At 45.2% G+C, this 72,089-nt stretch overlaps 1 protein-coding gene across 1 annotated transcript; it reads right to left on the reverse strand.

Annotated features, from left to right (window-relative positions):
* Positions 1–6,905: 6,905 nt before the first annotated feature.
* LOC311220858 (very low-density lipoprotein receptor-like) lies at positions 6,906–26,545 on the reverse strand (the record flags this gene model as incomplete). The annotated part of the gene is given in 6 exon segments (XM_084304499.1): positions 6,906–6,981; positions 7,449–7,556; positions 23,132–23,415; positions 23,417–24,376; positions 25,661–25,880; positions 26,523–26,545. Coding segments are annotated over 6 exon segments (1,671 nt in total).
* Positions 26,546–72,089: the final 45,544 nt, after the last annotated feature.

Here is a 72,089-nt window from a genome sequence, read left to right on the forward strand (position 1 = left end):
GGCCCAAGGGCTACTGCATGGACTATTTCCTGCTTGATTTGTTCAAACGCTTGTCGTTGCTCAGGGCCCCATTCAAACTCATTCTTCTTACGGGTTACTTGGTAGAGTGGGTTTACAGTCAGACTGTAATTTGGGATGTGCATTCTCCAAAACCCCACAACACCTAGGAAAGTCTGTGTTTCTTTTTTGTTAGTTGGTGGAGACATAGCTGTTATTTTGTTGATCACATCCATTGGGATTTGACGACGTCCATCTTGCCATTTTATTCCTAAAAATTGGATCTCTCGGGCAGGTCCTTTGACTTTATTTTGTTTTATGGCAAAACCGGCTTTCAGAAGGATTTGGACTATTTTCTTCCCTTTCTCGAAAACTTCCTCTGCTGTATCACCCCACACAATAATGTCATCGATGTACTGCAGGTGTTCAGGAGCTTCCCCCTGCTCCAGCGCAGACTGGATCAGCCCATGGCAAATGGTAGGGCTGTGTTTCCACCCCTGGGGCAGTCGATTCCAAGTATATTGGACTCCCCTCCAAGTGAAAGCAAATTGTGGCCTGCACTCTGCTGCAAGAGGGATGGAGAAAAATGCATTAGCGATATCAATTGTGGCGTACCACTTGGCTGCCTTCGATTCAAGTTCGTACTGAAGTTCCAGCATGTCCGGCACTGCAGCACTCAGTGGTGGCGTCACTTCGTTCAGGCCACGATAGTCCACTGTTAGTCTCCACTCGCCATTAGACTTTCGCACTGGCCATATGGGACTATTGAAAGGTGAATGAGTCTTGCTGATCACTCCTTGGCTCTCCTATTGACGAATTAGCTTATGGATGGGAATCAGGGAGTCCCGGTTAGTGTGATATTGCCGCCAGTGCACAGTTGTGGTAGCGATTGGCACTTGCTGTTCTTCGACCCTCAGCAACCCCACAACAGAAGGGTCCTCTGAGAGACCAGGCAAGGTAGATAATTGTTTAATGCCCTCTGTCTCTAAGGCAGCTATACCAAAAGCCCACCGGAACCCTTTTGGGTCCTTGCAATATCCTCTTCTAAGATAGTCTATTCCAAGGATACATGGAGCATCCGGGCCAGTCACAATGCGGTGCTTTTCCCACTCATTCCCAGTCAGACTCACTTCAGCCTCCAATACAGTCAACTGCTGAGATCCCCCTGTCACTCCACAAATATAGATGGGCTCTGGTCCTTTATAGCTCGATGGCATTATAGTGCATTGTGCACCGGTGTCTACTAAAGCCTTATACTTCTGTGCGTCTGACGTGCCAGGCCATCGAATCCACACAGTCCAATAAACTCGATTATCCCTTTCCTCCCCCTGGCTGGAGGCAGGGCCTCCCTAATCCTGGTCAGAATCTTCTTCGTTTCTGTGTTTGAAGGACTGTCTGCTGGAAGTTGGAGCAGCAAACTTTTCAGAGAACCCCTTTTTCCTGATTGTTTTCTTTTGCAACTCACGTACCCGTGCCTCTAAGGTCGCGGTAGATTTTCCATCCCATTTTCTCATGTTCTCTCCATGGTCTCATAGGTAAAACCACAGGGTGGCACGGGGTGAGTACCCACCATATAGTCTTCCTTGTGCGAATGAACGCTTACCCCTGATAGCTCAGACACTGCTTTGTACAGATGCGGAGGAGAATAATCTTTCTTCAAGTTGGTGGAACTTTTCAGACCGTTTCTCCAAAGTATTCTCTTTTAGTTGGTGGACACTGGTTTTGGACACTAGGTGGGGAGCAAGATAAATTCTCTTTAAATTGGTGGAACTCTTCAGAAAGTTTCTCCACAGCTGAGACGCAGGCCTGTAAGGAAGAAGAGAGACTTTCTTCGTACTGCCGGAGTTGTTTAGCCACTTCATCCACTGTGGGTTCCTCATCCTCTTTCCAGGCCATTATTGCCAATGAGCTGGCATATGATGATGGTGCACTCCGTACAAACTTCCGCCACATGGGTTGTGTACACCTGACTTCATCTGGATCTTTGGATGTTTGTCTGAGGTCTGGATCCTCATAAATCACTTCCCGTACGGCTAATTCCCTCAGGTACTGGATTCCCTTCTCCATACTGGTCCACTTGCCTGGTAGACATACAAGTTCTTCCTTGAAGGGATACCTTTCCCTCACAGCTGAGAGGAGACGCCTCCAGAGGCTGTGAGATTGTGCTCCATCTGCAATTGCTTTGTCAATGCCTGCGTCTCTAGCAAGGGATCCCAGTCGCTTGGCTTCCCTGCCGTCTAATTCCACACAATTGGCTCCAGTGTCCCAGCATCGGAGCAGCCAGGTGACAAGCTGCTCACCTATACAGCGACCAAAATCTTTTCGCACATCTCGTAACTCACGCTCGTTTAGGCTTCGGGTAGTTACTGTTGATTTTTCAGCATCCTCATCTTCCTCCTCCTGAACCCTTGATGGCCCAGCGTCGTCATCGTCTCCGTCGTCTCTATACCTAGATTTGGCAGAAGACTCTCTGCGTTCTAAACGACCTGAATCTCTATACCATTTTTTCACCTTCTCTACAGGGGCAGCTTGCACTGCTACTGCTCGTTTCTCTGACCTTGTTACAGGGTCTGCCACAGAGGTTGGAATACCCTCCGCAGGGTCGACTTGCACTGCTACAGCTCGTTTCTCTGACCTTGTTACAGGGTCTGCCACAGAGGTTGGAATACCCTCTGCCGGGTCAACTTGCACTGCTACAGCTCGTTTCTCTGACCCAGCCACAGGAGCTGGAGCGGCTGCAGGAGCTGGAACTGGAGCGGCTGCAGGAACTGGAGCTGGAGCGGCTGCAGGAGCTGGGACTGGAGCGGCTGCAGGAACCGGAGCTGGGGCAGCTGCAGGAACCGGAGCTGGAGCGGCTGCAGGAGCTGGATCTGGAGCGGCTGCAGGAACTGGAGCTGGAGCGGCTGCAGGAGCTGGGACTGGAGCGGCTGCAGGAACCGGAGCTGGGGCAGCTGCAGGAACCGGAGCTGGAGCGGCTGCTGGAACCAGAGCTGGAGCGGCTGCAGGAGCTGGGACCGGAGCAGCTGCAGGAGCTGGGACTGGAGCGGCTGCAGGAGTTGGGACTGGAGCGGCTGCAGGAACTGGGACTGGAGCGGCTTCAGGAGCTGGGACTGGAGCGGCTGCAGGAACTGGGACTGGAGCAGCTGCAGGAGCTGGGACTGGAGCAGCTGCAGGAACTGGGACTGGAGCAGCTGCAGGAACTGGAACTGGAGTGGCTGCAGGAGCTGGGATTGGAGCATCTGCAGAAGCTGGGACTGGAGCGGCTGCAGAGTCCACCGTAGGGGTCACAGTGGCCGTTGGATCTGTCACGGGACTTGGAGTGGCCTCAGGGTCTGTCACTAAGTTGATAACAGTATCCATGGCAGCTCGATAGGCATGAGCCAGGCCCCAGCATGTTACAATGATTTGTGTTACTTTGGAACTGCCAGAATCATGACACCTTTTTCTCAAGCATTCTGCCAATTTTTGAGGATTTTGCAGTTGTTCAGGGGTGAATTTCCAAAACACTGGGGGTGCCAACTGCTCTAGATGCCTGCCCATATCCTCCCATACTCCCTGCCACCCACAACTATACTGCCTCCGGGCAGATCTCCGGATGAGCTTCCTAAGTAGTTGTTTAACTTTAAGCAGAACCTGAAGCGCATTCAGGAGGCAGAACAACAAGACTGTGCTGGTCTGAGTATCCCAAGGATATTCAATATCTTGGAGAGCTATTGTAATAAACTCGGAGGATACAGGGGTGGTGAAGGAGAAAGGGAGAGTGATCAAGTAAGAAAAATTATCTTCCCCTTTCCCCTCCACAGATTGACTCCCTAATGAAAAAAGGCAACAGATATAATTGCTAATAGTTTCCAAAATACAGTTTCCAAAGTATAGAATCGAAGATGTTACTGAGTACAAATACCAAGTTAGAGTCATGACCAGATATCTCATCGTCTCATAAGCCATTGCTACAACACTCAGTACCATAATGATCTGAAACCAGGGCCCGGAGAGGATAAACAACATGACAGAGAGCACATACGGAAAATAACGTGCTATAATACTCAATTTGGAAAACAGGCGCAGCAGAGTTGAGATTAAAGCAATCAGCATTATGACAAATGACTATTAAGCAGGTCTAATACTTACACCAATTTTAGTTTAACACACTCTGGTCAGATCTGCCGTTATCTCAACCTTTCGAGCCCCACGTTGGGCGCCAAAAAGACTGTCGTGATTTAACCCGGCTGGCAGCTAAACACCACGCAGCCGTTCGCTCACCCTCCCCCCTCCCTCTCTGGGACGGGGGAGAGAAATGGAAAGTGAAGCCCGTGAGTTGAGATAAAGACAGGAAAATAATAACAATAATAATAATAATAATACAATGGTGATAATAGTACTACTACTAATAATATGTACAAACAAGTGATGCACAATGCAATTGCTCACCACCTGCTGACCGATGCCCAGCTTAACCCCGAGCAGTCCGGCCCCCTCCCCCCGGCTAGCCACCCCTATATATTGTTTAGCATGACGTCAGATGGTATGGAATACCCCTTTGGCTAGTTTGGGTCACCTGTCCTGGGTCTGTCCCCTCCCAGCTCTTACTGCACCCCCAGCCTGCCTGTTGGCAGGACAGAGCGAAAGGCTGAGGTGTCCTTGGCTTGGTATAAGCACTGCTCTGCAACAATTAAAACATCGGGGTGTTATCAGCACTCTTCTCATCCTAAGCCAAAACACAGCATTCCACCAGCTACTAGGAAGAAAATTAATTCTGTTCTAACTGAAACCAGGACACACAGTAAGGTGCAGTTCTCTCCTGAATGCCATCTCACAGCTGCAGAAATAATCTGTCCCTCTTAGTGTGCCATATCAAGGCATCCTCTATCTGTTTTACAACATTGACAACATACAGAGAGCCTGAGACGATATTTATCGGCTTATGCATCCAGCACTGACAAGCCCAAACAACTGCAGACAATGCCAATGTTTGTAATGAATCCTCTGTCTCATCTGGAATTCCGTTCTCGTACCACTCATACACAGCCTTTCTACTTGCCGCACCTGCATCAGTGTATACAGTGCGACCCACCACTGGTCGGGACGAAAGCCGTGGTACTACCTGCCATTTATATGATCTTATAACTTGCCAGAGAGGCCCCTTTGGAGTTTGGGAATGTACCAATCCCAGGTACCAATCTAACACAGCTTCTTGTAGTGGTATGGATTGCTGTAAACACCATTCCAAATGATCCTGAATAGATCCTGGCAGATCTCCTGGTTCCTGCCCACTGATCTCAATACTCCGAGTCAACCCTCACGTACTAACTCTGCGATAGCTTCTGCCTGTGTTTGAACACTTATTTTTGGCTGAATCTGTAGGAAAATCCATTCCAGAACTCAAAAATGCTGCCCTATCATTCCACCCTTGCCATCACCTGTGTCACTTAGACTACTCCTATTACCCGTGCTATTAGTGTCTGTGGCATCCTCCTGATACCGTTTCTGTCTTTGTCGCCCCTTACTCTCCCCCTTTTCTTTTTGCCACTGACCAATCACCGCAAATGGATGAGACACATGATTGCTAATTAGGAAGGAGAGTGCAATGTCTGCTATATGTCTGCAAGCAGTGCCGGCTGCAACCTTAGAAGCTATTTGTGAAAGAGCCTGCCGGTGGTCATTTGTTAGTGTAATCTGTGGCTCTGCACTCATGCCTCGCAATAAAGGTAGTAATATAACTAAGTTGTTATTAGTAATCCGTACAACGTGGCAACCCCACTGAATATTATCCAGGAACATTTGTACATCTGTCAAAGTATGTAACACCATAGTTATATCACCTTTCTGTGGATGAATAGTAGAGTCTGATATTTTCCATCCCAAGTATAGCCATGGCTGTTTCTGTTGAACCTTCTCTGGGGCTATCTTCACCCCTTTTGCTTCCAAAGTATCCCAAATAAACTTTAAATCTGAATCCTGGAAGCATTCTGGCCTACCAAACCGAATGTTATCCATATAATGGTAAATAATTACATCACACCACGCTGTCCAAATTGGTTGTAATGCCCAGGCCACATATAATTGACATAATGTAGGGGAATTCCTCATCCCCTGCAGAAGCACTAGCCATTCATAGCACTTTGCCGGGGCTTGTTTGTTAATGGAGGGTAACGTAAAAGCAAATCTCTGACAGTCTTATGCCACCATATCTGGTTACCTGGACTGATCAGCTCTCTGTACCCTTTCCACCTTGTCCTCTACCAGTGCGGTTCTCAGCAGTGTAACTAAGATGTTTTGAGTTTTGGGGTTTGCATCATCAAATGCAAGCATTTTAAACACACTGCTTTTAGACTCCGCTGTTAGATCAGGATGATCAGGAATTGCTGCCCGCAACCGATCGATAAATTTAGCATACGGTTCCCCAGAGGCCTGTTCTACAGATGCGAATGGAGGTGCTTTCTTTTCCCCTGGGAGACTAAGAAGAGCCCTCAGTGCGAGCTGTGCAGCTGTTTGGTGAATAATTGCAGGGAACTGCAACTGAATCTGGGTATTGAGATAAGGACCCATCCCCGTTAACATCTCTGCAGTAATCCCATACAGAGGGTACCCCGGTTGACATAGTCGACCCACTTCCCCCCGTGCTAACTGCAACCATTCCCTTTCAAACAATAACAATTGGGAAGGAGTTAACAATAAGCGCGCCAAGTTTCGACAGTCAAGTGGACACATTGGTTTTGCCTGAAAAATCCATTGAATCCATTATCTGTCGAGCCACCTGGGATTGTAAACCATAGTCCATAACCATTTTTCAAGCTTGTTGTAGAAGCTTGCAGTCATGTGGCTGCCACAATCTGGTGCCTTGCACAGGGTCGATAATAATAGGGCAGGCCAAGGATGTAGCATGCCTATGCCCTTCTATGAAAGCATCACGTATGATGTTGGAGCACTTGTCCCTCCTTGGTGCCGATGGTGTTGTAGCGACGGATAATAAGGGAGTCGGCTCTGGGGGGGCAGACGAGAGTGGAAGCTCCTCCGAATCTGTAATTTTTAAGTTCTCCAATTTCTCTAGCAGTTCTTGGAACAGCTCCTCCATTGAAGGTCGATTTTCGCAACCTGCTGCTGCACCTCTCATTGGCGAAGCATCCCGAGTGGATTTATTGCTGCCTGGCAGTGGCGCAGATGCCGGCAGCGCAGCTGCATCAAGATTTTCCTGCGCGGGGGGTGGGGAGGGCAGCCCCCACTCCCCATCAGCACTCTGCTCCGATAGTCCCTCAGTTATTTCTGCCGCTGATTGCTTTATTGGAGAGGTCATACCCTGAACCGGGGTGGGTGCAGGAACCGATGAAAAAGATCGTGCCAGCCACTTTCCTGAGGTCTCAGGTTTTGTACTCGGCGTTCTGTCAGTCCCAGATGGTACTGAGAAATCTTGCGTCACCATAGCGAGCTGCTGTTCAGTTTTCATACCGCACAGCGCATCAATCACTGTCTGCCACGTCCCACTTACATCTTTATCTAGCTGTCCACTTGAGATGGCTTTATCCCATAAGCGATCTGCTACGTGCTGCCACTCATCTGGGCTAAACATTAGAGGGATTTCCTTCAGAAAACCCTACTTCTGAGCCCAGTGCACCAAAGATTTGATCTTTTTTTTTACCTTGCAAGATACAACTGTCTTAGAGAGAATACTAGAGAGAAGCTGGATAGCTGCTTCCTCCTCCGTGGTTACGTCAGAGGAGCCACAGGGTCGTGATCTCCATCCCTCTGCTATGTGCGAACTCGCCACACGGTGGCGGTTGTCTGCCGTTTCCACGGACGTCTCCGATCTCCCGTAGCAACTCGGCTCCGGATGTCCCGCGTCTCACCGCGATTCTGCTCCACGTCTCACCGCGATACTTCACTTTTCCGCGTCTCACCGTGATTCTGCTCCGCGTCTCACCGCGATTCCTCTGTCTCTGCGTCTCATCACGTCTGTACGGGTCTGTGTTCCGATTCTCTCAGCGTCCCGCGTATAACCATGTCTCTGTTCCTAGGCTCTCTGCGTCTCTCAGCGTCTGTCAGGTCTCTCAGTGTCTCTCAGCGTCTGTCAGGTCTCTCAGCATCTGCGGGTCTCAGCCTGTTAAGGCGCCATATGTTGCAGGAAGAACGGCCGAAAACACGACAGACACTAGTATGGTCAGATCATGCTCTCTTTTATTACCCGAATAGCCTAACTTTTATAGCAAACTTAAGAGGGGCGGATAGTGTCTCACACAAGATTATTGGTCAAAAGCACTCAGACAAACAACTGCAAGAAAACAACCCCACCTGCAAGAAAACAACCCCCTTGTGATTAGCAGTCACATAGACCTTGTCCTTGAAGCCAGCTGCTGGCAACAATATTTTTCTAAATTCCTCAATTGGGCGATGTGGGAACACTGTCATGGGAACTTCTCATAGTCGTCCTGGTAGCTTGGTTTGCTCAGCTGCAGCAAGTCATGGGATCTTTGCTGTTTCAAAAATCCTTCAACAGTACTAGAACTTACCTGACCAGTCCTGAAATATTCTTAGGGATTAATATCACAAGCAGCAGTTTCGTGCTGATTTGAACATTTGTTACCAATACGGACCTAGGCTCCCACTTGTAAGTTCTCTGCCTTAGACATACAGCTAAGGCAGATTTTTCTTCCTCTTCCTCCTTTCTCTAGTCAGTGGGATCAGTATGTTTGTCTCTGGTAGGCTTCAGACAACAAGATGGTTTTAATATACTTGTGAGTTTTAAGTCTCTTTCTTTTAACTTATTTATTTTTAAAATTTTTGTAACCTTCCAGCATTAACAGACAAGAACTACCATGTATAGTATTTTGAAAGTTAAGGGCATGGCGAAAGGAGAAAAGAAAAATACATTAAAAAAATAATAAATTAGGAATTTATATAAATTATAAAATAAAAAATAAATATAATATAATATATTATATAAATATAATATAATATATAAAATAATAAATAATATAATAAATAATAAATAATATAAATAATAATAAATAATAAATAAATAATAATAAATAATATAAAAATAATAAATAATAATATAATATAATATATAAAATAATAAAAATAATAAATTAGGAATTTAAAAAATAATAAATTAGGAATTGCCAAGGTTCTAGGATGCCTTGGGGAAACAGGAAGATCCAATTACAATGCTCTCTGGAGTTTTCATTTTCAGTTGTAAGTTAAAGATTTTGATTCAGTACATACATCTGCAAGCAGTTAAGCCACTGAAAGAAAACAGAGGTTTTCAAAAGAGCCTTTTTATTGTTCCTTCAATAAGCTCCTGAAAACATCTGCTACTGCCAGGTGCTGTAAGGTTAAGGAGAGGTGGTTACTGTGGCTTAAATTCTTGATTAGGTAGCCTTCCAGAAATTGTATCTTGGGATTGTGTCTTGGGAATGTTCAGGAGTTTAACAGATTCTCTTTTCAAAGTCATGCAGCTTTGCATATTAACATATTCTCTTAAAATTCTGACTGTAGTAAAACTTGGATGCAGAATTGCTGTAAATTTATTCCTTCTTAAGCAGAAAGGTTTCCAAGCCACAGATTAATAGAGGACAACTCTTGTTCAGTGCCTGAAACACAGATAATCTAAGTTAACAAAACTTGCTAGCAGGTTTCAAGATTCAGTGACATTTTCTTTTTTCTGAGAGCTCTGTGAAAATCAACAGTGGCATTGAAGATTATAACAGTGTGTAAAATGAAAGGGAGCAATATTAAAAACATTAATGGTTTTGTAAAGGATTTCAGAAGGCTTTCATTAAGAACAAACTGAAAGATAGTGAGGGGGATCAAGTTCTTGCACAGTAAACTGCAACAATATATGATACATGAAGGATTTATTAGTCAACTCTTGAAATAAATTGAACATCTCAGTTTCATTTAAGTTTCAGGAGTTATCTCCTGACAGAAGGTGTCTGAAGAGTTACTGTTTCCAAAACAAGAAGTCTGAGGGCATAAGTGTTCTTACATTTTGCTACTGAATTAGATGAGAGGAATTAAAGAGGCAGCTTTCTAGATCCCTCAGCTCCACTGGCTTAAAAACAACTTATACCAGAGCAGTAATACACCATAAAAATTTGTATATGTCTGTAATACCTTTTTTGAGCTAAACAAGCACAAAGAACCAACGAACTGATTCACATTATCAAATAGGTTAAAAGTTCTATAGACCTCTCTACTTTTTCTCACTATCAGATAGTACCTCACTACCACAATAAGATCAAGCATTTGTTGTTGTTTTTCAAGATCTTTTATATTTCCACATAAAACAATGCAAATGAGCTCCATAAAGCATTTTTATAGATTAACAGTTATACAGAGGTTAAATATTTTTTTTTCTTATATTCTTAACTATACAATGCTCTTTGGATCTCAAAATCTTTCCAAAGATACAGATTGACACTTAATTAAACTCTAAACCAAACAATTTGTTTGGAATAATGTTATCATATTGACATATGCTTTCACTGCATTTTGTTACTAATTCAGGTAATAACTAAACAATGCATCCTACTGCTCACAGTCTACTTCCCAACTGTTGTTGCTGTCACTCTGCTTAGGTATATATTGCTTTAGGAATAGTCTGACATAAAGATTATTGACATATTTTACAGTAAGACAGAATATTTTTTATTAAACCATGTCTTCTATTTATTTATATGATATGATGATTTATCCACAAACAGACACTTTCTCTGACCATTTTAATGGAAAATATGAAATAGGAAAAAGGAGGATGAACAATAATTTTGGTGTACTTATTTGTGTAAGTTTCTTTATCTTCTCAAAGAATAAAGTGCATAAAGCCAGGCTATCACTGATGGAAACAGCTACTGGTGATAACTACACTGGTTCAACATGGTAAATGGTAAAAATAACATGCTACTTCAGGAATGATAATAATTTAACAGTGTTTGATTTCAGGCTCATTTATGTCTTTCACAACTGAAGTACCAAAGTCCACTGGAAAAAGTCCACTTGGTGAAGTTCATAGGAAATTTATCAAGCCAGTTTTATTTGCAAAACATTTGACAAAGAAAATAATCCTGCAATAACTAACTCTTGCATAGCTCATCCAGATAAATACACACACAAATACACATACATGTATGAGGTACTAAAAAGCCAACCAACTCTTGTTCTTACCTCTACAATCAGACTGTTTCCAAAGAGTGATTATCAACATGGTGATAGGTATTTTATATATATATATATACACATAATTAAATTATTTAAATTATAGATGTCCTGGTTTTAGTTAGAACAGAATTAATTTTCTTCCTAGTAGCTGGTGGAATGCTGTGTTTTGGCTTAGGATGAGAAGAGTGCTGATAACACCCCGATGTTTTAATTGTTGCAGAGCAGTGCTTATACCAAGCCAAGGACATCTCAGCCTTTTGCTCTGTCCTGCCAACAGGCAGGCTGGGGGTGCAGTAAGAGCTGGGAGGGGACAGACCCAGGACAGGTGACCCAAACTAGCCAAAGGGGTATTCCATACCATCTGACGTCATGCTAAACAATATATAGGGGTGGCTAGCCGGGGGGAGGGGGCCGGACTGCTCGGGGTTAGGCTGGGCATCGGTCAGCGGGTGGTGAGCAATTGCATTGTGCATCACTTGTTTGTACATATTATTATTACTTTCCTATTATCATAATTGTAACATTATTGTTATTATTGTTATTATTATTTTGTTATTATTATTTTCCTGTCTTATTAAACTGTCTTTATCTCAACTCACGGGCTTCACTTTCCATTTCTCTCCCCCGTCCCAGAGAGGGAGGGGGGAGGGTGAGCGAACGGCTGCGTGGTATTTAGCTGCCAGCCGGGTTAAACCACGACAGCCTTTTTGGCGCCCAACGTGGGGCTCGAAAGGTTGAGATAATGGCAGATCTGACCACAGTGTGTTAAACTAAAATTGGTGTATTAGACCTGCTTAATAGTCATTTGTCATAATGCTGATTGCTTTAATCTCAACTCTGCTGCGCCTGTTTTCCAAATTGAGTATTATAGTACATTATTTTCCGTATTTGCTCTCTGTCATGTTGTTTATCCTCTCCGGGCCCTGGTTTCAGATCATTATGGTACTGAGTGTTGTAGCAATGGCTTATGAGACGATGAGATATCTGGTCATGACTCTAACTTGGTATTTGTACTCAGTAACATCGTCGACTCTGTATTTTGGAAACTGTATCTTGGAAACTATTAGCAATTATACCTATTGTTTTTTTCCATTAGGGAGTCAATCTGTGGAGGGGAAAGGGGAAGATATTTTTTCTTACTTGATTACTCTCCCTTTCTCCTTCACCACCCCTGTATCCTCCTGGATCACTATGCCTTCCTCCTTCACCACCCTCTTACCCTCCGAGCTTGCTACAATAGCTCTCCAAGATATTGAATATCCTTGGGATACTCAGACCAGCATAGTCTTGTTGTTCTGCCTCCTGAATGCACTTCAGGTTCTGCTCAAAGTTAAACAACTACTTAGGAAGCTCATCCGGAGATCTGCCCGGAGGCAGTATAGTTGTGGGTGGCAGGGAGTATGGGAGGATATGGGCAGGCATCTAGAGCAGTTGGCACCCCCAGTGTTTTGGAAATTCACCCCTGAACAACTGCAAAATCCTCAAAAACTGGCAGAATGCTTGAGAAAAAGGTGTCATGATTCTGGCAGTTCCAAAGTAACACAAATCATTGTAACATGCTGGGGCCTGGCTCATGCCTATCGAGCTGCCATTGATACTGCTATCAACTTAGTGACAGACCCTGCGGCCACTCCAAGCCCTGTGACAGATCCAACGGCCACTGTGACCCCTACGGTGGACTCTGCAGCCGCTCCAGTCCCAGCTTCTGCAGATGCTCCAATCCCAGCTCCTGCAGCCGCTCCAGTCCCAGCTCCTGCAGCCGCTCCAGTCCCAGCTCCTGCAGCCGCTCCAGTCCCAGCTCCTGCAGCCGCTCCAGTTCCAGCTCCTGCAACTGCTCCAACTCCAGTTCCTGCAGCCACTCCAGCTCCGGTTCCTGCAGCTGCTCCAGCTCCCGCAGCCGCTCCAGCTCCTGTGGCTGGGTCAGAGAAAAGAGCTGTAGCAGTGCAAGTTGACCCTGCAGAGGGTATTCCAACCCCTGTGGCAGACCCTGTAACGGGGTCAGAGAAACGAGCTGTAGCAGTGCAAGTTGACCCTGCAGAGGGTATTCCAACCTCTGTGGCAGACCCTGTAACAAGGTCAGAGAAACGAGCTCTTGCAGTGCAAGTCGACCCTGCAGAGGGTATTCCAACCTCTGTGGCAGACCCTGTAACAAGGTCAGAGAAACGAGCAGTAGCAGTGCAAGCTGCCCCTGTAGAGAAGGTGAAAAAATGGTATAGAGATTCTGGTCGTTTAGAACGCAGAGAGTCTTCTGCCAAATCTAGGTATAGAGACGACGGAGACGACGACGACGCTGGGCCATCAAGGGTTCAGGAGGAGGAAGATGAGGATGCTGAAAAATCAACAGTAACTACCCGAAGCCTAAACGAGCGTGAGTTACGAGATGTGCGAAAAGATTTTGGTCGCTGTATAGGTGAGCAGCTTGTCACCTGGCTGCTCCGATGCTGGGACTCTGGAGCCAATTGTGTGGAATTAAACGGCAGGGAAGCCAAGCGACTGGGATCCCTTGCTAGAGACGCAGGCATTGACAAAGCAATTGCAGATGGAGCACAATCTCACAGCCTCTGGAGGCGTCTCCTCTCAGCTGTGAGGGAAAGGTATCCCTTCAAGGAAGAACTTTTATGTCTACCAGGCAAGTGGACCACTATGGAGAAGGGAATCCAGTACCTGAGGGAATTAGCCGTACGGGAAGTGATTTATGAGGATCCAGACCTCAGACAAACATCCAAAGATCCAGATGAAGTCAGGTGTACACGACCCATGTGGCGGAAGTTTGTACGGAGTGCACCATCATCATATGCCAGCTCATTGGCAATAATGGCCTGGAAAGAGGATGAGGAACCCACAGTGGATGAAGTGGCTAAACAACTCCGGCAGTACGAAGAAAGTCTCTCTTCTTCCTTACAGGCCTGCGTCTCAGCTGTGGAGAAACTTTCTGAAAAGGTTCACCAACTTGAAGAGAATCTATCATCCTCCCCACCTGAACCAACCAGTGTCCACCGACCAAAAGAGAACACTGTGGAGAAACTTTCTGAAAAGGTTCACCAACTTGAAGAGAGATTATTCTCCTCCATACCTGTACAGAGCAGTGTCTCAGCTATCAGGGGTAGGCGTTCATCCACACAAGGAAGACGATATGGTGGGTACTCACCCCGTGCCACCCTGTGGTTTTACTTACGAGACCATGGAGAGGACATGAGAAAATGGGATGGAAAATCTACCGCGACCCTAGAGGCACGGGTACGTGAGTTGCAAAAGAAAACAATCAGGAAAAAGGGGTTCTCTGAAAAGTTTGCTGCTCCAACTTCCAGCAGACAGTCCTTCAAACACAGAAATGAAGAAGATTCTGACCAGGATTAGGGGAGCCCTGCCTCCAGCCAGGGGGAGGAAAGGGACAATCGAGTTTATTGGACTGTGTGGATTCGATGGCCTGGCACGTCAGACGCACAGAAGTATAAGGCTTTAGTAGACACCGGTGCACAATGTACTATAATGCCATCGAGCTATAAAGGACCAGAGCCCATCTATATTTGTGGAGTGACAGGAGGATCTCAGCAGTTGACTGTATTGGAGGCTGAAGTGAGTCTGACTGGGAATGAGTGGGAAAAGCACCGCATTGTGACTGGCCCAGATGCTCCATGTATCCTTGGCATAGACTATCTTAGAAGAGGATATTGCAAGGACCCAAAAGGGTTCCGGTGGGCTTTTGGTATAGCTGCCTTAGAGACAGAAGGCATCAAACAATTATCTACCTTGCCTGGTCTCTCAGAGGACCCCTCTGTTGTGGGGTTGCTGAGGGTCGAAGAACAACAAGTGCCAATCGCTACCACAGCTGTGCACCGGCGGCAATATCGCACTAACCGAGACTCCCTGATTCCCATCCATAAGCTAATTCGTCAATTGGAGAGCCAAGGAGTGATCAGCAAGACTCATTCACCTTTCAATAGTCCCATATGGCCAGTGCGAAAGTCTAATGGCGAGTGGAGACTAACAGTGGACTACCGTGGCCTGAACGAAGTGACGCCACCACTGAGTGCTGCAGTGCCAGACATGCTGGAACTTCAGTACGAACTTGAATCGAAGGCAGCCAAGTGGTACGCCACAATTGATATCGCTAATGCATTTTTCTCCATCCCTCTAGCAGCAGAGTGCAGGCCACAGTTTGCTTTCACTTGGAGGGGAGTCCAATATACTTGGAATCGACTGCCCCAGGGGTGGAAACACAGCCCTACCATTTGCCATGGGCTGATCCAGTCTGCACTAGAGCAGGGGGAAGCTCCTGAACACCTGCAGTACATCGATGACATTATTGTGTGGGGTGACACAGCAGAGGAAGTTTTTGAGAAAGGGAAGAAAATAGTCCAAATCCTTCTGAAAGCCGGTTTTGCCATAAAACAAAATAAAGTCAAAGGACCTGCACGAGAGATCCAGTTTTTAGGAATAAAATGGCAAGATGGACGTCGTCAAATCCCAATGGATGTGATCAACAAAATAACAGCTATGTCTCCACCAACTAACAAAAAAGAAACACAGACTTTCCTAGGTGTTGTGGGGTTTTGGAGAATGCACATCCCAAATTACAGTCTGACTGTAAACCCGCTCTACCAAGTAACCCGTAAGAAGAATGAGTTTGAATGGGGCCCTGAGCAACGACAAGCCTTTGAACAAATCAAGCAGGAAATAGTCCATGCAGTAGCCCTTGGGCCAGTTCGAACAGGACCAGATGTAAAGAATGTGCTCTACACTGCAGCCGGGGAGAACGGCCACACCTGGAGCCTCTGGCAGAAAGAACCTGGGGAAACTCGAGGTCGACCCCTGGGGTTTTGGAGTCGGGGATACAGAGGATCTGAGGCCCGCTATACTCCAACTGAAAAGGAGATATTGGCAGCATATGAAGGAGTTCGATCTGCTTCGGAGGTGGTCGGTACTGAAGCGCAGCTCCTCCTAGCACCCCGATTGCCAGTACTAGGCTGGATGTTCAAGGGAAGGGTTTCTTCTACGCATCATGCAACTGATGCTACGTGGAGCAAGTGGGTTGCACTGATTACTCAGCGGGCTCGAATAGGAAACCCCAGTCGCCCAGGAATATTGGAAGTGATTATGGACTGGCCAGAAGGCAAATACTTTGGGATATCACCCGAGGAGGAGGTGGGTCGTGCTGAAGAAGCCCCACTGTACAACCAGTTACCAGAGAATGAAAAGAAATATGCCCTGTTCACTGATGGGTCCTGTCGTATTGTGGGAAAGCATCGGAGATGGAAGGCTGCTGTATGGAGCCCTACACGACGAGTTGCAGAAGCTGCTGAGGGAGAAGGTGAATCGAGTCAGTTTGCAGAAGTGAAGGCCATTCAGCTGGCTTTAGACATTGCTGAACGAGAAAAATGGCCAGTTCTCTATCTCTACACCGATTCATGGATGGTAGCAAATGCCCTGTGGGGATGGTTACAGCAATGGAAGCAAAACAACTGGCAGCGTAGAGGCAAACCTATCTGGGCTGCTGCTTTGTGGCAAGACATTGCTGCTCGGGTAGAGAACCTGGCTGTGAAAGTACGTCACGTAGATGCTCATGTGCCCAAGAATCGGGCTACTGAAGAACATCAGAACAACCAGCAGGTGGATCAGGCTGCTAAGATTGAAGTAGCTCAGGTGGACCTGGATTGGCAGCATAAAGGTGAATTATTTATAGCCCGATGGGCCCATGACACCTCAGGCCATCAAGGTAGAGATGCAACATATAGATGGGCTCGTGATCGAGGGGTGGACCTGACCATGGACGCTATAGCACAGGTTATTCATGACTATGAAACATGTGCTGCAATCAAGCAAGCCAAACGGTCAAAGCCTCTTTGGTATGGAGGACGATGGCTGAAATATAAATATGGAGAGGCCTGGCAGATTGATTACATCACACTCCCTCAAACTCGCAATGGCAAGCGCCACGTACTTACAATGGTAGAAGCAACCACCGGATGGCTGGAAACATATCCTGTGCCTCATGCCACCGCCCGGAACACTATCCTGGGCCTTGAAAAGCAAGTCCTATGGCGACATGGTACCCCAGAAAGAATAGAGTCAGACAATGGAACTCATTTCCGAAACAACCTTATAGACACTTGGGCCAAAGAACATGGTATTGAGTGGGTGTATCACATCCCCTATCATGCACCAGCCTCCGGGAAAGTTGAACGATACAATGGACTGTTAAAGACTACATTGAAAGCAATGGGCGCTGGGACATTCAAAAATTGGGATACGCATTTGGCGAAGGCCACCTGGTTAGTCAATACTAGGGGATCTGCCAACCGAGCTGGACCTGCCCAATCAAACCTGTTACGTACTGTAGATGGGGATAAAGTTCCTGTAGTGCATGTAAGAAATATGCTGGGTAAAACAGTCTGGGCTACTCCTGCCTCAGGAAAAGGCAAACCTATTCGTGGAATTGTTTTCGCTCAGGGACCTGGATACACTTGGTGGGTGATGCAAAAGAACGGAGAGGTCCGGTGTGTACCTCAAGGAGATTTAATACTGGGTGAGAATAGCCCATGAACTGAATTGTACCATGTTAATTACCATATAATACTGTATGTTATCACTACTATGACTACTGTAGGTGACTAATTAGAATGTATGGAAAAACCTGAGCATGACATAAATGGTATGGAATAAGGGGTGGATAGATGTCCTGGTTTTAGTTAGAACAGAATTAATTTTCTTCCTAGTAGCTGGTGGAATGCTGTGTTTTGGCTTAGGATGAGAAGAGTGCTGATAACACCCCGATGTTTTAATTGTTGCAGAGCAGTGCTTATACCAAGCCAAGGACATCTCAGCCTTTTGCTCTGTCCTGCCAACAGGCAGGCTGGGGGTGCAGTAAGAGCTGGGAGGGGACAGACCCAGGACAGGTGACCCAAACTAGCCAAAGGGGTATTCCATACCATCTGACGTCATGCTAAACAATATATAGGGGTGGCTAGCCGGGGGGAGGGGGCCGGACTGCTCGGGGTTAGGCTGGGCATCGGTCAGCGGGTGGTGAGCAATTGCATTGTGCATCACTTGTTTGTACATATTATTATTACTTTCCTATTATCATAATTGTAACATTATTGTTATTATTGTTATTATTATTTTGTTATTATTATTTTCCTGTCTTATTAAACTGTCTTTATCTCAACTCACGGGCTTCACTTTCCATTTCTCTCCCCCGTCCCAGAGAGGGAGGGGGGAGGGTGAGCGAACGGCTGCGTGGTATTTAGCTGCCAGCCGGGTTAAACCACGACAATAAATTATATATATAAACTGATATATATGTAAGCTGTTTGATATACATTTTTAAGAAATCAGCTCTTAACTCTGAGGCATCTTTACTCTGAGGCAACTTGGTAATGGATGGAGGTCATAAGAAGTCAATCACACAACAAACCTCTGAGCTTGAAACAGCTGTAAGAGATGCAAGATTTCAACTCTCAAAGGAATCCTTTCCACAGTGTTCTTCAAAGTGAACACTGTAGGGTGGGGTCTGCATTGGTGCCCTCTAGCCTCAGGTGTCTGACAACATTTCTTTGGATAATAGCTATAAGAACAGCTGTCCTCTCTCTTTTCTGGAATTATAACTCAGGGCACTCTCCAACCTTTCTGATGCTTTTTGTTGACAGATTATTTCTGTGTTTCAGGTGATTGCAAATTTGAAAAACTGCCAAGTGAAGAGGATGAGTTCAAAGATTTTTCCAGCTTAAAGTGCAGATGGTATGACACCTGTCATCTTCAAACAAAACTGTGATAAAACCATTGTTTGGAAAAGTTGGCTACCTTTTAATTTTCTTTCACTTTGAGGGAGGAAGAGGACACAGAATATTTTGACCCAGGCAGGGAGACATAAGCCCAGAGACAATGGCAAAAGATTATTACAAGACCCCTGTACTAGTCTTTACTTCTTCCTCTTCACCTTGTGTCTTTGCCTTTGCATATGTGCTGGACTGCCTAGGCAGCAGAATGCCTGCTTGGAGACTTTCCAAGTAATTTGGTTACAGAAGGAGATATTTCATTTTGTAATACCTTATCATGCTTAAGATATTTCCTCTTTTCCCATGGGTATGGCATGAAATGGAAAAAGCAACAAATGGGAGATAATTCCACTTCTAGCTTTGGTGGTAACAGAAATAGACATCTATGGAAATTGTTTGGAGCACATCATTATAGTAGGGTCACAGAGCGTGGGCGTATTGATTGTAGACTATAAATTATAATTTCTCATTTAGGCATAGGAGATTACATTTTCTTTTTTGTTCACCTAACTTGAAGCAATTACAAGTGTTTTATCTATCCACTTGTCCTGGTTTCAGTTAGGACAGAGTTAATTTTCTTCCTAGTAGCTGGTAGAATGCTATGTTTTGGCTTAGGATGAGAAGAGTGCTGATAACACCCCGATGTTTTAATTATCATAGAATCATAGAATATCCTGAGTTGGAAGGGACCCTTAAGGATCATCAAGTCCAACTCTTGACACCGCACAGGTCTACCCAAAAGTTCAGACCATGTGACTAAGTGCACAGTCCAATCTCTTCTTAAATTCAGACAGGCTCGGTGCAGTGACTACTTCCCTGGGGAGCCTGTTCCAGTGTGCAACCACCCTCTCTGTGAAGAACCCCCTCCTGATGTCAAGCCTAAATTTCCCCTGCCTCAGCTTAACCCCATTCCCGTGGGTCCTGTCACTGGTGTTAATGGAGAAAAGGTCTCCTGCCTCTCGACACCCCCTTACGAGGAAGTTGTAGACTGTGATGAGGTCTCCCCTCAGCCTCCTCTTCTCCAGGCTGAACAGGCCCAGTGACCTCAGCCGTTCTTCGTACGTCTTCCCCTCCAGGCCTTTCACCATCTTCGTAGCCCTCCTCTGGACACTCTCCAACAGTTTCATGTCCTTTTTATACTGTGGTGCCCAGAACTGCACACAGTACTTGAGGTGAGGCCGCACCAGCGCAGAGTAGAGCGGGACAATCACCTCCCTTGACCTACTAGCGATGCCGTGCTTGATGCACCCCAGGACACGGTTGGCCCTCCTGGCTGCCAGGGCACACTGCTGGCTCATATTCAACTTGCTGTCTACCACGACCCCCAGATCCCTCTCTTCTAGGCTGCTCTCCAGCGTCTCATCGCCCAGTCTGTACGTGAAGCCAGGGTTTCCCCGTCCCAGGTGCAGGACCCGGCACTTGCTCTTATTGAACTTCATGCGGTTGGTGATCGCCCAGCTCTCCAACCTATCCAGATCCCTCTGCAAGGCCTTTCCACCCTCATTCGAGTCCACAACTCCTCCAAGTTTGGTGTCATCAGCAAACTTGCTCAAAATACCCTCTATTCCTACATCCAGATCGTTTATAAAAATATTGAAAAGTACCAGCCCTAAAATGGAGCCTTGAGGGACCCCACTGGTGACCGCCCGCCAGCCTGACGCAGCCCCATTTACCATAACCCTTTGGGCCCTGCCCGTTAGCCAATTGCTCACCCATCGTATGATGTTTTTATTTAGCTGTATGGTGGACATTTTGTCCAGTAGGATCCTACGGGAAACCGTGTCAAAAGCCTTGCTGAAGTCCAAAAAAATCACATCAGCTGGTTTCCCTTGGTCCACCATACAGGTGATCTTATCATAAAAGGAAATCAGGTTAGTTAGGCAGGACCTACCCTTCACAAACCCATGCTGGCTGGGACCAATGACTGCTTTGTCCCCCAGGTGCGCCTCAATAAGTTCGAGAACCATCTTCTCCATGATTTTACCAGGCACTGACGTGAGACTGACAGGCCTGTAATTGCTAGGGTCTTCTTTCTGACCCTTCTTGAAAATCGGCACAACATTTGCCAGCTTCCAGTCTACCGGGACCTCTCCAAATTCCCAGGATCGTTGAAAAATAATTGAGAGAGGTTCCGCGATGACGTCCGCCAGCTCTTTCAGCACCCGGGGATGAATCCCATCCGGACCCATGGACTTGTAGGGATCCAGGTGGAGTAGCAAATCCCGCACACGTTCAGGGTCGGTTGGGAGTTTGTCATCCCCACCGTCCCGGTCCTCCAGCTCAGGGCACCCTGGGTCCCGAAGCCCATCATCGGCATTGAAGACAGAGGCAAAGAAGGCGTTAAGCGTCTCTGCTTTGCCTATGTCATTGTCTGTGAGGAGACCTTCCCTATCAAGGAGCGGCCCTATGTATTCTTTAGTTCTCCTTTTTCCATTCACATATCTAAAAAAAACCTTTTTATTTTCTCTCACAGACGCAGCCAGCTTCAACTCTAGGTGTGCTTTGGCCGCAGGAACTTTCTCCCTACAAACACGAACAGCATCCCTGTATTCTTTCCATGACACCTGGCCCTCCTTCCAGTAGCGAAACACTCTCTGTTTCCGCCTAATCTTCATTAGAATGTTCCTGGTCAGCCACACCGGCCTCCTGCCCCGCCTGCCTGACTTGCGGTATTTAGGAATTGCCTGATCTTGTGCTTCTAGGAGGCATCGCTTAAAGAATGACCAGCGCTGGTGGACATCGAGGCCTTCAAGAGCAGTTTCCCAGGGGACCTTGCTGACTAGTTCCCTGAGCAGCCTGAAGTCCGCTTTCCCCATATCTAGGGATGAGGTTTTGGTGGCACTTTTCCTTCTGTCAGCGTAAATTTTGAACTCAACCACTTCATGGTCGCTATGACCAAGGCGGCCACCAATCACCACATCTCCCACCAGACCCTCTCTGTTTTCTAGCAACAGGTCTAGGAGGGCACCTTTCCTAGTTGGCTCCGTTAGCACCTGTGTTGCAGGAAGCACGGCCGAAAGCACGACAGACACCAGTAGAGTCAGATCATGCTCCATTTTATTGCCCGAATAGCCTAACTTTTATAGAGAACTTAACAGGGGTGGACAGTGTTTCACACAAGATTATTGGTCAAAAGCACTCAGACAAACAGCTACAAGAAAACAACCCCACCTGCAAGAAAACAACCCCCTTGTGATTAGCAGTCACATAGACCTTGTCCTTGAGGCCAGCTACTGGTAACAATATTTTCCTGAATTCCTCAATTGGGCGATGTGGGAACACTGTCATGGGAACTTCTCATAGTTGCCCTGGTAGCTTGGTTTGCTCAGCTACAGCAAGCCATGGGATTTTTGCTGTTTCAAGAAATCCCTCAACAATTCCCCCTTCTTCTTTTGAGCAAACCAAGCCTGACACAGCAGTTTTACAAGTAACTTTTTAGCTATACTTACAACACACAACGATGATTACCACCACCATAAACCAAATCCTTAATCCCCTTGTGATTAAACCCAGCAACCATCTACACTTTGTTTCAAACAAGTCAGTGAACCATTGATTGAAAGGATTGATACCATATTGAATCTTTCTCATGTGCTCTTTCAGGAAAGTAATGGATTTGTGAATTGACTCATTATGATCAGAAAGGTTTAAACAGTACATTCCCTTAAAGTCCTCACACCCATTCCTTTGAGCCAAAAGCAAGATGTCAATAGCAGCTTGATCCTGTAAAAGCAGATGTCGCAGACTATTTTGATCTGGTAACATCTCCTCAAGTATCTCTGTCGTGGCATAGGCTTGCCTCTCGGCCCAGCATACCAATTTTTCTAAGTTGTTACGTGTGGCCGCAGATGCCACTCCAGGCACTGAAATTGCTAATGCCGCTCTAGCTGCAACCCCACACAATTCAACATTATCATTGCAATCCAATGCAAGCAATGTCCATTTATGTCTGGTGATCTCACGCAACTGTAACAAGCTAGGAGCAAATACAATGAGTTTATCTATGTAACATGGACATCTGATAGCATTTGCAGGGATACCCTGCCAGGCCATCCCCACAATTCAGAAGCACATCAGGAGGTAAGGCCAAAGCTGTACAATTGTTCCAAACACTGTAGTTGTTACCCCTTGTCTCCATGCTATAAACCCCTAAACCCTGCTTAGCAGTGTCATTGTAATCACAGGTGTTATTTGTGTCTTTGTACCAGTATGGCCTTTTCCAGGTTCCTGTAGCAGGAATCATCTGATATCCACGGCTACATTCACTTTTGTAGCCACCTTTCAGGTTGATACACATTTGACTACAGATACCAAGGTTTTGACATTCATCAATGTCTCCACAGTTTCTCTTGTCTATAAACTCAAACCCAGCTGGACAGTCACACTCATTTATGATGCATTCCTCCAGGGGCTCATCACCCCAGTCCTTGCAGTCTCTCTGCTGGTTACACACTTTATTGATATCTATGCATTCTCCACTTCTGCACTTTGAATTTGCCAGATCCAGAGCACTGAATAACATTGTTACAGTTTGCTTCATCAGTGCCATACAGACAGTCTCTCACACCACTGCACTGCCTACTCCCATGGACACAGTTCCCATCTTCACATCTGAACTGGTCTGGCCTGCAGGTCCGAGAAGGGCAGTTAATTTCATCACTTCCATCCTTGCAATCAGGATCTCCATCACATCGCCACTTCTTGTGGATACATTCACCTGAGCTGCACTGCACCTCACTCGTAGCACACTTCACTGGAGGTGCAGGCTGGCGGCCACACTGCTCCAAAGATTCATCCGAGTGGTTGGAGCAGTCAGCATCATCATCACACACCCAGCTGATAGGGATGCAGGTAGAACTCTTGCACTGAAACTCATGAACACCACAGGTAGGAGGTGCACACTCCAACTCATCGCTACCATCACTGCAGTCATCTTGAACATTGCAGACAAAGCTTTTGGAGATACATTGCCCACTACTGCATGTGAATTCTGCTGCACTACAAGTCACAATGCCACAATTCTCTTCATCTTCTCCACTGTCACAATCCTTTTCACCATCACATTTCCAGGACACTGGGATACACTGGGTTGACTGAGGACCACAGCTGATTTCATTTACCCGGCATGCTCTCATATGACACAGCTCAGCACTCTCATCAGACCCATTTTCACAGTCCGGATCCCCATCACACTGCCATCTATTTGGCACACACTGACCACTGTTGCACACAAAGTCAGATTCAGCACACATCTTCACACAAGCACTCTCATCACTGCCATCTGAGCAATCTTCACATTTTGCTCTAGCACCGTCGGCAGCAGTGCACAGGCAGGCGAGGGCGAGCAGCAGGCAGAGTGCCCCGCAGCGCGGCAGCACCCACCGCCGCCCTGCACCTGTGTCACTTATACTACTCCTATTACCCGTGCTGTTAGTGTCAGTGGCATCCTCCTGGCACCGTTTCCGTCTTTGTCGCCCCTTACTCTCCCCCTTTTCTTTTTGCCACTGACCATTCACCACAAATGGATGAGACACATGATTACTAGTTAGGAAAGAGAGTGTAACGTCTGCTATACGGCTGCAGGCCGTGCCAGCTGCAACCCTAGAAGCTGTTTGTGAACGAGCCTGCCGGTGGTCATTTGGCAGTGTAATCTGCGTCTCTGCACTCCTGCCCCGCAATAGAGCTAAATTGTCACTAGTAATCTGTAGAATGTGGCAACCCCACGGAATCTTATCCAGAAACATAGTTATAACACCGATCTGGGGATGAATAGTCTTTTTTTGCATTGCAAGATAACTTCTTATAAAAAGAATGCCAGAGAGAAGCAGCACAGCCGCTGCTGCCGCTGTCTCCATGGTTACGTCAGACAGGCTGCAGGGTCCTGATCTCCGCCCCTCTGCTCTGTGCCGACTCGCCACACGGTGAGGGTCGGCTGCCGTTGTCCACTGACGCCTCTGGTCTCCCGTAGCAACTCGACTCCGGACGGCCTGCGCCGCAGTGTGATCACGTCAATTTCCCGCGGCCCTCCGCAAATTCCACGTCCCGCCGCAACTCCGTTTCCCGCGGCCCTCCGCAAATTCCACGTCCCGCCGCAACTCCGTTTCCCGCGGCCCTCCGCAAATTCCACGTCCCGCCGCAACTCTAATTCCCGCGGCCCTCCGCAAATTCCACGTCCCGCCGCAACTCTAATTCCCGCGGCCCTCCGCAAATTCCACGTCCCGCCGCAACTCCGTTTCCCGCGGCCCTCCGCAAATTCCACGTCCCGCCGCAACTCCGTTTCCCGCGGCCCTCCGCAAATTCCACGTCCCGCCGCAACTGTAATTCCCGCGGCCCTCCGCAAATTCCACGTCCCGCCGCAACTCTAATTCCCGCGGCCCTCCGCAAATTCCACGTCCCGCCGCAACTCCGTTTCCCGCGGCCCTCCGCAAATTCCACGTCCCGCCGCAACTCCGTTTCCCGCGGCCCTCCGCAAATTCCACGTCCCGCCGCAACTCTAATTCCCGCGGCCCTCCGCAAATTCCACGTCCCGCCGCAACTCTAATTCCCGCGGCCCTCCGCAAATTCCACGTCCCGCCGCAACTCCGTTTCCCGCGGCCCTCCGCAAATTCCACGTCCCGCCGCAAGTCCGTTTCCCGCGGCCCTCCGCAAATTCCACGTCCCGCCGCAACTCCGTTTCCCGCGGTTTTCCGCGTGTCTCAGCGGGAATACCACGCCTCACCGTGAGTCCTGTGTACCGTGTTTCTGGGCCGGTGTCCGGTCCGCTCAAGCGCCGGTCGGATGGGCGCTCCGAAGTCCCGACGGCGCGGCGAGGTCGCGGCGCCGCTGGTCCCGGCGCCGCTGGTCTCCTGGTCTACCTGCGTTCGGATGTGCCGGCGCCGCTGGTGTCCCGCTGCGCTGCGATGTTTGTCCCGGCGAAGCTGCGATGTTCCGTTCGGGTCCTGTTCAGGTCTCAGCCTGTTCGGGCGCCATATGTTGCAGGAAGCACGGCCGAAAGCACGACAGACACCAGTAGAGTCAGATCATGCTCCATTTTATTGCCCGAATAGCCTAACTTTTATAGAGAACTTAACAGGGGTGGACAGTGTTTCACACAAGATTATTGGTCAAAAGCACTCAGACAAACAGCTACAAGAAAACAACCCCACCTGCAAGAAAACAACCCCCTTGTGATTAGCAGTCACATAGACCTTGTCCTTGAGGCCAGCTACTGGTAACAATATTTTCCTGAATTCCTCAATTGGGCGATGTGGGAACACTGTCATGGGAACTTCTCATAGTTGCCCTGGTAGCTTGGTTTGCTCAGCTACAGCAAGCCATGGGATTTTTGCTGTTTCAAGAAATCCCTCAACACACCTGCACCAAGAAGTTATCATCTAGGTGCTTCATGAACGTTCTGGACTTGCTCGTGTCAGCCGTGTGGCACTCCCAGTTAACGTCTGGCAAGTTGAAGTCCCCCATAAGGACAAGGGGAGTTAATCTCGAGGCCTCTCTTAGTTCTGTAAAGAATAATTTATCGGCGCTATCATCCTGGCCAGGCGGTCTATAATAGACTCCCACAACGACATCCTCTTTATTCGTTCGTCCCTTGATCTTTACCCAGAGGCTTTCAACTTTGCCATTGCCGACCTGAAGTTCCACACAGTCCAGCCCCTGCTTCACATACATCGCCACCCCACCACCTCGCCTACCCTGCCTGTCCCTCCTGAAGAGCCTGTAACCATCTATCGCAACACCCCAGTCACAGGACTCATCCCACCAGGTTTCACTTATGCCGATGATGTCATAGTTGCAGGACTGGGCCAGGACTTCTAGCTCATCCATTTTATTCCTCATACTGCGTGCGTTCGTGTAGAAGCACTTCAGGTGCGTCTCCTTACACTCAGCACCTTGTGGATCTGACCGAAGGACCTCACTGGCACACAGCCCCTCTGATTCTAGCGTACCATCCCTTAGGTCTTCACCGGCGTGCCTGGTTTTAGCCCCTTCCCCCTTCGACTCTAGTTTAAAGCCCTATCTATCAGCCCTGCCAACTCCTGACCAAAGATCCTTACCCCTCTCCGAGAGAGGCGCATCCCATCCGGTGCCATCAGGCCCGGTGTAGCATAGACCTTCCCGTGATCAAAGAACCCAAAGTTCTGCCGGTCACACCAGTCTCGAAGCCACGAGTTTATGTGAGCAGCACGCCTTTCAGCTTCGATCCCCCCTATCGGAAGGACAGAGGCAAACACAACCTGCGCCTCTGATCCTCTAAGTAGTCGCCCCAAATCCCTAAAGTCTCTTTTGATCGCCTTCAGACTTCTCGTTGCTACTTCATCGCTACCAGCCTGAAAGACCAGTAGCGGGTAGTAGTCAGTGGGCCGTACTAGGCGCTTGACTTTCTTGGCAAAGTCTCTCACCCGAGCCCCAGGGAGGCAACAGACTTCTCTGCGGGTTGGGTCCGGTCGGCATATCGGTCCCTCTGTCCCTTTCAGAAGGGAGCCCCCCATAACAATAGCCCTTCTTTCTTTTTTGAAGGATGATGTGGCAATGCGATGTGTAGGTCGCCTTGTCTTAGGCGCCCCCTCCAACTGGGACGGGTTTTTATCTACTTTGTCATTCAGATTGTCTTGTTCTAGTCCTTCATATCGATTATTTAAGGGTAGATGAGAAGGTGAGGTGGGCAGAGAGAGGGCTCGCCTACCACCCCGAATAGGCACCTGCCTCCATTCCCCCCTTGATCTAGGTCTCCGCTGCCTGGCAGGAGGAGGGAACCTCCGTCTTCTGCATAACAGGAGACGCCTGTGCTGTGGCAGGCTCGTGAGCCTGCCTCAGAGAGGGTAGAGTGCACCTCCACCAGTCAATTTCCATCTCTGATTCCCTGATGCTCCTGAGCCTGTTCACCTCTTCCCGGAGCTCCGCTACCTGGCTGAGCAGTTCTTCAACCTGGGCACACCTCCCACAGGCATACCCACCACTGCTGTCAGAGACCGACAGAAGGCTGGGGCACACTCTGCAGCCCAGGACCTGGACGGCTGCGTGTTTCCCCGAGCCCTCCGTCTGAGTAGCCACACTGGTGACCGTGGCTGGAGATGCCGCACGAGATGTGGAGGCCACGGTTTTCTGCCTGGTTGATACCATGGTCAGGTTCTACGCAAGCAGGTTACAAGCACCGAAGGGAGAGGCAGCTGCAACAGAGCGACGATGGCCCCCCGCTCGCCCTGCCCGCGCGAACTGCCATGCAAACTGCCGCGCCACGCCCTTCAACGCACCACGCCGTTTGCCCGTCCTGTTCGCCGCGCTCCTGGTTGCTCGCACTCCCTAGGGACAACTTTTAAATTGTTGCAGAGCAGTGCTTACACCAAGCCAAGGACATCTCTGCTTCTTGCTCTGTCCTGCCAACAGGCAGGCTGGGGGTGCAGCAAGAGCTGGGAGGGGACACGCCTGGGACAGGTGACCCAAACTAGCCAAAGGGGTATTCCATACCATCTGACGTCATGCTAAACAATATATAGGGGTGGCTAGCCAGGGGAGGGGGGAGGGTGAGCGAACGGCTGTGTGGTGTTTAGCTGCTGGCCAGGTTAAACCACTACACCACTTTTCAAATCAGTCTTGAGCCACAAGAAATGATTATCACCACTGACTACTTAGAATTATAAAGAAAATTATGTTTACATGTGGACACCTGATGACTAATGTTGGAATTTTCCACTTCTGAGCCTACCTTTTGATACACCTTTTATGCAGTCTTCTTGTTAGAAATAAGATCTAGTACTTTACTAGTCAGATCTAAGAAAATCTTTTCTTGATTGCAGAAAAATATAAAGACTACTTGTGTATATTGACTTGTCATGGCCTTGCTGAGACTAAATTTTTGAAAGTAAGCCATAGTTCAGACCAACAACAACAGTGTGATAGAGAAAAACAAAAACTCTAGCTCTAAGACCCCGTATCTCCAAGGACTTTGGGGTCAAACAGATCAGGACTAGTAATAAGCATGTTATATTATTTATGTTATGATGGAGTATGGCTATGATAATGGCAACTTCAATATTCTGAAATTAATAATAAAGTGAAGAATGAAATTACTGGAAGTGAAGCTGTTCCACTTTTTTTCACTTCTGGCATTAAAGTCTAATAACATTATTTCAAGTTAGTCTGAATGCTTCAGTTTCAGACAGAGCTGTTACAATTACAGTTCATGAACTCCTCCCATAACTAATCCATAAAATAAATAAGTTCAGCTACAACTACATCCCTTTATTTCAGTTTTGAAAAAAACAGTGAAATGAATACACTTTGGGTTTGTTTGCTTCCACCCCACCCACCCCATCCACACCCATTCCAGACTTTCAGTAGCTGACAATTTAACAACAACAACAAAAATAAAGGAAATTTCCACGTGGATAGTTGCTGATATGGTTGGCTGTAGATTACATCAGCATCAGAATGGTATGGTGTTGTGTAATCTTAAAAAATGTTAGAATCATAGAATATCATAAACTGGAAGTGACCCACAAGGATCATCAAGTTCAACTCCTGGCTCCACAAAAGACTATCCAAAACTCAAACCGTGTGTGTGAGAGCATTGTCTAAATGCTTCTTGAACAGTTTTGGTGCCATGACCACTTCCCTGAGGAACCTGTTCCAGTGCCCGACCACCCTGTCGGTGAAGATTTTCCTAATATCCAAACTGAACCTCCCTTGATGCAGCTATATCATTCCCTCATGTCCTGTTGCTGGTCAGCAGAGAGAAAAGATCAGTGCTTCTCCCTCCACTCCCCTTTGTGAGGAAGCTATTGACCACAGTGAGGTTACCCCTCCGTGCTCTCTTCTCTGAGCTGATGTGGCGGTTTTACCGTGCTGGGCAGCTAAACCCCACAACCGCTCTCTCACTCCCCCTCCTTTAGATGAGGAGGGGGAGAAGTAAAGCAAAGAACAACTCACGGGTTGAGATAAGGATAATTTAATTAAAGGGAAATAATTATAATAATTAAATAAAGACTACCATGAACTAAACAATTTAACTAAGGGGAAGTAAAAGGGAAAAGGGGAAAAAGGGAGGAAAACAAACAAACAAAATAAATGAAAGCTATATGGAAGTGCAGAGGAAAGAAATTACTCTCTACTTCCCACAAATGAGCGATGATTGACCACGTCCTTGAAGCAAGGCCTCAACGCACGCAGCCGGTGTTCGAGAGGTGGACCGATGTCTTCTCAACGAGAGCCCACCCCTCCCCTCTTCTTCCTGTTTCCACCTTTTATTGCTGAGTGTGACACCACATGGTATGGAATATCCCTTTGATTGGTTTAGGTCAGCTGCCCTAGCGATGTTTCTCTCCTCACTTTTTGCCCACCCCCTAGGAGGGTTAGAGAAAGGCCCAATGCTGTGCCACTGCTGCTCAGCAGTAGACACAACACTGGTGTGATAACACTGCTGTTCCAGCTACAAGTACAGAGTACGGCACTGAATGGGCTGCTGCAGGGAAAGTTAACATTCCAGCCAGACCCAGTACAACCTCCACCCCTTATTCCATAACATTTGTGTCACACTCAGATCCCCATACTTTAGCATACAAGCATTCTCATCATTATCCCTTGTCCTTTAACAGGACAAGGATTTAACAGGACAGGATTAATAGGCAGGTGTATCTTTTCATTCCATAGGTCTTTCTTGGAAAATGTTCATAAGAACTGTTGATGATTAGGTCTTCATCTGCCAAAGTGGCCGCTCAAGGCAGGCGGAGTTGGATGTCTGGACACCAGCACCAGCTTAGCTCAAGTCCTTGTTGCACTGCCCGGCTCCTTGCAAAGTTGACCTGTCGTTGATCCTACAGCATCTTCCTACAACATACAACTTAGATTACAGATTAGTTTTCTCTCAATGTCAAATCTCCTTGAGGCACACACTTGATATCCCCATTCTTTTGCATGACCCACCAGGTATACCCTGGTCCTTGGGCGAAGACAATCCCACGAGTGGGTTTGCCTTTTCCCGAGGCAGGAGCAACCCACACTGCCTTCCCCATCCACCTTCCTATATGCACTACGGGAACTTTAGCTCCTTTCACAGTGTGTAGGGGTTTTGTTTCGGCAGGACCAGCACGGCTGTCAGACCCCCTATTGTTAACTAGCCAAGTGGCTTCTGGTAGATTTGTGTCCCATTGTTTCCACGTCCCAGCACCTAATGCTCGTAACATAGTCTTTAACAGTCCATTGTACCTCTCAACCTTCCCAGAGGCTTGTGGGTGGTAAGGGATGTGGTACACCCACTCAATACCATGCCTCTTTGCCCAGGAGGTAACAAGATTGTTTCGGAAATGACTCCCATTATCAGACTCAATTCTCTCTGGTGTACCATGACGCCACAATACTTGTCTTTCCAGGCCCAAGATAGTGTTTCGGGCTGTGGCATGGTTTACAGGGTATGTTTCCAGCCACCCAGTAGTTGCTTCTACCATGGTGAGTATGTACCGTTTGCCTTGGCGAGTTTTTGGGAGTGGTCCGATATAGTCAATTTGCCAGGCCTCACCATATTGAAACCCTAGCCATCTCCCCCTGTTCCAGGGAGATTTTACCTTCATGGCTTTCTTGATTGCAGCACAGGTCTCACACTCATGGGTAACCTGCGTGATGGCCTCAATGGTCAAGTCCACCCCTCGATCACGAGCCCATCTGTAAGTGGCATCCCTCCCTAGATGTCCTGATGTTTCATGGGCCCATCGAGCTACAAACAGCTCACCCTTACGTTCCCAGTCTAGGTCCACCTGAGCCACTTCAATTTTCGAAGCTCGATCCACTTCTTCGTTGTTCTGATGTTCTTCAGTAGTGCGACTCTTGGGCATGTGGGCATCTACATGACGTACTTTAACATCCAGGTTTTCTACCTGGGCAGCAATATCTTGCCACAGGGTAGCAGCCCAGATAAGTTTACCTCTGCGCTGCCAGTTGCTCTCTTTCCATTGCTGCAGCCACCCCACAGAGCATTTGTCACCATCCATGAGTCAGTATAAAGATACAATACTGGCCAATTTTCTCTTTCGGCGATATCTAGGGCTAGTTGTATGGCTTTTACTTCTGCATACTGACTCGACTCACCTTCCCCTTCCATGGCTTCCACAACTCGTCGTATGGGATTCCACACAGCAGCTTTCCATTTCCGATGGCTCCCTATCACACGGCAGGATCCGTCAGTAAACAACGCATACTGCTTTCTGTCTTCTGGCAACTCATTGTATGGTGGTGCCTCTTCAGCACGGGTTACCTCTTCTGTTGGCACTCCGAAATCTCTGCCTTCTGGCCAGTCCATAATCTCTTCCAGGATTCCTGGGCGATTGGGTTTTCCCAGTCGAGCCCGCTGTGTAATTAACGCTATCCACTTACTCCATGTAGCATCAGTTGCATGGTGTGTAGTGGGAATTTTCTCTTTGAACATCCAATGTAACACAGGTAGCCGCGGTGCCAAGAGGAGCTGTGCCTCTGTACCCACAACTTCTGAAGCAGCTCGAACACCCTCATATGCTGTGAGTATTTCTTTTTCAGTTGGGGTGTAATTGGCTTCTGATCCTCGATAGCCCCGACTCCAGAAGCCCAGAGGTCGACCTCGAGTTTCTTCTGGGGTTTTCTGCCAAAGGCTCCAGGTGAGCCCATGCTCCCCAGCTGCAGTGTACAGTATATTCTGCACAGCTGGTCCAGTACGGACAGGCCCAAGAGCTACTGCACAAGGTATTTCTTGTTTGATTTGTTCAAATGCCTGTTGTTGCTCAGGGCCCCACTCAAAATAGTTTCTCTTTCGAGTCACTCGATATAGAGGACTCACAAGCTGACTATAGCCTGGCACATGCATTCTCCAGAATCCCACGAGGCCTAGGAAAGCTTGCATTTCCTTTTTGCTAGTTGGCGGAGACATTGCTGTTATTTTATTGATCACATCCATTGGAATATGGCGACGTCCATCCTGCCATTTTACCCCCAAGAACTGGATTTCCTGTGTAGGCCCCTTGACCTTGCTCTTTTTAATGGCAAAACCAGCTTTCAGGAGAATTTGGATTATTTTCTTCCCTTTCTCAAAAACTTCTTCTGCTGTGTTGCCCCACACGAGGATGTCGTCAATGTACTGAAGGTGCTCAGGAGCTCCCCCTTGCTCCAGTGCAGACTGGATCAGTCCATGGCAAATGGTAGGGCTGTGTTTCCACCCCTGGTGCAGCCGATTCCAGGTGTATTGGATGCCCCTCCACGTGAAAGCAAACTGCGGCCTGCATGCTGCTGCTAAAGGGATGGAGAAAAATGCATTAGCAATATCAATTGTGGCATACCACTTGGCTGCCTTTGACTCTAGTTCGTACTGAAGTTCTAGCATGTCCGGCACTGCAGCACTCAGTGGTGGCGTGACTTCATTCAGGCCTCGATAGTCCACTGTTAGCCTCCACTCGCCATTAGACTTTCGTACTGGCCATATAGGACTATTAAAGGGTGAGCGAGTCTTGCTGATTACTCCATGACTCTCCAGTCGGTGAACCAACTCATGGATGGGAATCAGGGAGTCTCGGTTGGTGCGATATTGCCGTCGGTGCACCGTTGTGGTAGCAATTGGTACCTGTTGTTCTTCAACCTTCAGCAATCCTACAACAGAAGGGTCTTCTGAAAGGCCAGGCAGGGTAGACAGCTACCTAATCTTCTCTGTGCTCAAAGCAGCTATGCCAAAAGCCCACCGGTATCCTTTTGGATCCTTGAAGTACCCTCTCTTGAGATAGTCTATGCCAAGGATGCACGGAGCCTCTGGGCCAGTCACAGTGGGATGCTTTTGCCACTCATTCCCAGTTAGACTCACTTCAGCTTCCAGTACAGATAGTTGTTGGGATCCCCCTGTCACTCCAGAGATACAGGTGAGTTCTGTCCCTTGGTAGCCTGATGGCATTAAGGTACATTGTGCGCCAGTGTCCACTAAAGCTTTGTATTCTTGTGGTTCCGACGTGCCAGGCCATCGGATCCACACAGTCCAATAAATCCGGTTATCCCTCTCTTCTGGCTGGCCAGAGGCAGGGCCCCTCTAGTCCTGGCTGGAGCGTCTGCCACTTAATTCTTGCAAATGAGAGGTAGAGGTCCCTTCATTAGGGTCAAGAATAACATCAGCTCTTCTACTGCCTCTGGGGTACTGCCCAATAGAAACTGGAGCAGCATTTCTCTTAGGAGCCCCTCTTCTTGCTGCTGTATTTCCTTTCAGTTCACGTACCCGAGCAGCTAGGGTTGAAGTAGGTACACCATCCCATTTCCTCATATCTTCCCCATGGTCATGCAGATAAAACCACAAGGTGCCACGTGGTGTACGTCTTGGGTACTCTCTCTCTTGAGCAGGCGAATGCTGATTCTTAGTGGCTGAAGTATCACTCTGTCTAAATGAGGGGGAATATAATTGTTCCACGAGCTTGACAAGTCCTTTAGACAGTTTCTCCACAGCTGAGACACAGGACTGTAGCGGAGCAGAGAGACTGTCTTCATATTTTTGAAGCTGGCAGGAGACATCATACATTGTTGGTCCCATCCCCTCCTCCCAGCGAATTGCTGTCAGGGTACTGGCATGTGCTGATGGTGCACTCCGCACAAATTTACTCCACATGGATGTTGTGCACTGGACTTCATCGGGGTCTTGAGGTGTCTGGGCATTGTCCAAATCACTATAAATCATCTCCCGCACAGCTAGTTCCCGCAGATGTTGGAGACCTTTATCCACAGTGGTCCACTTGCCTATGTGATATACAATATCTTCCTTATGGGGATATCTTTCTTTGATAGCTGCCAGGAGTCGTCTCCAGAGGCTGAGGGCCTGTGCTCCTCTCCCGATTACTTTGTCGATTACCCTTTCTCTAGAGAGGGATCCCAGCTGCTTGGCTTCATTGCCTTCTAACTGTAGGCTACTGGCCCCAGCATCCCAGCATCGGAGCAGCCAAGTGAGGATGTGTTCACCTGGGCGTCGACCATAATCCTTTCGTATTTCTCGCATCTCACTCAGGGATAAGGATCGAGTGATTTCTGATTCCTTTATGATTTCCATCTCGTCTTCCTGCTGTTTTTGTGACGGCTCTGCTTTAGAGGTGCCTGCCAATTCCCCTTCTCCCTCCTTCTTAGGAGAGCCTTCTTCCCTTACTAAACGAGCTGACCTCCGTTTCCATTGTTTTGACTTGACTATGGGGGCGACTGATACCATAGTTGGTTGGTCCTCTGGGTCAGCCACAGCATGTGTTACTTGGTCATCAGATTCAGAGACTTCCTCCCGCTCTTCAAATTGCTGGATGATGTTAAACAGTGTTTGATAGGAATAAACCAGGACCCAGCACAATGCTGCAAGCTGTTGTTCTCCAGCATTATCAGGGTCAGGACATACAACTCTCAAACATTCTACCAAGTTTTTAGGATTTAGCACTTGCTCAGGGGTGAAGTTCAAAACTATTGGAGGAGACACTCGTGACAGGTATCTGCTAACATCATCCCACACACCGTGCCACTCACCACAAGACTGTTTCGGGACAGATTCCCAAGTAAGTTTTCTAAACAATCGACTAATCTTAGAGAGAAAATGAAACCTGTTATTCAGAATTAGAAATAGCAATACATGGGTTACAGATGGATCTTCAAAATACTCCCAAACTGTTGTAATTAGCCCACTGTGAAAGAAGGGAAAGGTACCATTCCTGATATTATTAATAAACTGGTGTCCAGATGAGAAAAGGAAGGCAGTGTAGTTCTGAATATTCTCTGGAAGATAGTTTCCATGGGACCCAAATGATAACAGCGCAGAGCCTGAATTCCAGATTAAACCCAAGGTCAGTGCTTGGCAGCACAGCGAATTAAAAAAAGTGAACACAGATTGTAGCACTTTGTCGGATCAGATATATAGGAGAAAGGAGAATATGACACAGATTGCATGACATATGAACAAAGCTATTGTTAACAGGACAATGTACATGGTTACTAGCAAGCAAGTGTGTTAGTTGTATGCGTTTAATCAATTCTATTGTTATCTCAACCCTTTGAGCCCCACGTTGGGCGCCAAAAAGGACTGTGGTGGTTTTACCGTGCTGGGCAGCTAAACCCCACAACCGCTCTCTCACTCCCCCTCCTTTAGATGAGGAGGGGGAGAAGTAAAGCAAAGAACAACTCACGGGTTGAGATAAGGATAATTTAATTAAAGGGAAATAATTATAATAATTAAAGAAAGACTACCATGAACTAAACAATTTAACTAAGGGGAAGTAAAAGGGAAAAGGGGAAAAAGGGAGGAAAACAAACAAACAAAATAAATGAAAGCTATATGGAAGTGCAGAGGAAAGAAATTACTCTCTACTTCCCACAAATGAGCGATGATTGACCACGTCCTTGAAGCAAGGCCTCAACGCACACAGCCGGTGTTCGAGAGGAGGACCGACGTCTTCTCAACGAGAGCCCACCCCTCCCCTCTTCTTCCCGTTTCCACCTTTTATTGCTGAGTGTGACACCACATGGTATGGAATATCCCTTTGATTGGTTTAGGTCAGCTGCCCTGGTGATGTTTCTCTCCTCACTTTTTATCCACCCCCTAGGAGGGTTAGAGAAAGGCCCAATGCTGTGCCACTGCTGCTCAGCAGTAGACACAACACTGGTGTGATAACACTGCTGTTCCAGCTACAAGTACAGAGTACGGCACTGAATGGGCTGCTGCAGGGAAAGTTAACATTCCAGCCAGACCCAGTACAACCTGTAGGCCCTTCTTCAACTTTGTTGCACTCCTTTGTACACGTTCTACTATTTTTATAACCTTCTTATACTGTGGTTCCCAAAACCACATACAGTACTTGTGGTACTGTGAAGTACCCTTCAGAGTACAGTGGGAAAATTACGTCCCTTTACAAGCTAGCAATGCTGTGCTTGATGCATTTTTGGCCCTGCAGGATGCCAGGGCACACTGCTGACTCATGTTCAACTTGCTGTTGACCAGAACTTCCAGATTCTTTGCTTTGGGGCTGGTCTTCAGCCTCTTTTCCCCCAGTCTGTACATATAGCCAGGGTTAACCTATCCCAGGTGCAGAATCCAGCACTTGCACTAGTTAAATTTAATATGATTGGTGATTGCCCAGCCCTCTAATCTGTCAAGATCTCTCTGGTATGTTTCTCTGCCCTCAAGGGAGTCAACAACTCTTCCTAATTTAGAACCATTTGCATTCTTACTTAGTATTCATTCAAATCCTGCATTCAGATAATTTATAAAAACATTGAAGAGAACTAAAATGGAGATTCAGGGAAGGCCTGTAGTAACAGGCCACTAGCCTGTTGTAACCACATTTACTATAACTCTGTGAGCTCTACCCATTAAATAATTGTTCACCCACTATACTATGCATTTGTCTTTCTGTATAGTGGAATATTGTCCGGGGGATACTGTGAGAAACAATATCAGAAGCCTTGATGAAATCCAAAAAGATCACATCTACTGGCTTCCTTTTGTCAACTATATGGTCAATCTTGCCACAACAGGAAAGTTAGTTAAACAGGACTTCCCCCTTGTGAACCTGTGTTGACTATGACCAATGACCAATGTTTTTTTTGCAGTTACTGAAATTATGAGTATCTACAGTTATTTATGCGGGAACTTCATGTCTTTTAGTAATTTCAAGGCAAGAAAATGCCCCGTGATACATAATTTCACTGTCCAATTGTATTTAATGAGACTTTCCAAGTGGAAGTCAACATTTGATTCAATATATTTAAGAAAACGCAAGGGTCAGGTAACTAAATTTGAGTTTATCCTTAGCTAATCCTAATGTCTTTTCAAGATTTTCTGGTATTTTCTAGACATGACAAGGTAGGATGAAATTGGTAAAGGTGCCTGTAAGAAATTCTTAGACATGAGACGTGAGTGACTGCTCTGAATTTAGACACTGGGTTAATAGCGTAGAAATATATAAGTACATAACCGAAGATACCAAATGTCAGCTGACACTTCAAGAAGCCAAAATAATTCTCTAAATAACTTTACATGATTAACAAATAATGTGTTTTGTTTAGCTTTTCTGCTCTTCAGCAGCTTTTGTGACAAGAAAAGAGCATGGGATGACTATTTTTGAACATATTCTTGCATAGTGATAATGTTTTCAAACACTGATAATTAGAACTATTTGAGAGTTAGATTATAAGAAGAAGGATTTGTTACTGCACATTTGAAAATGGCCACAAGGTTCTTACACAACGTTTGTGCTAATGGATAGCTGATATTGTATGTATTCTTTCTTGAATTATCTTCAAGTTTTAAAAAATGCTTAGCAGTGAATGATGAGATTCAAAATTGAACGGACTTCATCCACCTAGTATATGTGTAGGTAGGATACAGATATATCTGAGTGATGAGTTTAATCAAGAACTGTTTCTAATTTTTTAATGGGAAAATCTTGAAGAATCAAAAATAAAGTCTTCTTGTATTTGGCTACATCTTTGGTAATATAAAGTATTGAACAGCATTAATGTACTACCTAAAACACACATATATGTGTATATAATTATAGTGCCAAATCTAAGCTGTATACAGCTGATACAGCTTATACAGCCATCCATAACTCTGGAGCTTGGTATAGCAACCTTTTTGATATAGCTGTTTATGAAAGGTGTTATTTGATCCTAATGAAATAAATAAATAGAGGAAAGGAAAGGGAAGAAGGGAGGAAATCTTTTAATTCAATTTGAGAGACTTTCTCATTTTTTTTGTTCGTTTGTTTGTTTCTCTGTAGAAAAAATGTTTGAAATTAATTCCAAAATATTTTTAATTGCAGGTTGTTTCATTATTTTTAAGACTCAACAAACTTTTCAATATATTTTTATTCAAAGATAAAGATCAAATGTCTCTATTGTTAAATTTAATGATGAAAATAAATATTTGATTTTTCTCCTGCTCTTCTTGAATTAAAACAGTAGGGTACTGTGAAAAAATATTTGATCAAAAGCAATCTTTAATAGTTACAGAAATCAACAAAACTAGTTATTCTTGGGTTTAGATGAGGTTTATATAGTACAGACTCCAGTCTAGTTATTTTTATTATTCTTATGGACTAGGCTACCTGCAGCATTTACTGTCAGTACTTTTTGATGTCTCTTGTGCTGAAACATAAGAATATTTTCACTAGTATTACTCAATAAAACATTGCCAAGTTAAAGGTGAGAATACACTGAAATTAATCATTTTGATAACACTTGGATTTCAGATTGGAAAATTTGGAAAAGCATGTATCTTTTTCAGTAGAAAAGGATCTGCACTCTATCCAGATCTTTTTTTTTTTTTTTTTTTTTCCCCAGATCAAGCCTGAAGGAAAGAATTTACAAGACTCTGTACTCTGCCATGCAAATATCTCATGGCTTACATACATGAATATTCAATAAAAAAGTGGCTGAGGAAGACCTAAGCCACCAACCCTGAGAGTGAGATTTACAAAGGCCTTTCGTAGTTAATGCTCTCTTACTTGCTTCCATCAAATACAAGGTGAATGCAGTAATTTCTGTTTTCTTGTAATGTCTGATTCCTGGTTGTCAATCTCCTATGTGTAATTAACAAACTCAAAGGAATCTTTCTGCTTAGATTTTTTTTCTGACCTCTAAGTACAGAAGTTGTACAATTACAACAATTCTTATAGATCTGTTGAACCATGGCATCCACAATTAACAATCTAATCTCTTTGGCAAATGTTCATACAATTTTTACCAGTTTAATTTAGTTACTGATACCACTGTTACAAATTGGAGGGAAAAGATGCCTTTTGCCAAGAAATGGTTTTAAAATATTTTGTGGCAAGATCCCATAGCCTTGAGGTGGAGATAATCCAAGCTTTTCTTTGAAGCAAGAACACCAACAAAGAAAAAATGTCTTCAGTCTCTAAATCATATTGCGTTAAAACAACAAAGTAATATAGCTAGATAAGGGAAATCTTAGCACAGAATATAAGTGTGAGTGAGTCAAAGCAAATAAAAGGAGAAGAAAAACAGCTTTTGCCTTTGGTCTCATTGCACAGAGGAAAAATTGAGAGAAAGAGAATTGTCCTTTCTCCATTCTGCCTTATCAGCAGAGTAATTTTCTATAGCTTTTGCTATACAAATCACCCTCCACGCAGACAGCAAGAAAGTTTCCTTTTCACACCCATCTCTGGGACTGCAATTTGAATTTGTTCTCTACTGCAGACAGATTTTTCTCCTCCTCCTCACTACTGTATGCTGTGTGCCTGCCGGCTCTCCTGCCTTACAAATCCACTTCATAGTCCAGGATGTTCTCCTAGCTCAGAAATTTTGGTTGATCCAGAAGAAGAGTAAATTAAAGTTAATTAATTCTTCCTTCCAGATGGCTCAGTCTGACTCTGTGTAAGACACAAGGTTAGTAATGTAGATATTTCCCTTTTTTACCTATGTGTCATGATGCACTCCCATCTGAACAGAATGTGAAGTGCTCAGAAACCTTGGGATGAGGAAACCAAAGAGCTACTATTTGATGGACTCTGCTACTTCATGGTGCAGTTACACATGACACAAGTATTTTGCAACAGATTGTTATTGCCAACTCCCATTGTAGCAGAAAGGCTTAAAAATTTTTCAGTAAAAAGTAGTGTACATGTAAGAATGGAAATTAATTTTTTTTTAACACTTGAAACCTGAAGCATACTGTTTTCTAAATTAAATAATAATAACAATAATAATATCATTCCTTTCACTGTGTAACAGGGGAAAAATGTTTTGTTTTGTTTTGTTTTGAATCCTATAGTGTGCAGGTCAACTTGATTGATTTTTGATTGCTTCATGAGTCACTGGGCTTGAGCTGAAATGAGGTACCAGTTCATATGTATACCCTCAGCTAGGTCCGAGTAGCAGAGTTCTGGCCTTGCCCACTTGCCAAAATCGCCAAAGTCACCCTATTTTGTTCTTTCAGTGAAAGTACAAAATAAAAACAGAAGAAAAAAAAAAAAAAAGTGATGTTGGGTTAGAAACACTTGTTGAAGTTTTGGAACATGAAATTTTTTCTCCTAACTGCTCATGTACCTGGAAGTGTAAGAAATTGCATGTATATCAGCATTTCTACCTTGCATCCTGTTGTATCTGTGCTCCCTGCTGTCTCTACAATTCTGTTCACAAAGAGAGCTAATCAGTAGCCAGACTGATAAAAGGTATTATGTAACTGTGGCATAATGACCACACGGTGTGGTGGTTTTACCGTGCTGGGCAGCTAAACCCCACAACCGCTCTCTCACTCCCCCTCCTTTAGATGAGGAGGGGGAGAAGTAAAGCAAAGAACAACTCACGGGTTGAGATAAGGATAATTTAATTAAAGGGAAATAATTATAATAATTAAATAAAGACTACCATGAACTAAACAATTTAACTAAGGGGAAATAAAAAGGGAAAGGGGAAAAGGGAGGGGAAAAGGAAAAATAAAAAGAAGGGAGGAAAACAAACAAGCAAAATAAATGAAGGCTATATGGAAGTGCAGAGGAAAGAAATTACTCTCTACTTCCCAAAAATGAGCGATGATTGACCACGTCCTTGAAGCAAGGCCTCAACGCACACAGCCGGTGTTCGAGAGGAGGACCGACGTTTTCCCAAAGAGAGCCCACCCCTCCCCTCTTCTTCCTGTTTCCACCTTTTATTGCTGAGTGTGACATCACATGGTATGGAATATCCCTTTGATTGTTTTAGGTCAGCTGCCCTAGTGATGTTTCTCTCCTCACTTTTTGCCCACCCCCTAGGAGGGTTAGAGAAAGGCCCAATGCTGTGCCACTGCTGCTCAGCAGTAGACACAACACTGGTGTGATAACACTGCTGTTCCAGCTACAAGTACAGAGTACGGCACTGTATGGGCTGCTGCAGGGAAAGTTAACAATCCATCCAGATCCAGTACACACGGACACCAGGGTTCTTTTAGGATCAGTAACTGCTACTTCTTTATTGATGACATAACTTCATTATTCTCTCTTACTGAGGGACTAACTTCATCTCTCATATCACAGAATCACAGAATTTCTAGGTTGAAAGAGACCTCAAGATCATCGAGTCCAACCTCTGACCTAACACTAACAGTCCCCACTAAACCATATCCCTAAGCTCTTCATCTAAACGTCTTTTGAAGACTTCCAGGGATGGTGACTCCACCACTTCCCTGGGCAGCCTGTTCCAGTGCCTCACAACCCTTTCAGTGAAGAAGTTCTTCCTAACATCTAACCTAAAACTCCCCTGGCTCAACTTAAGCCCATTCCCCCTTGTCCTGTCACCAGGCACGTGGGAGAACAGACCAACCCCCACCTCGCTACAGCCTCCCTTGAGGTACCTATAGAGAGTGATAAGGTCGCCCCTGAGCCTCCTCTTCTCCAGGCTGAACAAGCCCAGCTCCCTCAGCCGCTCCTCGTAGGACTTGTTCTCCAGGCCCCTCACCAGCTTCATCGCCCTTCTCTGCACCCGCTCGAGCACCTCGATGTCCTTCTTGTAGCGAGGGGCCCAAAACTGAACACAGTACTCGAGGTGCGGCCTCACCAGAGCCGAGTACAGGGGGACGATCACCTCCCTAGCCCTGCTGGTCACACTGTTCCTGATACAAGCCAGGATGCTGTTGGCCTTCTTGGCCACCTGAGCACACTGCTGGCTCATATTCAGCTGACTATCCACCATCACTCCCAGGTCCTTCTCTGCCTGGCAGCTCTCCAACCATTCCTCTCCCAGCCTGTAGCTCTGCTTGGGGTTATTGCGCCCCAGGTGCAGGACCCGGCACTTGGCCTTGTTGAACTTCATGCAGTTGACCTCAGCCCATCGGTGCAGCCTATCCAGATCCTCCTGCAGAGCTTTCCTACCCTCAAGCAGATCGACACATGCGCATAGCTTGGTGTCATCTGCAAACTTACTGAGGGTGCACTCAATGCCCTCGTCCAGATCATCGATGAAGATATTAAAGAGGACCGGCCCCAGCACCGAGCCCTGGGGGACGCCACTAGTGACTGGCCTCCAACTGGACTTGGCTCCATTCACCACGACTCTTTGGGCCCGGCTATCCAGCCAGTTTCTAACCCAACGAAGCGTGCGCCAGTCCAAGCCTAGGGCAGCCAGTTTCTTGAGGAGAATGCTGTGGGAGACGGTGTCAAAAGCCTTGCTGAAGTCAAGGTAGACCACATCCACAGCCTTTCCCTCATCCACCCAGCGCGTCACTTTGTCATAGAAGGAGATCAGGTTCGTCAAGCAGGACCTGCCTTTCATAAACCCATGCTGACTGGGCCTGATCGCCTGCTTGCCCTGCAAGTGCTGCGTGATGACTCTCAGGAGGATCTGCTCCATGAGCTTCCCTGGCACTGAGGTCAAACTGACAGGCCTGTAGTTTCCCGGGTCAGTCCTCCGGCCCTTCTTGTAGATGGGCGTCACATTTGCTAGCCGCCAGTCAACTGGGACCTCCCCCAATAGCCAGGACTGCTGATAAATGATGGACAGTGGCTTGGCCAGCTCCTCTGCCAGTTCCCTCAGTACCCTTGGGTGGATCCCATCCGGCCCCATCGACTTGTGCACATCTAAGTGCCGTAGCAGGTCACCAACCAGTTCTTCATGGATAATGAGGGCCACATCCTGCTCCCCATCCCCTTCCACCAGCTCAGGGTACTGAGTATCCAGAGAACAACCGGTATTGCCGCTAAAGACTGAGGCAAAGAAGGCATTGAGCACCTCCGCCTTTTCCTCATCTCTTGTAACTAAGTTTCCCCCCGCATCCAGTAAAGGATGGAGATTCTCCTTAGTCCTCCTTTTTGTGTTGATGTATTTATAGAAACGTTTTTTGTTATCTTTAACGGCAGTAGCCAGATTGAGCTCCAGATGAGCTTTGGCCTTTCTAATTTTGTCCCTGCACAGCCTCGCTACATCCTTAAAGTCCTCCCTAGTGGCCTGCCCACTTTTCCAAAGATTATAAACCCTCTTTTTTCTCCTAAGATCAAGCCACAATTCTCTGTTGAGCCAGGCTGGTCTTCTTCCCCGCCAGCTCGTCTTTGGGCACGTGGGGACTGACCGTTCCTGCGCCATTAAGATTTCCCTCTTGAAGAGCGCCCAGCCTTCCTGGACCCCTCTGCCCTTCAGAACCGCCTCCCAAGGGACTCCACCAACCAGTGTCCTGAGCAGCTCAAAGTCAGCCCTCCGGAAGTCCAATACAGCGGTTTTACTGGTCCCCTTCCTGGCCTCGCCAAGAATAGTGAACTCCACCATTTCGTGGTCACTCTGCCCAAGACAGCTCCCGACAATCACATCTCTCACCAGTCCTTCTCTGTTTGAGAAGAGAAGGTCTAGTGGGGCACCACCCCTGGTAGGTTCACTAACCAGCTGCGTCAGGAAGCTATCTTCCACGCTCTCCAGAAACCTCCTAGACTGCTTTCTCAGGGCTGTGTTGTGCTTCCAGGATATGTCAGGGAAGTTGAAGTCCCCCACGAGTACAAGAGCTGACGATTTTGCAACTTCTGTCAGCTGCCTGTAGAGTTCCTCATCCATCTCCTCATCCTGGTTCGGCGGTCTATAGCAGACCCCTACCAGGACACTAGCCTTGTTGTCCCTGCCATGTTGAGGACATAACTTCATTCTTCTTGTTGCATCCCCATATTGAGGACAGGCTCTCTTTTTATACCATTTGCCCCACAGCAGTACTTTTCCACTAACTATTCATTGGTCAACAACTTTGCCCGGCAACAGTAAACACCCAGCAACTTCCATGCCTTAACGGAGTGAGAACAAGCAACTGGAGACAACAAGGTGTCTCTTGAATCACCCTTCTTTGCTCCCTCTAAACTCTTTACATTCCTGATGGCCTCATCATTAAGAGTCCGATGTTATCACCAACCATTGGGCTTGTCGACCCCCATGGCCACACTCCCACATGTAACATATTTCAATATCTTGATATATTCAATCAACTCTAAAGCAAAACAGTGGTAAAATTACTTTAGTAATTTTAGTCATCAGTTAGGCTTCCTTCAATTTGCTAGAAAGGCATATGCTCAGAAAATTGAAGGTTTACTAAAGAAAAAGTAGTATCAATACTAGAAACTCACACTATTTAATTCTGTAATTCATCATTTTTTTCATTAATGTTCATGATCTCAGGTATGGTGGAAAGTATCTCGGTATGGGTTTTCTTTTCAGAAAAAGATAGCATAGAAAGACATTCATGTATATATAATTAAGGCAGCTGTCTGTTTAGGATACTCTATAAATCACAAGAGGAAAGAACAAAAATGAATCAAGTTGGATTTAACTTTTTGTCCAATGTCTAGTATAATTATTTGTTCTTGTTTTCTTTTTTTTCCCCTCTGGCTACAGTTATTTTTACTTTAAGCTCAAACTTTTCACCCCAAAATAAGATAGCATGCTACAACTGCAGGCAATGTCACAGACTTAATTTGGATATCTATATGAGGCAATATTATTTATTTATTTATTTATTGTCTGTTCTTTGTTTGGAGGAGAGGGGGAAGATGTGTTCATATACTAAGCTGTAAAAAAAAAAAAAGGGGTGCTTTTCTTTTTAAGTTTTGACTGAATCAATGGCAAATGTTTATGAGAAAACAATAGAACATATTTTGCTGTTGCTTGGCTCTGAGAAAAGTAATATTCTGACATGATTTTTGTTATCCATTTGTAATGATTCCACTGTTAAAATAGTGTAATGTATTTATTGACTTGAAATCAGTTTTGCACTGTTGAGTGCTTCTTTACACTCTCCAGTACTGCAAAGCAGTTGCAAAGCTAAATCAGCACAGATAATGTTTGAGTGACCTAGATTCATCATAGCATCTCCTTTGTTTCTTTTTGTCTACTGACAAAAGCAGCCACAGATTTTGAAATTTCCTAACCTATAGAAATGCATCTGTTTGAGCAGGCTCTGACAGTTGACCAGAGAGAAGGAAGAAAAACAAACCTAGCAGGGTTTCAAGGCTAGGAAAATTAAAGGCTTTTTCCTGTTTGTTTGTTTGTTTCATGGCAGTGTGAAGGTGCTTAAGGTACACTTGCAATTCAGCCCTTTTAGTTCTACCCTCTTAGTTCTGCCCTTTCGACAAGAGAATTATAACCATAAATTATGTGCCTTTGAGAATTAAATTAGAACCCACATACTATATTTCATTTGAAACTAGAACATGTCATTTTACTTACTGCAGTTGGAAATCTGGCCTTATGTATTTATAGCCGACTTCTGTTTATTTCAGCAAGAGTTTGAATTTTTCTGATGCTAAGAATCTGTGTTCAAAATATATTTTAATGTTCATTCACTTTCTTATGAGAAAACATATTATTTCATGAATAAATCTACTTTGCTACTGACAGTTATGCCCCATCTATGTTCAAGACCATTATACAGCAAAGTAGCTTTTGTTCTACAAGCATGTATTATGGAAGGACGAGTTGTGGTCAGAATCAGTGGATGAAAAAAAAACTTCAGTGGAGTTAGTGTGTATGAAGACTGTATTTTAGCACAAGTTTGCACTGTAATAGCACTATTTTTGTTTATATTTGGACCTGTTGTTGTAAGGTCTAAATGTTTTGAAGCAAAATTTAAAAATCTAGATTTACTGACGCAAATTTCAAAGCATTTTATGCCTCAAGGGTAATCATATTTTGCACATTAAAGAATCATTAAAGAATCATTATTTCTTACACATTTTTGTTCAATACTTAAATTCATTTGGAAACAGCTCACAGGATTTTTTTCTAAAAAAATATCTGTGATAAGAGAGAAAAACATGAAAAAATCTGTTTAGATAGTAAAAGAAGTGACACAAATTTATGGTGGTTTGAACCTCTACAAACACACAATGACAAGCACAGACTGAGAAATGACAGAAATTGGACCATTCATTTTAGATAACTAGAATGCAAGTGAACTTGTTCAAGTCGTGCAAACATTCTTATAACTGGCAGTCCATTTTGTGATGGTATCTCAGCTATAAGTGCATTTGCTAGCTTACAAACTAGAGAGTTCTCTCCTCCATGAAATTTTCAGCCAAAAAAAATGAAATGCTTGCTTATGGATGATCTTCTTTTTTTTTTTTTTTTTTTTTTTTTTTCCCTGCTGTTTGCAATCTGGTCATGTACAAGAACAGAAGCAACTGAAGGCACTGAATGGACTGAATGGAATACACTGAAATATAAATCAGTTAAACAAAATGACACATTCCAGAGGTGTGACAGAATTCCATATGACTCTATTGTTGTCAATATTGTAAGCAACAATACTGTGATATGTGGACCTTATGTCGAAATGTATAATGTCAAGTAAAATAGTGTTAGGGAGGTTTTTGCAAGCATTGATCTTCAGATATTCAGATGAGACATTAAGTATCATTCAATTAAGTGTCAATTTGAGGCATCCTTCCAGAACTTTATTGCTCACAGTAACATTAATAATTGATCATTTGTGTTATAGTATAATTCTGATGGCCTAGGAAGATCAAGGCCTTGTATCCTTAGAGCTATGCAAACTCATAATCAGAGACAGTTTTCCTATTGAAGATGTTACAGACCTTTTATTATGGAAGCTGAAAGTCATCACCATTAACTATGAAAGGGTATGTTAATGGTTGTCATTTACTACAGGAAGTTCTGCACTTATGAGACATAGATCCTGACTGCACAGCCATAGCCGTATAGGATCCAGCCCTTGTTTTCAAAGATAAGAAATAAATACAATACAAGACATTGCATCTGGCAATTAAATTCCATGCTGAAATATGTTATTAGGACCCACATCTGAAGAACAGCCATAATTCACTACGTTGCTAGGTGTGGCAGTTCTAATACATGGTGATATGATTCCAAACAGATATTTCATAAACCTCAAAAAATAAAGGAAAAGGGAAATTAAAGTATTTTCTATTTGTTTGTTGTGTGTGTGACAGTGATTTTCATGGAAGGCTTTTCTAAGAACAGCATTTTTGTTATGACAATGGGAATGTCATGGGAAAGTCAGTAGTAGTGAGGGATGTCTTCACTTTGCCATCTTGTCATTTTGTACTGTGCAGATGGAAGCAAAGACATCCAAGATTTTAGTATTTTCCCAGAGTCGACCTCCTCCTCAGGTTTGCCCATCAGTGTTTATTTATTTCCATAAAGGAGTAAACCTTCCCGTACCCACATCAGGGTTATAACCACATTTTGAAATACTCAGTAAGCATGAAAAGTAAATTATACTTTTGTCAACACTCATTTTCATCATGTTATTGTCCATCCATAAGGGCAAGAGGCAATCTTCTTTAAGTCTTTTAGGCTTTTATATGATTCATTTTTTAAGGTATAAAGTTTTGTTTATTGTGTTCCTCCCCACCTGCTCCACCCCATATAGTTTATAGATCAAGTGAAAAACAGAATGGCAGATAAATGAGAATGCTTTGATATGACTGTGGATTAAGAGAAGTAAAACAGTCTTTTGCAGGTATAAGCCACCCTGTATCCCTATGTCCTATCAAAACAGCCACAGGTGCTTTTCTGTTGGGGGTACAGACTTCTTGGTTTGAGCTACATGTTCATTGTGCTCCCAGGTGTGTTTTGCTGCTTTATGCACAAAAGCTCCCAGAAGCTGCAGCAGGTCTTGTACACATTAATGCCTTTTCTGTGGAAAGTTGCTCAAAATGTACCATTCATTGGGACTGAGAGTAAGGGTAGTGCTTGTCCTATATCTGATGCTTAGTAATACAATGAAAAGGAGAGGTTTTGCCAGTAATAAACAGGAAATTTTATGCATGTGCAAAGTTTAGCCCACACTGTTTGCTTGGATGCAGTTTTTACTGCAGGGATGAAATACATGTAAAATTAAAAAAGAAAAATAAAAGGCAATGAATGCAAGTTTGTCAAAAAGTAATTTCATAGCTGAAAATGTCAGCATTTTGAATGAACTATGAGATTGCACAGTATTTTGTTTAAGAAGCAGATATCAGGTTTTATAAATTCGAGCTGAGACACAATAATAGAAATTTATGAAAGGATTAAGTCACAACAGCAGCAAACAGAAAAAAAAAGGCAGAAATAGAAGACAGCATCTGGTTAAGGAAGGTAAAGGAGTATGCTGTTCCTTTCCAAACCACTGAATGCTTTAGAACTAATATAAATTTCTTGTTACCAATCATTTCAGTGACTTGATATGAAATATTTTCTGTTTGATACTGACATGGGATCTAAAATCTAATTTCACTGTGCTTGATTTTGATAGCATTTTCCTAGCTGTTAAACATAAATATCCTGCTATCTTTTCCCCTAGCAATAAGTAGCAGAACATTGGTGTATCGGAAGTAGAAACAAACAGAAAAAAAGTCATGTTGACCCCTTCCTCCATTTCTGTCTGTTGTAACAGAACTCTAAGGTTTTCTAGAGGAAATTTGAGAAACTTGCTCCATCTGATGTCTAAACATTCTCCATTGCAGTAAGAAAGTACAGGTTTTTTATGAATGTTTGCAACGTTTTTGCAGCTATGTGTGTGCTGAGAACAGTATGTAGCTCTATAATATAAAAGATAAGATTTTTAAAAAAATTAGGAAAATTGTGAGGAAGAACTGGATAGTTAGGTATTGGATGACTGTGCAAAAGAATGCATACAAACACATGAAAAGAGAAAAAGACTTATACCTTTTCTAGTGTTTGATTTTTTTTTTCTTAATGTGGTACTTAATGGTTTCTTAATGGTACTACTTTTTACAAAACCTCTTGCTAAATTTGAGAGTTTTGTCTGAACATATATTTCCAGAAATTTTTGCCCTCTGAAGGATTCTGAAGTAGTTTAAAAAACATTTAGTGATTGTTTTTTATTTCTTATCAGATGGGAGATAAGAAAGATGGACTTCTTAAAGAAAATATGAATAAGAAAAAAAAAAACTTCAGCATTGTTGTTAGTGTATGCATTTTTGTATGCAACTGACATATGAAATGACAAATAATACATTTATATGAATCATATAGATTCTATTAAGCTCTTGCTCTAAAGATCTATGTATTACACAGACCTTGATATACTTATGTTTAAATGCATGTTTGTGTGAGAGGATATGTGTGCAATGAATGAAATCTAGAATGGAATCTGGTTTCACCAAAACTGCTAATACATTCAGCTATAGGTTTTTGTTTGTTTGTTTGTTTGTTTGTTTTGTTTGATCTTCTTATAATTTCTTTATTCTTCTAATTTCCTGGATTATTTTTTTTTAAGATTTTTACACAGCTCAGGATCAGAAATGATACTATTGTGTATGAAAGATAAATATTATTTGTAAGTGATTAATACCAAATGCTAAAAATGATCTGTCTCGTTCTCTTGCTTGCAAGTGAATTCAATTTCTAGATAGGCTACTACTATCAAGGCTGATAAAGTGTACTCTCAAGGCCACATATCTCATGACAGTGATACAGAATAAAGCTTGTTCCATATCACAGAATCACAGAATTTCTAGGTTGGAAGAGACCTCAAGATCATCGAGTCCAACCTCTGACCTAACACTAACAAGTCCTCCACTAAACCATATTGCTTTGTTGTCCTCTGGATGGCGGTGTAGGAGCCTCAGCCCCTTTTCCAAACCTCACAGCTCTATTTCAGTTCCCATCAAGACAAACAAGAGAAAACTGAAAGCTCAGCTACAAGGGAAGCACAGAGTCAAGCAGGAAAGGCTGCCTTGATCATACTTATGAAAAGTCCTCTTGGAAATGTGCTAAGGGTGAGCTGAAGCTCCGAGCAGATCCATAATCACTGGGAAGTGTAAATTTAGGGCATCCGTCTGTGCACTGCATCCCTAGTGACCATCAGCTGGAGACTTACCGTGTGAGTGGGTGTCAAGGTTCCTCCCACAATGAGCTCTAAATTGCATTCCAAGTTCAGAAAGGTTTTCCAAGTTCAGAAAGCTTTTAATCTCTGGCTGTCTCCTCTTCCATGTTTCAAGTGTCCTTGGTCTTCTTTGGGCCAAACTGTTCCTTTAGATTATTAAGACATATTTCTTTAGAGCAAATGACCTCACAGTTCCTGAAATAATTAGAATGGATGGCTGATGCTGTTGGAGTGTTGCAGCTTGACAATAAAAATAAATGTTGCATATCCTTGTGTAGCATGAGGACAAGCCAAAATAATGTTTGAAGGACTGGTTTAGAGGTAACAAGAATTAAGCTGTATTCTAAGCAGCATCTAAAATGAACTTCTTGTGCCTGAATTTGTACTAAAAGGAGCTAGATAGCATACCTGATGCTGTGAGAGGGTTGAAGGAAAGGGGACTTGTATTTACCAAAACAAATGAGCTATGAAATTTGATATTGTCGGTGTTTTTCCTGTAAACTAGGGGCATAGTGGTTAACAAAAATAAATAAAATAAAATAAAATAAAATAAAATAAAATAAAATAAAATAAAATAAAATAAAATAAAATAAAAATGTTTATGAAGCAAAACCAGGAAGGCTATACCTTAAACTACTAATTTTAGTGACAATTATATCATGTTTAATCAAAAATGTAACTGAGTATAATACTTGAATATATATTACCACAACTAAATCTGCATGTGCAAAGAAATTGATGAGATGAATTGTAATGTATAACAAGATGTTATTGCGTGTAATTTTGCAAATGTTTCATCCCATTTTTCTTCTGTAATGTACTATTGTTTTGCTTTGCCTTTGAACAGAAACAGACATCACCAAATTTATCACCATATTTTAAATAGACACTTAAAACCATAACAGTTAATCAATCTCAGATGCTTCCCAATCCATTGTTGTTCAGTTAATAATTAAGTAATTGAATTTATGGTTAATAGAGAAATCTACTGCAAAAGTTGTCATTTTCTAAATACCACTACACAGCAAAAACTAACAGTAACCAAATTCCTTCAGATTTTAAATAGCTGAGTTACTTGTTGCAGGTCTGTGATAGCAGCTAAAAAAATATGTTTTAAAAACACACGTATTTTAAGAAAGAGTAAGAAAATTAAAGAATATCATTCTGTAGTAAAATCTGTCAGCTTAATCTTATTTCATGCATTCAGAATAAAAGGCTGAATTATGAAAATGGCCACAAAATTTTCAGCATTTTTTAGTTCGTAAGAATGATACTGTTTTTAATATAGCTTTATTAAAATCAAATACATATTGATGAGACTACAAAAATGCCCTTTTGATTTATTGAGTTGATAATAAACAGCTTCTTAGAGCCCAGTCACTGCTAAACCACATTTTATGTAAAGCTGAGTTATCCCCTGGAAAAGTTACAGTTGCATGTGAGAAGAATTACTCTACAGTGGAGTTTCTTGGGACTGCCTATCCCATGATACAATTTTTAATATCCAATTTCCTTTGCAAATCCAGGAAATTAAAGTTATATTTCATCATGTAAAATATTGTGTAGCAAGAGAGTTGCTGGCATTTGGAGAAAATAAGTAAGTATTTGAGTTTTTGCTTACAGGAAGCAGTAGATCACATTAGGTTAATTCAGCTGAATTTTAGCTAAATTGAAGTATTTTAAGATTGTTCAAATTTGATAGTACTTTTTTTCCTGATAGCTTGTGAACTTCACAAAACATTAAATGCATATATGAGGGTCCCTTCAATTTTATTGCAAGCCAGCCTCCCTTTCTTCATGCACAAGTAGAAAACAGTGTTAGCTAAACATTGTCAAAATGTTGCTAAACTAGATAAATTTGTTGAGTTTTCAGATGAGTGCTTGGAAGGTGAAAATGCATCTGCTATGCTGTGGAAGCTTGTGAAGTAAGAGATTTATTTAAAATAAAATAAAATATAAAATCAAGCAAATAAGTTATTGGATTTTTCTAGTAAAATATTTATTGTAGAAAGTAAAAAAAATAATTCTGCAAGGTAAATGATAATATTTAAATCTACACTAATTACATTTTAATAAGAGTTTAATGATATGACACAAAATATTTAATTTGAATTAGTTTAACAAAACTTGGAGTTTTTAATCACTGTGTATGTAGTAATTTGCAGAGGCTTAGAAAGGCTGCATGTCTTTATCCACAATGCAGACTTCTTTCTGACTGAAGTTTGTAAGAGCAAGGGAACTGCATTTTTGGGTAAGCCAGATATTGTCTGACCAAAAATATTAGAGAGATTATTAAACAGTGACCTCCGTATGTTTTTTAAAATGTTTGTGAAAGTGCCGTGTATTTTTCTGAAAGAAAAATATTAGGTTGCTTTTACCTCACAATCAACTGTCTTTGTCCTCATGGGGGACTTCAACTTGCCAGACTTTAAATGGGAATATCAGACAGCTGACACAAGCAGGTCCAGGAGGTTCTTAAAGCACCTAGATGATAACTTCTTGGTGCAGGCACCAAGGGAGCCAACTAGGAAAGGTGCCCTCCTTGATCTGTTGCTTGAGAACAGAGAGGGTTTTGTGGGTGACGTGGCAATAGGCAGCTGTCTTGGTCATAGTGACCATGAAGCAGTTGAGTTTAAAAGTTTGGGCGACAGAAGGAAAACTGCCACCAAAACTTCAACCCTGGATATGAGGAGAGCAGACTTCAGGCTGCTCAGGGAACTAGTTAGTAAGGTCTCCTGGGAAACTGCTTTTGAAGGCGTCAGAGTCCATCAGTGCTGGTCAGTCTTTAAGCACTGCCTCCTAAAAGCGGAGGCAAATCAGGTAAATCCAAAATAACAGAATTCAAGCAGGCTGGGCAGAAGGTCAGTTTGGCCTAGCAGAGATCTTCTCTGGAGCTTAGGCACAAAAAGAAAGTGTATGGCTGCTGGAAGCAGGGTTAGGCAACAAGGAAGCACTAAAGGAACTGTTCACCTTTATAGGAAGAAAATTCATGTGGTCAAAGCCCAATTAGAGTTGAAGCTGGCCAGGACTGTGAGAGACAATAAAAAGGGCCTTTTAAAATATGTGAACAGAAAAAGGAAGACCAGAGAAAACATAGGTCCGCTACTTCATGGGGATGGTCACCTCACAAACAAGGACATAGGCAAAGCAGAGACGTTTAATGCCTTCTTTGCCTCTGTCTTCAACGCCGATGATGTGCTTTGGGACCCTGGGTGCCCTGAGCTGGAGGACCATGACGGTGGGAATGATAAACTCCCAGACAACCCTAAATGTGTGTGGGATTTGCTGCTCCACGTGGATGCATACAAGTCCATGCGGCTTGATGGGATTCATCCCAGGGTGCTCAGAGAGCTGGCTGACATGATTGCAGGACCTTTCTCAATTATTTTTCAATGGTCTTGGGAATCTAGAGAGGTCCCAATTGACTGGAAGCTTCCACAAGTTGTGTGACCTTTCAAGAAGGGCAAGAAAGAAGACACTGGTAACTATAGGCCTGTCAGTCTCATGTAGTGCATGATAAAAATATGGAGAAGATCGTGCTGGGAGTTATTGAAATGCACCTGGGAGACAATGCAGTCATAGGTCACAGCCAACATGGGTACATGAGGGGTAGGTCCTGTTTAACACAATTTCTTTTTATGATAAGATCACCCATCTAGTCGATCAAGGGAAAATAGCTAGGTAATCTTTTAGGATTTCAGTAAAGCTTTTCATACAGTTTCTCATAGGATCCTACTGGACAAAATGTCCAGCATACAGCTAGATAAAAACATCATATGATGGGTGAACAATTGGCTGATGGGTAGGGCTCAAAGTGTTATGGCAAATCGGGTTATATCAGGCTAGCAGCTAGTCACCAGTGGGGTTCCCCAGGCCTCCATTTTAGGGCCAGTTTTTCTCAATGCTTTCATAAACTATTTGTATGTAGGACTAGAAGGTGTTTTTGAATTTGCTGATGATACTAAACTGGGAGTTGTTGACTCTGTTGAAACTGGAAAGGCCTTGCAGAGAGATCTGGACAGATTGGAGAGCTGGGCGATCACCAACTGCATGAAGATTAACAGGAGCAAGTGTCAGGTCCTGTACCTGGGAAAGGACAACCCTGGCTATACATACAGACTGGGCAACAAGACACTGGACAGCAGCCCTGCAGAGAGGGGTCTGAGGGTTTTGGTTGACAGCAAGCTGAATACGAGCCAGCATTGTGCCTTGGCAGCCAGGAGGGCCAACCATATCCTGGGGTGCATCAAGCATGACAATGCTATTTGGTCAAGGGAAGTGATTGTCCTGCTCTACTCTGTGCTGTTGCGGCCTCACCTCAATTACTGTGTGCAATTCTGGGCACCACAGTACAAAAAGGATGTGAAACTGTTAAAGAGTGTCCAGAGAAGGGCTACGAAGATGGTGAAGAGCCTAGAGGGAAAAACGTACAAGGAGTGGCTGAGGTCACTTGGTTTGTTCAGCCTTGAAAAAAGGAGGCTGAAGGAGACCTCATCACAGTCTACAGCTTCCTCACAAAGGGGAGTGGTGTACTGGGTCTGGCTGGAATGTTAACTTTCCCTGCAGCAGCCCATACAGTGCCATACTCTGCACTTGTAGCTGGAACAGCAGTGTTATCACACCAGTGTTGTGTCTACTGCTGAGCAGCAGTGGCACAGCATTGGGCCTTTCTCTAACCCTCCTAGGGGGTGGGCAAAAAGTGAGGAGAGAAACATCACTAGGGCAGCTGACCTAAACCAATCAAAGGGATATTCCATACCATGTGATGTCACACTCAGCAATAAAAGGTGGAAACAGGAAGAAGAGGGGAGGGGTGGGCTCTCTTTGGGAAAACGTCGGTCCTCCTCTCGAACACCGGCTGTGTGCGTTGAGGCCTTGCTTCAAGGACGTGGTCAATCATCGCTCATTTTTGGGAAGTAGAGAGTAATTTCTTTCCTCTGCACTTCCATATAGCCTTCATTTATTTTGTTTGTTTGTTTTCCTCCCTTCTTTTTATTTTTCCTTTTCCCCTCCCTCTTCCCCTTTCCCTTTTTATTTCCCCTTAGTTAAATTGTTTAGTTCATGGTAGTCTTTATTTAATTATTATAATTATTTCCCTTTAATTAAATTATCCTTATCTCAACCCGTGAGTTGTTCTTTGCTTTACTTCTCCCCCTCCTCATCTAAAGGAGGGGGAGTGAGAGAGCGGTTGTGAGGTTTAGCTGCCCAGCATGGTAAAACCACCACAAGTGGAGGGCCAGGTGCTGATCTCTTCTCTCTGGTGACCAGCAATAGGACACATGGAAATGGAGTCAAGCTGCGACAGGGAAGGTTCAGAATCATACACACAGTCACAGAGTATTAGGGATTGGAAGGGACACTGAAAGATCATCTAGTCCAATTCCCGTGCCAGAGCTGGAACACCTAAATCACATCACACAGGAATGCATCCATGTGGGTTTTGAATGTCTCCAGAGAAGGAGACTCCACAACCCCCTTGGGCAGCCTGTTCCAGTGTTCTGTCACCCTCACCATAAAAAAGTTTTGTCTCTTATTTAAGTGGAACCTCTTATGTTCCAGCTTGCACCCATTGCCCCTTGTCCTGTCATTGGATGTCACCAAGAACCTGGCTCTGTCCTCCTGACACTTACCTGTTCTCCTGCACAACATTTACTGCAAAGGGACATTCTAGGGTAAAGGACACAAATCCCAGCCCTTATTATCCTTTTTATTTATTTATTTTTATTTTATTTTATTTTATTTTATTTTATTTTATTTTATTTTATTTTATTTTATTTTATTTTTTAACACTCTTTATCTGCAGCCAGACCATGTTTTTCCTTGTCTAAACATCTGCTGTATTATACTGGTTGGCTGCAACATGCTGATTTTAGGCTGCTGGGTATTTCTAGCTAACATGGCAGACTTTTCAATGGTTATACATTGTGAAAGACAAGACAAGGAAGAATTTATGGGATGCGGTGGTGTGACCCACAACAAAGCCTCTACTGGCACTACTGGAGATAATGTGTAATGTCAGAGGGAGAGAGGAAGGGGATCTAGGGGACTCTGAATATTGTAATCCTCTCACAGTTTTCCATTACAGCATTTGAGATGTCAAAAGCTTTGCTCTAGGCTCACAGAGCTCAATTCAAGCGTGGGTAGTTCAAAGCTTACTAAATTCCAATTATGATATCACACAACTGTAAACTTATTTAGCATGCATGATACTAACACAGCTGCTTTAGAGTGAAGAACTATAATTAATCTATCCACGGTCAAGTAAAAAGGAAAGGAAAGGAAAGGAAAGGAAAGGAAAGGAAAGGAAAGGAAAGGAAAGGAAAGGAAAGGAAAGGAAAGGAAAGGAAAGGAAAGGAAAGGAAAGGAAAGGAAAGGAAAGGAAAGGAAAGGAAAGGAAAGGAAAGGAAAGGAAAGGAAAGGAAAGGGGAAAAAACATTTAATATTTTTTTCATTCTGCTAGACAGGTAGAGAAAGCTATTGTTCTTCTCTAAATCACAGCTATTACACAGTATTATGGGGGAAAAGTCTTTCCCTTTGGTTTCCTTACATTTAGAAAAAAAAGTGAAAAAAAAAAATAAAAAAATTCTCTAATTATTCTTTCATACTCAAAAAGGATTAAAGAGGAAGTGGTATTATTAATATATACTGCATAATAATATTCTTCAAATTATGTAAAATCACATTCTTTTTACATTTATTTACTGCATCAATACAAAACTGTCAATGTGGTTTTGAAATGGTTTTGGCTTCAGCTGTGATCCCAGATTTTGTGCAGATAACACAAGAAATGGTCAGTGGTAGAAGAGATGACAGCATGAAAGACAAATTTTATAATTTAATTAGAAGGATCTTGGATGAGGATTTAATAAACCTTGAGCTAGTTTGGATGTGACTTCAGCACAACTTTGATGAGGGCAAATAAGTGTGCCACAGTCTTATTTGGCAGTTGTAGGTAGGTAAATAGGATCAAAACATGGCCACATGTTTACACTAATGAGAAAGAGACACCACCTACTTCTATTTTTTTTTTAATTCAGTTCAAGGGTAATCATAATAGCCAGCTCAGAAATTATTTCTCTGCAGTAATTGCTTTATCACTAATATTTGATATATGGCAATCCATGCTCAAAGATTTTGAGATGATTTTTGCTTGTCTCTGTACTCGGCAAATATGTTTGTACTTGTTGTGCTACTCTGTCTAGAAAGTTCAATTTCATCTACCTCATCAGCTGAGGAAATCACAATCTGACCTGAGAAAATCTCTTTCAATTTACAAATCATTATTATCACTGTCCCACAAATGACCCTTTGAATACATCAGGCCAAATTCTGCTCTTGGTTATTCTGGTCTGATCCAGGAGAAACTGTAGCAACTCCAGCAGAGCAGTCCTCATTCCAAATGGACATACCTGACTGCAGTGCATAGCTCATCTCACTGCCTCCAACGTTTTGATAATCAAAGCTGAAATGGCAAAATTGCATTGCTCAGTGATTTACATCCTGCAGGTGTGGTTTCTGTTTTTCCTAAGTGGAATGAGAAAAGCTTTATGGATTGAGACTTTGAACCAAAGATTTCTGCTCTGAGGTTTTTGTCCTATGAGGTGCTTGTGCTGTCACCAGTATCTCTGGTCCCCTCTGTTCTCTCCCCTCAAATCTGTGACAAAACGTGAATCCAGCAGCAGTTGCTTTGCACAGCTTGACAAATGCTTCTTTGCTTTCCAGCTCAAGAATGTTAGTTTAATCACTCTAAGCCAGGTTGAGGTGATCCAGATCTCCCTCTTTTGGGTAGGCTTTACCCGGCATTCCCAAACAACAGTGTCAGGTTGCATTTGGAGGAAGACCTATGCATAGGAAATCCTATGGGAAAAAATAAAATAAATAAAAGATAAGATAAGATAAGAGATAATGAAATTTAGAACTGTAATGAACAACCTGTAGTTGTTGTGAAGGACAAATGTTTACACCTAATGTGCATGCTGTTGTACTTCAAAAGTTTCTTTTTACTTAGCTGATATCTAGTAAGTGATGGTGTGTAGCAACTATTTCCATCTGAGATGTAGTCCTAGTGCTTGTAGCATTTCCTACGCAGACACAAAATATGGATTAAAAATAGCCCAGCTTTGGGAATTCAGATTCCTTGCTTACACTGGAAAAAAAAAAAAAAAGGGAAAATGACAGTTGAAATCAGAATTGTTCTCAGCTAATATTTCTAATATTTAGGATCAAAGTCATTTTATTTTATTTGTTTTTCTTTGCCTCCTCTGTCTAATTACTTTTATACTTATACTAATATTTCTAATAAAACTCATTGCCTTTGTTCACTGATTTAGCCTCATGCATGTCCTTATTACAGCAACAAGCAGCCACTAATATGAATCATAACCAAAAAATCAAAAAATCAAAAGCCTTGCTGAAGTCCAAAAAGATCACATCAGCTGTTTTCTCTTGATTGACTAGATGGGTGATCTTATCATAAAAGGAAATCAAATTTGTTAGGCAGGACCTAACCCTCATGAACCCATGTTGGCTGGGACCAATGACTGCATTGTCCCCCAGGTGCACTTCAATAACTTCAAGGATCATCTTCTCCATAATTTTACCAGACACTGACGTGAGACTGACAGGCCTGTAATTGCTAGGATCTTCTTCCTTGCCCTTCTTGAAAATTGGCACAACATTTGCCAGCTTCCAGTCAGAAGGGACCTCTCCAGATTCCCAAGACCATTGAAAAATAATTGAGAGAGGTCCCGCAATGAGGTCGGCCAATATCCTTTTTGAAGAGCCAGTAATCATTCATTGTAACACACCAGTTGCAGGAGTCCTCCCACCAGGTTTCGCTTATGTCAATGATGTCGTAGCTCTGGGACTGAGCCAAGGCTTCTAGCTCGTCTTGTTCTGTGCACTGGTGTAGAAACATTTCAAACGTACTTCAGTGTACTGAGCACCTCCTGGAACAGACTGAAGGGCCTCACTAGCATGCAGTCCCCCAAATTTTGGCGTACCATCCCATAGCTTATCACTAGCGAGCCTATTTTTATCCCTTTCCCCCTTCAAATCTAGTTTAAAGCTCTATCAATCACAACTGCTAACTCCTACACAGAACTCCTTTTCCCCCTCTGAGAAGTGCAACCCATCAGGTGCCAGTAGGCCTGGTGTTGTGTAGACCATCCCATGATGAAGAACCCCAACATTCTGCCAGTAACACCAGCCTCGGAGCCACATATTGATCAGCTGGTTCTGCCTGGATAGAGGAAAACACTACCTGTGTCCCTGATCCTTTAACCAATTGCCCCAAGGCCCTGAAGTCCCTTATGATTGCCCTTGGACTTCTCTTTGCTACTTCATCGCTACCAATATGACAAATCAATAATGGATATTAATCTGAGGAACGTATCAGGCTAGTTAGCTTTCCAGTAACATCTCTTACTTGGGCCACAGGGAGGCAGCAGACTTCCCTATGGGTTGGGTCCAGACAGCATATTGGGCCCTCTGTTCCCCTCAGAAGGGGTCACCTATGGCAATAATCCTTCTTTCTTTTTGCAACGGAGGTGGTTGTGATACAGGGGGTAGGCTGACTTGCCCTAGGTGACCCCTCCAACCTGAATGGACCTTCATCCACATCATCATTTTTCTGGCCATCAAGCTCCAGAGCTTCATACCTGTTATGTAAAGGCACCTGGGAAGGGAAGGCATTCAGGGAGGGGATTTTCCTGCCCCGAGCAGAAACCTGATTCCATTCCCCCCTCTTAGGTCCCTCCTTCTGCATGATGGTGGCAAAAGGGTAGTGGATCCTTCGTTTCTTGCACTGTGGCTGGCTGATGCATCTGTCTCAGGGATGGTAGAGTATGATTCCACCAGTTGATCTTCTTCTCTGACTCCCTGATGCTCTTCAGCCTGTCCACCTCTTCCTGAAGTTCTGTCACCACACTGTGCAGTTCTTCCTGGGTGCACCTCCCACAGGTATACTCGTTGCCTTCAGACACTAATGTTCCCCTTTTTTTTTTTTTTTTTTGTTTCTTTGTCTGGATAGCTGCATCTGTTCCTGTGGCTGGAGAAGCTACAAGGGATGCAGTTCTCACTCTGTCCTCCCAGTAGGCAGGCTGGGGGTGCAGCAGGAGCTGGGAGGGGACAGACCCAGGACAGCTGACCCAAACTGGCCAAAGGGGTATTCCATGCCATCTGACGTCATGCTGAACAGTTAACATGGGGGGGCTGTCTGGGTGGGAGGACCGGCTGCTCAGGGATAGGCTGGGCATTGGTCAGCGGGAGGTGAGCAATTGCATTGTGCATCACTTGTTTGTACACATTATTAATAGTAGTACTCATTATTATTATTTTCCTTTCTTTTCTGTCCTAATAAACTGTATTTTATCTTAACCCACAGGTTTTAATTTCTTTCTAATTCTCTTCCCCCATCCCAGAGAGGGAGGGGGGAGGGTGAGCGAATGGCTGTGTGGTGCTTAGCTGCCGACTGGGTTAAACCATAACAGTCCTTTTTGGTGCCCAACGTGGGGCACGAAGGGTTGAGATAACGACAGATTTGACAAGAGTGTGTTAAACCAAAACTGGTATCAGTATTAGATCTGATTAATAGTTTCTAGTCACAAAGTTGATTGCTTTGATGTCAGGTCTGCTGTGCCTGTTTTCCAAATTGAGTTTTATAGCACATTTCTTATTGTATGTGTTCCCTGTCATGTTGTTTATCCTTTCCGGGGGCTGGTTTATGATTATTATTTTACTGTACAGTATAACACTGGGTTATGATATGATAAAATTGCTGGTCATGAGACTAACCTGGTATTTGTACTCAGCAATGTTATCTACTCTATACTTTGGAAACCATATCTCGGAAACTATTAGCAATGACACCTACTGCCTTTTTTTCTTCAGGAAGCCAATCTGTGGAGGGGTCAGGGGAAGATGTTTTTTCCCACTTGTTTACTCTCCCTTTCTCCTTCACCACCCTCTTATCCTCCGGGCTAGTTACGATAGCTCTCCAAGATTTTGAATATCCTTGGGATACTCAGACCAGCATGTTGTTATTGTTATGTCTCCTGAATGCACTTCAGGTTTTGTTTAAGGTTAAACAACTACTTAGGAATGCCATCCAGAGAACTGTCCTGAGGTGGGATGGTTGTGAGTGGCAGGGAGTGTGGGAGGATATGGGCAGGGTTCTAGAGCAGTGGGCACCTCCAATGCTTTGGAAATTCACCCCTGAACAACTGCAAAATCCTAAAAAACTGGTAGAATGCTTGAAAAAGATGTGTCATCACCCTTGGAATTCCAAAGAGACAAAAATCACTGCAGTGTGCTGGGGCCTGGCCTATGCCTATCGAGCTGCAATCGATGCCACCGTAACCCTAGTGACAGACCCTGCGGCCACTCCAAGTTCTGTGACACACCCAATGTCTACTCCAACCTGTACGATGGACCCTGAGGCCACTCCATCCACTGTGGCCACTCCAGCCCCTGCAGCCACTCCAACCCCCGTGACAGACCCAACGGCTGTTCCAATCCATGTGATGGGCCCAGGGGTCATTCCAACCCCTGTGATGGGCCCTGCATCTGGGTCAGGGAAACGGACTGTAGCAGTGCAAGTTGCCCCTGTAACCAAGACAGAATCACAGAATCACAGAATCACAGAATCACACAGAATCACAGAATTTCTAGGTTGGAAGAGACCTCAAGATCATCGAGTCCAACCTCTGACCTAATGCTAGCAGTCCCCACTAAACCATATCCCTAAGCTCTACATCTAAACGTCTTTTAAAGAATTCCAGACATGGTGACTCCACCACTTCCCTGGGCAGCCTGTTCCAATGCCTCACAACCCTTTCAGTAAAGAAGTTCTTCCTAACATCTAACCTAAAACTCCCCTGGCTCAACTTAAGCCCATTCCCCCTTGTCCTGTCACCAGGCCTTGTTGAACTTCATACAGTTGACCTCAGCCCATCGGTGCAGCCTATCCAGATCCTCCTGCAGAGCTTTCCTACCCTCAAGCAGATCGACACATGCGCATAGCTTGGTGTCATCTGCAAACTTACTGAGGGTGCACTCAATGCCCTCGTCCAGATCATCGATGAAGATATTAAAGAGGACCGGCCCCAGCACCGAGCCCTGGGGGACGCCACTAGTGACTGGCCTCCAACTGGACTTGGCTCCATTTACCACGACTCTTTGGGCCTGGCTATCCAGCCAGTTTCTAACCCAACGAAGCGTGCGCCAGTCCAAGCCTAGGGCAGCCAGTTTCTTGAGGAGAATGCTGTGGGAGACGGTGTCAAAAGCCTTGCTGAAGTCATGGTAGACCACATCCACAGCCTTTCCCTCATCCACCCAGCGCGTCACTTTGTCATAGAAGGAGATCAGGTTCGTCAAGCAGGACCTGCCTTTCATAAACCCATGCTGACTGGGCCTGATCGCCTGCTTGCCCTGCAAGTGCTGCGTGATGACTCTCAGGAGGATCTGCTCCATGAGCTTCCCTGGCACTGAGGTCAAACTGACAGGCCTGTAGTTTCCCGGGTCAGTCCTCCGGCCCTTCTTGTAGATGGGCGTCACATTTGCTAGCCGCCAGTCGATTGGGACCTCCCCCGATAGCCAGGACTGCTGATAAATGATGGACAGTGGCTTGGCCAGCTCCTCTGCCAGTTCCCTCAGTACCCTTGGGTGGATCCCATCCGGCCCCATTGACTTGTGCACATCCAAGTGCCGTAGCAGGTCACCAACCAGTTCTTCATGGATAGTGAGGGCCACATCCTGCTCCCCATCCCCTTCCACCAGCTCAGGGTACTGAGTATCCAGAGAACATCCGGTATCGCCGCTAAAGACTGAGGCAAAGAAGGCATTGAGCACCTCCGCCTTTTCCTCATCTCTTGTAACTAAGTTTCCCCCCGCATCCAGTAAAGGATGGAGATTCTCCTTAGTCCTCCTTTTTGTGTTGATGTATTTATAGAAACGTTTTTTGTTATCTTTAACGGCAGTAGCCAGATTGAGCTCCAGATGAGCTTTGGCCTTTCTAATTTTGTCCCTGCACAGCCTCGCAACATCCTTATAGTCCTCCCTAGTGGCCTGCCCACTTTTCCAAAGATTATAAACCCTCTTTTTTCTCCTAAGATCAAGCCACAATTCTCTGTTGAGCCAGGCTGGTCTTCTTCCCCGCCAGCTCGTCTTTGGGCACGTGGGGACAGACCCACAACTATACTGCCTCCGGGCAGATCTCCGGATGAGCTTCCTAAGTAGTTGTTTAACTTTAAGCAGAACCTGAAGTTCATTCAGGAGGCAGAACAACAAGACTATGCTGGTCTGAGTATCCCAAGGATATTCAATATCTTGGAGAGCTATTGTAGCAAGCTCGGAGGGTAAGAGGGTGGTGAAGGAGGAAGGCATAGTGATCCAGGAGGATACAGGGGTGGTGAAGGAGAAAGGGAGAGTAACCAAGTAAGAAAAAATATCTTCCCCTTTCCCCTCCACAGATTGACTCCCTAATGGAAAAAAACAATAGGTATAATTGCTAATAGTTTCCAAGATACAGTTTCCAAAATACAGAGTCGACGATGTTACTGAGTACAAACACCAAGTTAGAGTCATGACCAGATATCTCATCGTCTCATAAGCCATTGCTACAACACTCAGTGCCATAATGATCTGAGACCAGGGCCCGGAGAGGATAAACAACATGACAGAGAGCAAATACGGAAAATAATGTACTATAATACTCAATTTGGAAAACAGGCGCAGCAGAGTTGAGATTAAAGCAATCAGCATTATGACAAGTGACTATTAAGCAGGTCTAATACTTACACCAATTTTAGTTTAACACACTCTGGTCAGATCTGCCATTATCTCAACCTTTCGAGCCCCACGTTGGGCGCCAAAAAGACTGTCGTGGTTTAACCCGGCTGGCAGCTAAACACCACGCAGCCGTTCGCTCACCCTCCCCCCTCCCTCTCTGGGACGGGGGAGAGAAATGGAAAGTGAAGCCCGTGAGTTGAGATAAAGACAGTTTAATAAGACAGGAAAATAATAATAACAAAATAATAATAACAATAATAACAATAATAATACAATGGTGATAATAGGAAAGTAATAATAATATGTACAAACAAGTGATGCACAATGAAATTGCTCACCACCCGCTGACCGATGCCCAGCCTAACCCCGAGCAGTCCGGCCCCCTCCCCCCGGCTAGCCACCCCTATATATTGTTTAGCATGACGTCAGATGGTATGGAATACCCCTTTGGCTAGTTTGGGTCACCTGTCCTGGGTCTGTCCCCTCCTAGCCCCTGCTGCACCCCCAGCCTGCCTGTTGGCAGGACAGAGCGAAAGGCTGAGATGTCCTTGGCTTGGTATAAGCACTGCTCTGCAACAATTAAAACATCGGGGTGTTATCAGCACTCTTCTCATCCTAAGCCAAAACACAGCATTCCACCAGCTACTAGGAAGAAAATTAATTCTGTTCTAACTGAAACCAGGACACCCATGCTGCGTGCATTGGTGTAGATGCACTTCAGCTGGGCCATTGCCTTATCCTCCGGCCTTGCCATTGTTCCCCCTGGCACAGCCCCAACAATCCTAGCTTCAGCCCCATCCCCCTTCCTACCTAGTTTAAAGCCCTCTCAATGAGCCCTGCCAGCTCCTGGCCCAGGATCCTTTTTCCCCTAAAAGATAGGGACCCGTCTGCGGCCATCAGGCCAGGTGCTGAGTAAAGTGCCCCATGATCAAAAAACCCAAGATTTCTGCGTTGGCACCAGCCCCGGAGCCACATGTTTAACAGGTGGGCTTTCCGTGTCCTCTCTGAACCCCTCCCTGCCACCATAGGGATGGATGAAAACACCACCTGCACTCCCGCTCCATCCACTAACCGACCCAGTCCCCTAAAGTCTCTTTTGATAGCCTTGAGGCTTCTCTCTTCGATGTTGTCACTGCCCGCCTGGACTATCAAAAGAGGGTAATAGTCAGAGGGGCGTACCAGGTTGGGAAGCTTCCTGGCAACGTCCCTGACCCTGGCCCCAGGGAGGAAAACAACCCCCTTGTGATTAGCAGCCACATAGACCTTGTCCTTGAGGCCAGCTACTGGTAACAATATTTTCCTGAATTCCTCAATTGGGCAATGTGGGAACACTGTCATGGGAACTTCTCATAGTTGCCCTGCTAGCTTGGTTTGCTCAGCTATAGCAAGCCATGGGATTTTTGCTGCTTCAAGAAATCCCTCAACACTCCCTATTTGTCCTTCAGGCCAGCTACTGGTAACAATATTTTCCCGAATTCCTCAATTGGGTCGATGTGGGAACACTGTCATGGGAACTTCTCATAGTTGCCCTGCTAGCTTGGTTTGCTCAGCTATAGCAAGCCATGGGATTTTTGCTGCTTCAAGAAATCCCTCAACACTCCCTATATTCTTCAAGGTTTCTTGTTTTTTCCCAGCTATGGGACTACAATTTGACTGGCCCTTTTAATCCCCTATTGTACACGTACATAAGCAGACCCTAGGGAGAACGGTATCCAGAAGCGCAGCATGGCAGTTTGCATGGGACCCCATATTAATTGTTCAGTATGACGTCAGATGGGATGGAATACCCCTTTGGCCAGTTTGGGTCAGCTGTCCTGGGTCTGTCCCCTCCAGCTTCTGCTGCACCCCCAGCCTGCCTACTGGGAGGACAGAGTGAGAAGCTGAAACGTTCAGTCATGGCACCCACTCAGCAGAAAGTTATGTCATCTGCATCCCTTGTAGCCTCTCCAGCCACAGGAACAGATGCAGCTATCCAGACAAAGAAACAAAAAAAAAAAAAAAAAAAAAAAAAAGGGACAATGACCAAAATCCTTTTGCATATCTCGTAGCTCACTCTGGGATAGGCCTCAGGTAGTTATTGATGCTTTTATGATATCTTCCTCTTCATCTTTCCATTCGCATGATAGGCCCAGCCATTGCAGAGTAGCCCATCCCGTCGTTGTCTTCCTCTCCAGTCCGAGTAAGAGTTCCTCTGTGTTCTAAACGACCTGACTTTCTCATCCATTGTTTTGTCTTGTCTTTTTTTTTTGTCTTTCGGCCATTTGCTGAGGCGATCGGCTCCGGGGCAGACGCGTTCTGCAGCGGAGCGGGGGATCGGGCCAGGCAGGGCTAATTTTTCCGGCATCGAGCCTACTTGAGGGAGCCGCCAGGACCCGGCAGCCCTCGTGAGGGAGACTGACGAGGCGAAGGCGGAGCCAGCAGCACCCCCCTCCCCAGGCGTTCAAAAGCTGCCCCTAGGGAGCGCGAGCGACCAGGGCGTGGCACGTCAGAAGGGAGTGGCGCGGCAGTTAGCGCGGCAGTTCGCGCAGGCAGGGCGCGCAGGCAGGGCAGAGCGCTCCCCCTACACCACAAACAACACCTCCTTAAACAACAGCCGTAGCTAGGTGATAATGGTCTCCACCAGGCACGGTGCGCTCTCCAGGAAGTCGGTACACACCCAGACCGACTACCCGTTAAAAAATGCCGCAGTTCAGGTCACCGGATGCAGGGAGTGTCTGAGCCTGTTGCTGCCATCGGCGGGGAGGCAGAGAAACTGCGTGTGTGAGGTGCGAGCAGGTGGATGATCTGGGTCCGCATGGTGGCGGAGCTCAAGGAGGAGGGTGGAGAGGTTGAGGGCCATCAGGGAGTGTGAGCGAGAGATAGACTTCTGGGAGTAACTCCCTGCAGGGCCTCAAGGAGAGGTACCGAGGGTGAGACTCCTCAAATGGGGTGTGACCCCCCGCCCTGTAGCCGTCGGGCAGAGGGAGGGGATCTGGGAGCTGAGGAGGAATGGAAACAGGTCCCTGCTCGGACATCGCAGGCGACACCCTCCCCTTCTGGCCCCACATTCCCAGGTGCCCTTACACAACAGGTTTGAGGCCCTGGAGCTCGACAGACCAGTAGCTGAGGAAGAGGTAGCAAGTGTTCCCAGGAGGATGCCTAGGGCGAGGAGGTCGACTCCACGCCTCAGGACTGCCTCCACCAAGAAAGACAGGAGGGTTTATTGTTGTTGGAGACTCGATTCTTAGGGGAACAGAGGGCCCTATTTGTCGGCCTGACCCTACCCGTAGGGAAGTCTGCTGCCTCCCTGGGGCCAGGGTCAGGGACGTTGCAGGAAACTTCCCAACCTGGTACGCCCTCTGACTATTACCCTCTTTTGATAGTCCAGGCGGGCAGTGACAACATCGAAGAGGTCACTTTTTTTTTTTTTTTTTTTTTTTTTTTGTTTCTTTGTCTGGATAGCTGCATCTGTTCCTGTGGCTGGAGAGGCTACAAGGGATGCAGATGACATAACTTTCTGCTGAGTGGGTGCCATGACTGAACGTTTCAGCTTCTCACTCTTCCTCCCCAGTAGGCAGGCTGGGGGGTGCAGCAGAAGCTGGGAGGGGACAGACCCAGGACAGCTGACCCAAACTGGCCAAAGGGGTATTCCATCCCATCTGACGTCATACTGAACAATTAATATGGGGTCCCATGCAAACTGCCATGCTGCGCTTCTGGATACCGTTCTCCCTAGGGTCTGCTTATGTACGTGTACAATAGGGGATTAAAAGGGCCAGTCAAATTGTAGTCCCATAGCTGGGAAAAAAACAAGAAACCTTGAAGAATATAGGGAGTGTTGAGGATTTCTTGAAGCAGCAAAAATCCATGGCTTGCTATAGCTGAGCAAACCAAGCTAGCAGGGCAACTATGAGAAGTTCCCATGACAGTGTTCCCACATCGACCAATTGAGGAATTCGGGAAAATATTGTTACAGTAGCTGCCTGAAGGACAAATAGGGAGTGTTGAGGGATTTCTTGAAGCAGCAAAAATCCCATGGCTTGCTATAGCTGAGCAAACCAAGCTAGCAGGGCAAACTATGAGAAGTTCCCATGACAGTGTTCCCACATTGCCCAATTGAGGAATTCAGGAAAATATTGTTACCAGTAGCTGGCCCTCAAGGACAAGGTCTATGTGGCTGCTAATCACAAGGGGGTTGTTTTCCTCCCTGGGGCCAGGGTCAGGGACGTTGCCAGGAAGCTTCCCAACCTGGTACGCCCCTCTGACTATTACCCTCTTTTGATAGTCCAGGCGGGCAGTGACAACATCGAAGAGAGAAGCCTCAAGGCTATCAAAAGAGACTTTAGGGGACTGGGTCGGTTAGTGGATGGAGCGGGAGTGCAGGTGGTGTTTTCATCCATCCCTATGGTGGCAGGGAGGGGTTCAGAGAGGACACGGAAAGCCCACCTGTTAAACATGTGGCTCTCGGGGCTGGTGCCAACGCCAGAAATCTTGGGTTTTTTGATCATGGGGCACTTTACTCAGCACCTGGCCTGATGGCTGCAGACGGGTCCCTATCTTTTAGGGGAAAAAGGATCCTGGGCCAGGAGCTGGCAGGGCTCATTGAGAGGGCTTTAAAACTAGGTAGGAAGGGGGATGGGGCTGAAGCTAGGATTGTTGGGGCTGTGCCCAGGGGGAACAATGGCAAGGCCGGAGGATAAGGCAATGGCCCAGCTGAAGTGCATCTACACCAATGCACGCAGCATGGGTGTCCTGGTTTCAGTTAGAACAGAATTAATTTTCTTCCTAGTAGCTGGTGGAATGCTGTGTTTTGGCTTAGGATGAGAAGAGTGCTGATAACACCCCGATGTTTTAATTGTTGCAGAGCAGTGCTTATACCAAGCCAAGGACATCTCAGCCTTTCGCTCTGTCCTGCCAACAGGCAGGCTGGGGTGCAGCAGGGGCTAGGAGGGGACAGACCCAGGACAGGTGACCCAAACTAGCCAAAGGGTATTCCATACCATCTGACGTCATGCTAAACAATATATAGGGGTGGCTAGCCAGGGGGAGGGGGCCGGACTGCTCGGGAGTTAGGCTGGGCATCGGTCAGCGGGTGGTGAGCAATTTCATTGTGCATCACTTGTTTGTACATATTATTATTACTTTCCTATTATCACCATTGTATTATTATTGTTATTATTGTTATTATTATTTTGTTATTATTATTTTCCTGTCTTATTAAACTGTCCTTTATCTCAACTCACGGGCTTCACTTCCATTTCTCTCCCCCGTCCCAGAGAGGGAGGGGGGAGGGTGAGCGAACGGCTGCGTGGTGTTTAGCTGCCAGCCGGGTTAAACCACGACAGTCTTTTGGCGCCCAACGTGGGGCTCGAAAGGTTGAGATAATGGCAGATCTGACCAGAGTGTGTTAAACTAAAATTGGTGTAAGTATTAGACCTGCTTAATAGTCACTTGTCATAATGCTGATTGCTTTAATCTCAACTCTGCTGCGCCTGTTTTCCAAATTGAGTATTATAGTACATTATTTTCCGTATTTGCTCTCTGTCATGTTGTTTATCCTCTCCGGGGGCCCTGGTCTCAGATCATTATGGCACTGAGTGTTTGTAGCAATGGCTTATGAGACGATGAGATATCTGGTCATGACTCTAACTTGGTGTTTGTACTCAGTAACATCGTCGACTCTGTATTTTGGAAACTGTATCTGGAAACTATTAGCAATTATACCTATTGTTTTTTCCATTAGGGAGTCAATCTGTGGAGGGAAAGGGGAAGATATTTTTTCTTACTTGGTTACTCCTCCCTTTCTCCTTCACCACCCCTGTATCCTCCTGGATCACTATGCCTTCCTCCTTCACCACCCTCTTACCCTCCGAGCTTGCTACAATAGCTCTCCAAGATATTGAATATCCTTGGGATACTCAGACAGCATAGTCTTGTTGTTCTGCCTCCTGAATGAACTTCAGGTTCTGCTTAAAGTTAAACAACTACTTAGGAAGCTCATCCGGAGATCTGCCCGGAGGCAGTATAGTTGTGGGTCTGTCCCCACGTGCCCAAAGACGAGCTGGCGGGAAGAAGACCAGCCTGGCTCAACAGAGAATTGTGGCTTGATCTTAGGAGAAAAAAGAGGGTTTATAATCTTTGGAAAAGTGGCAGGCCACTAGGGAGGACTATAAGGATGTTGCGAGGCTGTGCAGGACAAAATTAGAAAGGCCAAAGCTCATCTGGAGCTCAAATCTGGCTACTGCCGTTAAAGATAACAAAAAACGTTTCTATAAATACATCAACACAAAAAGGAGGACTAAGGAGAATCTCCATCCTTTACTGGATGCGGGGGGAAACTTAGTTACAAGAGATGAGGAAAGGCGGAGGTGCTCAATGCCTTCTTTGCCTCAGTCTTTAGCGGCGATACCGGATGTTCTCTGGATACTCAGTACCCTGAGCTGGTGGAAGGGGATGGGAGCAGGATGTGGCCCTCACTATCCATGAAGAACTGGTTGGTGACCTGCTACGGCACTTGGATGTGCACAAGTCAATGGGGCCGGATGGGATCCACCCAAGGGTACTGAGGGAACTGGCAGAGGAGCTGGCCAAGCCACTGTCCCTCATTTATCAGCAGTCCTGGCTATCGGGGGAGGTCCCAATCGACTGGCGGCTAGCAAATGTGACGCCCATCTACAAGAAGGGCCGGAGGACTGACCCGGGAAACTACAGGCCTGTCAGTTTGACCTCAGTGCCAGGGAAGCTCATGGAGCAGATCCTCCTGAGAGTCATCACGCAGCACTTGCAGGGCAAGCAGGCGATCAGGCCCCAGTCAGCATGGGTTTTATGAAAGGCAGGTCCCTGCTTGACGAACCTGATCTCCTTCTATGACAAAGTGACGCGCTGGTGGATGAGGAAAGGCTGTGGATGTGGTCTACCATGACTTCAGCAAGGCTTTTGACACCGTCTCCACAGCATTCTCCTCAAGAAACTGGCTGCCCTAGGCTTGGACTGGCGCACGCTTCGTTGGGTTAGAACTGGCTGGATAGCCAGGCCCAAAGAGTCGTGGTGAATGGAGCCAAGTCCAGTTGGAGGCCAGTCACTAGTGGCGTCCCCCAGGGCTCGGTGCTGGGGCCGGTCCTCTTTAATATCTTCATCGATGATCTGGACGAGGGCATTGAGTGCACCCTCAGTAAGTTTGCAGATGACACCAAGCTATGCGCATGTGTCGATCTGCTTGAGGGTAGGAAAGCTCTGCAGGAGGATCTGGATAGCTGCACGATGGGCTGAGGTCAACTGTATGAAGTTCAACAAGGCCTGGTGACAGGACAAGGGGGATGGGCTTAAGTTGAGCAGGGGAGTTTTAGGTTAGATGTTAGGAAGAACTTCTTACTGAAAGGGTTGTGAGGCATTGGAACAGGACTGCCCCAGGGAAGTGGTGGAGTCACCATGTCTGGAATTCTTTAAAAGACGTTTAGATGTAGAGCTTAGGGATATGGTTTAGTGGGGACTGCTAGCATTAGGTCAGAGGTTGGACTCGATGATCTTGAGGTCTCTTCCAACCTAGAAATTCTGTGATTCTGTGTGATTCTGTGATTCTGTGATTCTGTGATTCTGTCTTGGTTACAGGGGCA

This window comes from Netta rufina (assembly GCF_964035555.1).
Source record: "Netta rufina genome assembly, chromosome: W".
NCBI classification, from domain to species: Eukaryota; Metazoa; Chordata; class Aves; order Anseriformes; family Anatidae; genus Netta; species Netta rufina.